Raw genomic sequence first — 64,407 nt, 5'->3', positions numbered from 1 at the left:
CTCAAGAAGGTACGTTTTCGGTGCGGTACGGTACGGTACGAATGTACCGTCAGGCGATCACTTCTGCAAAGCGGCGCCAGGCAACGCTCTTCCAGTCGTTTGACTACGGGCTGTGAGAGAGGAGGGGAGGGGGAATGCATTCGAGGCCCACGTTGTTAATAACACGCTGGTCGTGGCGGAGCGACAGGTGTTCGATCCCTGTTGGCCGAGTCTGAGGCAGGTCGTGCCCACCTAATTAACTCGCTGGGAGGCGAGCCAGTCGGGTCGGAAGGGTTGTGGCCGGTTCTTGTGGTGGCTGGTGCCTGACCACACCATAGTGCTGGTGTATCATGCAAATGTGAACGCTTACCACTTCCGCATGTATGTCGCACACAGCCTCGCCGTGTGCATCGCCTGCGCGGCTGATCCATGTTTGTTTGGAAACTTCAACTTGTTCAATTGTAACGATTAGATAAAATATAGCTTTTAAGCGGTGTTTATCTGGTATGTAGACAACATTTCTGCAAATGCGCATTGCCATAAGACGAGACGAAGGCAACGAGCTGAATATTATTACTCCACGTGGTGCGTCATTCAAAACAGATTCAGTTAACAAATCGCTTCCAGACACATGAAGCCTACACAAATCACCCGTCGCCACGGTTCGGACGATCAGCACAATAGCGGCTGTTCCGCTGGATGTCGGTTAGCAGCCCTCCGCGGGGGGGGGGGGGGGAGGAGGTGGTGGGGGGGGGGGAGGGGCTCGCCGCTCGTGTTCTCCGGGCCCCACCGCTCGTGGCTCTGGGCCCCATCGTTCGTGTGCTCCGGGCCTCGCCGCTCGTGTGTTCGGACCTCACCGCAGCGACGCCTGTCGCGGTGGCGGTCGCAACAAACCAGCGCGGCCAGCGACGGCCCTGGCGTGACCACGCGCGTTTGGCAGGCCCGATCGGCCGGCCAGGGTCGTGCCCACATTGTCAGGCGCCCCTCCGGCGGGGGCCGCCCCGCAAAACAGCACGCCGCCCACTCCTCGTGCCATTAGCGGCCGCTTCCGGCCAAACAGCGGCCGACGGCACGCGACGCGAGCCCGCCCGCGCCTCGCCACGCCTCGCGTGGTCGAGGCACGACTCGTGTCGGCGGAGCGGCTCGCTGGCAGGTTGGCGGCAGACGTGCAGGGCCCGGCCGCCCCCGTTGTCCGTGAGGCGGCCCCAGGTTCGTCAGTCTGTCGTCCCGACGCACGCTCTGCGCGAGGCCCTTGACCCTCGTCTTCGCCATCCGATTCAAACCGGTTTCCGGTTCGGCCGGACCGTGCGCGGAAGGTCGCCGCGCGTGTGAGTGGTCTGAGGACAGCCGGGGGAAGGCGGGCTGTTTGGCGCTGCTTTCATCGATCACTCAAGGTCGTGGTTAATGTGCGCTAACGTGACACGTTTTCAAATCATGGTGCAGAGCTGCGCGGGGCGATTGGTAACATTGTACGTAGGCTTTGTCCAAGTGGCGACCGCTATTCTAACGCCGGTTCTGACATTATCAATAGGGCATTGGTATTTCGGTGATTATTTCGTATATATATATATTATAGATATTATATATATATTAATATATATATATACCATATGTGCCATTGTTACACAAGTTTTTCGCGGTTTTCAAGGCCTCGCCAATGGGTCGGCTTTTGGTCAGTCTGGTCAAAAGCTTAATTCTTTCGCTCCTTCCAAATGTGAGCCGTGATTAGTTGGCCAGCTCAGCCATTTGAGAGTCATCATAGTCAGATCAGCATCAGACATTTGGTCTGCTCTGACTCGCCGTGTTACAGCGGGGGCGGGCAGTGCCCTCGCTTAGGTCGCCTCCGCGGAGCGCAAACAAGCGACACTCATCTCAAGCTAGGGCCAGTATTCAAGCCGTGGCCTGCGAGCTCGGTGTGAGACGAGGGATTTAAGAGCGATTGGCGCTGCCGTAAATCATGGATCGGCCGTCGTGAGACCAGGGGCGGTAAATGTCCATATCTTTATGCCCGAGCTTATGGGAGCCTGTCGCAGTGCTCAGCATCGTGTTTTTATTCAGCAGTTAAGGTTTATCAATCGCATGGCGCTTCGTGTCCTGCGCAGGTCTATGATTTATGGTGAGCGCAACGTGTGAGATTTATGGTGAACTTGGACACGTGCGCTTGTGCGTCTCCTGATAAGCCCGGATGTCATGCGGAGATGGAAAGACCAAAGCCACAGGCGTCTTTCTATCCTTTTACGGCGCAAACATGGCCGGATTGTACCTCTGTAGTGTCGCGTGGATGTCGTGTGACCCACCGCTTTTAGGGCCATCTTGAGCAGATCGCTTTAACCTCTCGGTCTGTTCGGCTCTCTCCATGACCTGCGACTCTGCTTCGCGCACGCAAGCACTGTGTTTGTTGGCACATGCAAACACTGTGTGTTGTTGGTCGTTTTAGCGACAGACTAATTTTATGACCATCAGCTTGGGGGAGTGATATCTGGATGCAAATGCTATCCTAGTGAGAGTAAAGGCTCAAACATTAGCTCATTAGCTCTACCACCCCGTGGCTTGAACACCCCGTGGAACATTCACCCCGTGCGGTGCACCGCCCGCAGGGCAGGCAAGACATATGTGCATATTGTTGTTTCGTCGTCCGTACCATTACACCGGGCTCCATGCAGACTCGCCCATTTTTTATCAGGCTCAGGGTCGGCTCACAGATTTTGGGATCCATTTCAGCTGATGGCTTATATAGGCGTTTCAGATTGTTTGATTCATTTCAGTTCAGACCCTTTGCTTGCGTCGAATTACTTGGTTCACGACTCGCGCGGCTTGCAAAACTAGATTCCCATTCAGTTCTGACTCGTTGCATGATGACTCACACACATATATATATATATATATATATTATATATATATATATATTCGTAGCTTCTAGGATGGGTACAAATAGCCTAGTAGCAAGCATGAAGCTTGAACCTATCCAGTGTAGTGCAGCAAAATAACACTTTTCCTGTAACCTGTTAGCAACCAGCTCTCTGAAGTCCCAGTTCTAGGCTACCACATTATACCCTGGCGCCTACAACCCAGATCCATGAGTTATATAGCATGCGATGTGGACCTCGTACGCTACATATCTGTACCATGGAGTATCCTCTGGTTCCTGGCTGAATTTGGACAATTCTTATGTTAGGATCAACAATGTTTTGTTTCCTGCTTGGAAACTATAACAACAGACTTTGTGCTTACCTTGCAAAAGCTGTACAACTCATGCCGCGTGCTGTTCCTTTTAACACTCTGTAATGGTCTGTTAAGTTGTGTGGGCGTGCTGTGTTTCCTCCTGTTACCGTCTTAATTTTAGTCATATGGCTCACTGACACGACAACGTTAGAATGATCGGTTCGCGGTTTAGATCATGCCGTTACGAGAACGTGAATCGGCTCATGGCTCAGAGCGGTGTATTTCGTACCAAGCCGACTCAGCCTACGGCCCACTCAAAACAGCTGGCTCGTGGGCCAATTCACGACTTAGCTTGAGTCGAACATAAGCCTGGCTCCATGTCCGCCTGGCGGGTGGTAAGGGTCTCTCAGCGACGTACGAAAGCATGCGCGGCATATCCAGCCTTTCCCAGTCCAAACATCCTGAGGCGCCGCGCAGTAGAACCCCAGCCCCCTCCTCTCCCCTCCCGGATCTGGCGGTGCCGTCGAGCCTGTTCTGACCCGGCTGACCCCCGCCACTGCACGGGACCTGGTCGCACATCTGGGTCAGGGCGGCGGGCAGCCGCGCCGGCTGGGCCCGACCGCCACGTCGACTCGAGCACGTCGCTGGAGCCAACCGACCTGAAGGACTGAATAGGCGCGCCGCGGCCGCGCGCAGTTTTTGGGCCGACCGCACGAGTCCGGCTCCGTTACACCCGCCCATGTGTATTGTGTTTTTGTGCACGATGGGGCTGGCAATGATCTCTCTTTCGTTTTGGGCGCAAGTATGGCCTGCGTGGTCTAGATGTGTTTTTATTAGTTTTGCTGTCACTTCTTTGCTGCCGACTGATCGCCATAGATCACTTTGTGTGCGTTTCCAGAGTAACTCCATTCCATTTGAGTCGCGTTTTTCGCTCCTCCGGGGCACTCGTTATTGTTATTTACCCGTTTAATATTACACACATCGGAAGAGGACGCCTCGTAATTTAGACCGATTCCCAGAGTTCGTCATGTTTTTCCTCTTCTAATCGAGGCGCACTGGATGCCGAGCATTTACAACTCACAGACCACCATCCAGGCATGAAGGCGTATCATTTGGGCTGCCATGTGCCGTGCATGCACAAAGTGGAGTGCGCTGACAGAATACCAAATACAGCTATCATCTAAGTTCAAGTGCAGTTGGCTTATGCAAACAACCAGTTATAAATGCTCAAAAATGGACGGCACTCCATTTTCGGTCGTTATCTTTAGTTTTGACCTTAACCTTTTCAGCCCGTTTTCTGTTTGCATTCTGTATATTCAGTTCTCGCTTATTTTTCGAGCAACTATACCTTAAAAATTACCCCTCTTCCGGAACAGCCGTGGTCGACCCTCTTCGCGTCTATCCCTTGCAGTCACTTTCACTCTCCTTCTGCATTCTTGTCTGCATTTCGTGGTAACCGCCGCCGCTTTGCTTTCAGGTCAGCGAGCGAAAGATCAGTAGTGCCCCGATGTCGCCCCGGAAGATCTCGAGCCACGAGCGACTCATGGAGTCCATCCGGAAGCAGGAGCACTCGCTCAAGAAGACTCCCTGCTCAGCTGTCAAGAAAGGTCAGTTTGCCGTGCTGGCCAATGGGTATGCCTGCATGTCAGAACTCAGGCGACACATATCTGGTGGATGTCTTACATGTCTTGTTTCCTCTCGGATTCGTTTCGCGCACGTGCCGCGTGATTGTCCTGAATTATCGGAAGAATCTGGACACAGTCACCTGGCCATTACCAGCTCCGTACAGTGACGCGAGGGGCGCCGCCTTCGGAACGGTACTCGCTTCTTCCGGAACTCGTAAATGGTCAGTTAGTGCGCGATTTACAATGGCTGACGAGTGTGCGTCTCTACGGAGCTCTCTGGAGCGAGGCAACTGACCAAAGCAGCCGGAGGTGAAACGCGACGCTGTTGGCTTGAACTGCCCGGACTAGAGGGCTATTGCGTCGGGGTAATTACCCGCGTAACCTGGTTAAATTATACCCTTAATTATCCCGACTTTATCTTGTTATCTCGTGGAACGCGCGTGGCCGAAAGGGACAGCACTAATGTTATGGGCAGTTTGTGCCCATGCCTTTGGGTAACTCTCTTCCCAGACATATTATATGGGGTTACAAATTTCAAAGCGACATTGCCCAACATTTAGCGTCCACTTCCTTTGTTCATTCTTTTCCGGTTGTCCAGTGTATCACTTGTATGTATCAAATGCATTATAATGGTGTATCATTAGTTTATTTCAACAGTCGCTTTACTGTCAATCGAAAGTAAGATGGCTCTCTGTCCTCATTCTATTCCCCTGTCTTATTCCAGGTAATTTTTGAGCCATCATTCAACCTGGTTCAACGGGAGACATTTAATCTCTTGCAAAGGCCCGCTTAATAGCACTTGCAAAACAGTCATCTGGTTACTTTGATGTCGACATCGACGACTGTTGTATCATTAATAGTAGCTGAGTATATTGCGCAACAGATTGAAAGATTGCTTCCGCTCTACGCCCCCGGCCTGCGGAAAGTCGGGGTCTAATTATGTCAGAAACATGTGGGCAGACATAGGTGTGTTGAGGGTAGGTGAATAGTTATGCGCGGGTAGAAAAGGCAACAAGCGAATCGGTAACGACTCTCGACCGCCCATGCTTGGCAGAACAGTGGCGCATAACTATTCGAGGACCGCCGAACCCGGGGTGGCGGGACCTTTCGTAGCTGTGTTTGACGTGCCGGTCTGTCAGCACGCGAAGGTGCCTATCACCGCACTCGTTACGGACAGATACAAATGGAAGCCGTAATGAGCCTGGGAAAGGACATTGGAACAGGATAAGATTGCGTGATGGGTGCTGCGGGATCACGGGAACCACCAGGGCAGCGCGAATCGGAGCTCCTTCCGCCGCCAGCTGGCCAGGCCTGCGTCATTATCTCCAACCGACTACATCGTGACCACCTCTGATATATTACGGCCGTTTTTGCGCGTCTGCTCGGAAGCGCTTCGATATCGCCGCCGGGAGGACCAGGTCGGCGGAATGCCGCGCCGGCATCGCCGCCTTTTTCTCGTGCTGCGCCGGGATCGCCACGCCCATGTGAGCCGTTTTTTGCCGGGATTCTTGCCGGTGCTCCGTTTTCGCTACCGGATGGTGCGAAAAGCGGCGCAGCCAACGGTCTGGCCCGGGGGTCACGTTCCTAGCATGAGCCGCCGCAGAAAAACGGTATGCAGGAAACCCGCAGGCATAGAATGGGTCGATGGAACAGTACATGGTGTCCCGTGAGTCACTGCTGTCGTGCCTATCATCGTTTCGCAAAGTGTACCAATCTTTGAGCGCCAAAATACCTTTATGTGACGCTTCAGTGGGCAGGTTGATTTAACGTTCTTTGAACAGGGTGTCGGCCTCAGACCGCGTGGGGAATATTATGATTGATCCGGTCATGAATAAGGAGATAGGAGATACTCAGTGGAGAGTATATCTTTTTGGTCTGAAATGAATCGGTCCCAGGAATCCTGCCAAGAACAGGAAGCTTCTTTAATAAAAAAAAAAATCAGATGTCACATTGCGATCAATTTTTTTAGCCAGAAAAATTCACCGTTTTACGCTGAGTAGGTGATCGAACGTTTCCCACTATAGTTTGAGACAGACTTGATGGCAATACACTCATGTACGAAGACGGTCGTCGCCTGAGCAGCAGCGATGTGCATTCTGGAGTCAGTTTCACCTAGATGCCACGTGCGTTCTTCTTTGAGACTATGTTTTTCTTAGAGCGTGCAACTGCTTCGGTCATTCGCGTTGGTCCGAGACTCACGACCGTACCGAGGACAGGGGGTGGGGAGCGGGGCATAATTGCTGTGTGCGGATGCGCACCAGGGACCCCGCTCCCGCATATGGCCGAATGCTTTAACCAACGGAGCTAACGCCTCTCCCTGGATGATGTCCAAATCTTGTCGTTCGAAGTCAGCGGTGAGTTCTTCGGAATCGAAGCCGCCTTGACCTGGGCTCTTTATCTTCGCAGTATGATGACCGAGACAATAGAATGTATTGCCTTTATGTCGATTGTCACTGTAGGGCCATTACCATTACAGTAATTCGAAAATAGAACTCCGGTCAGTCTCGATCAAGGGGCCGGGTCCTCTCACCGCGGCACCACTCACGCCACCCGCGAAATGATCGCGGCGTGGTTTTATGCGTGGTCATCGTTCCGGGTCCCTGCGTGACGATCCTCCTTCATCGTTCCATACGTCATTACGTCCTAAGCTCCGTGAAAGAAAGTGCGGGTAAATACTAAATTATAGAGGCGCGTAAGTCTTATTACTGAGCATTGCCATTCATAGTGATTATGTGTCGTAAAACGCTGACTGCGAGCAATCTGTGATGCCGATTCGAGAGCCATGCGTGTGGAATTAGGGTTTTCTTTCTAGGCTCAACTGGTGCTTGTTTGGGCTCACTTTTGCCAGCCTCTGCTACAGCTGGACTTGAACAGTTCACTGTGATGACCTCAGTCCACTGCATGGGACAATAGCAAAGGTGCAGGAAAAGCCCTGCACGCTATTAATGTCACATGATGGCCCGAATTTAGAACGCTGCGCAGCAGGAGAGCGAGGGGTGCGTCCAAAGTGTTGTCTTGGTCTGCTGTCGTCCTGGCCCTGGACTCCCCAACGACCCAGATGGCCTGGCGTGACTGTGAGCGCGTTTCTAAACAAGATTAGGGCATAGTAGGACTGTTTGCGTTTCTCGCGTGTCGTTCGGCCGGCGGACTTGCTCTAGGTTTATTTTGGGCGGTAAGCTATACACCCTGGGAAATGCGTTCACGGTCGCTGCCCCCCCCCCCCCCCCCTCCCCTCTCCCGCCTTTCTCCCTTCCTCTTCTCGAAGCCAGCGAACGTGACCGCGCGGTGTGAACGGCTCTGGCTGCTAGTACGCCCCTCCTCGCGCGCGGCGCGGCGCATAATTGCGAGGCGTCGGTAGCATTCGAAGCAGGAGCCAACGAAACCGATACCGTGGGACCGTCCACCGACTGCACGGCGCGTGGGGTTACGCCGTGACGGCTGCAAACGCCGGTCATCGCAGCAGGTAGCTGGGGCGATACCCGCCGCGTTTTTAGTGCAATGTTCTTGATTGGATTTTACCACCGATGCTGTAATTTTTGTCGGTTTCGATAACCTGCACGGCGATCATGAAAGCGATTTACTTTGAGAAAATGCTTGGCATCGTCATGCATGTAATCAGCGTGACCGGACGCCTTCCTCTCGTCGGGCTCTGTGACCGGCCGACCCGCCAGCGGGCTGGAGCCGCCGCCGCGCGGAGGCCGACCCCTGCCGCACATGCTGTGCCTGGAGGTATCGCGTTCTGCCGGAGATCGGCGTGGTGCAGGCTTAATACAGGAGACTGCGGCATACGTCTGGCCTTTTCAATAGTGTAGAGTCAGCCGTGCGGGTCCCAAAATGGATCTTAGTTAAAATCTGAGGTTGTCTGATGTCCCCGGCCGCTAAAAGTTCCCAAGCTCACACTTGTGGTTAGTCGTGACTTTAGCCATTCTCAAAATAGAAAACAAAAGTACTGTGTCGTGAGGGGCGCCATCTCTGGTCGCCATCTCTGGCGCCATCTCTGGTCGCGTCTGCCAATGATCAACCGCCGGAAGGAGGCGAAAATGAAAGGAAGCGTTCCCAGGACATGGGCCGGCTAATCATTCAGCTCGGCTGACCATGCCTGTCGTGCGTTCGCACAGCGTCGGTGGCAGGTCACGGTGTGGCGAACCTGGCCGCGGACAGTGTCTGACACGGAAGCCGTGCTCTGCGGACCGCAGCTTCTGGAGCTGCTGTCGGAGGCTGTAGTTTGTGCAGCCCGGCGGTAGCGCGGTCGCATTCACAGCAGCTGGCGGGCGGGGCCGGACGACCCGGCAGCAGCCGTCCGTGACCCCTGCTGGCCGATGACCTTCGTTACCCGACGCCGCTCCCTCCGACATGCCCTGACCTGACCTCGTCATGTCTCAGCCACTGATCGGCTTGACCTGATCGAGCAACTGGACAGTAAAATTATTTTGGTTTGCACGTAACTTGACGAGTAAGCTCTAATGCGGAATGTTCTGAGACGCGTTACAAAAATCGCTTCCGCTAAGGCCATTTACATGGGCTATGCTATCCACGATTCAAAGCCACAGCCTCCGCCTGTGGATCGTCAGCCGCCCTGCGGCCTGCTGACGTCTCAAATTGGCTGTGATTTCACGCAGGGGCGGGCCAAAGCGTTTGGTGCCCTACATTCGATGCTTGGTCGCGTGGTCCTTCTTGGAAGAAAGGCCACACAACCTGATAATTTTCGATCAAACGGAAGGAATGCGGGTGATTGCATGTCAGAGTCTATGGAGTCTGCTCCGCATCGGCGGCACTTCCGAAGTTATGTCGCGCGCATGGAGAGGTAATTGGTGGATCAGACTAATGATCGTAAGATGATCCGGCCGGAGGCATGATCTCCCTAGGCCACCGCTTGGATGACGACCGTGACCTAGCGGATCACCCGTGACAACCACGCAGTCAACCCGCCACGCCTGACCTGACCTCTCGGGTCACAGCTGCCTCTGACCTGACCTCACCGTTGACGTCGTCGCGACCACCCGTCGAAAGGTCCGAGTCGAGGCCTCGCGTCTCGGTACGGTGACGGAGGACGACGACGGTCTGACCGGCGCCCTGTCCCTTCACGGTCGCGTCCCACCGCTCCCGTCGTCGCCGCCGCCGCCGCTAGCGTCGTTCAGGGTCACACTGGCCGGTGGCCGGCGGTCGGGCTCGTCGGGCCTCGTCGAGCCTTGTCGGGCCTCCGGTTAGTCGCGGTATTTGTCAGGCTTCACCGGTCGTCGCGGTGGAAAGCCGGCTTCGCGGCTGGGTTTCGTCGGGCGAGGCTGAGGCGCCAGGCAGGTTTTCAATGTTTGCTGAATGGTCTGCATGACGTCCGTCTTTCATTACGCCCGGTGCTCTGACATTCAACGCGACGGTTTTGTTCTGTGCAAAACAAAGTGGTACCGTAGAAGCGGTCTATTATCCTGACAGCCAAATTTCCGGGCCCTGTGTGGATAAGTCAAGCGGTGTTTACCAGACGCCTGCCACACCCGTGGGCATTGCAGAGAGATCTGTCCAACAGCTGATAGACAAGGTTATTCTTTACTTGTCGGGTACTTCCCAGGCCGGGACTCCCATTAATATGCTCCTCTTTCTGAGACCTACAAAAACAGGCGGACATCAATACCGCCGGTTCGTCCCACGCGGTGCTGGTGGCTCTCTCCTACGTCTGACAACGCCCAGTGTATATGACTGTGACCCGGATATGCGAGGTCGCATTCCTGCGAAGGACGCTGGGTGGGGGGGGGGGGGGGGGGGGCGTGATTTCTCGCCGCGCGCGCCGCATCCGCCGCGTCCGTACGTCATCCGGCGTCTGCTCGTGCCCACAGAGGCGCGCTGAGACGTTCCAGAGTTTGTCAGGTGAGAAAGGCAGAGGGATCAGGAGTCGGCCGGACCGCTCCTGACCGCCAGCCAGGAGATAGGCGGACTCCGGTCAGGAGCCGGCGTGACAGACGTCAGGAGACCGTCCGTCGGTCATCAAGCGGGCGGTGTTACATTCAGTCACCATTCACAAGGTGTGACTACCATCCAGTCGAAAATGTCGACCTTCAGGCCGATTCTCGGGGAGTCGTGGCTACACAAGTCAGGCGGGTGACAGGCTGAGCAGCAAGGCCTGCAGTTTCATGGTGACTAAATGTATGACCTGTGCTTCCGGTGGTGCGAAATTGAACAGAGCCCGCAGGCTGCGGCCAGACCCGTGTTCATTCGGAACTCGCCTAAATGAATGAAAATGAATGTCCAAAAATGGATGTCCACATGAGTGCCGATGTATACGCTTGGGCGGCAACAAATGTGTACGCTCGGGCGGCAACAAGTGATCGTCCGCTCGAGATCTCAGTCTCCTCACACCGAGACCGTCGGCGCCACGCCTGCGAAGCGCCACTGCAACGGAGCAAAATGTCTGGAACGAAATTCTTTCAACGCAAGTTGTTGAAGTTGTGCGAGTTTAAATGAGTGTTTGCGCGGGGCTGCGATGCAGTCAGGTCACGTTATCTGCTCACGATCCACGTCTCACGTTCCATTTGTATCTGGCAGACGTGATCGTTTCGTGCGTGCTGATGCAGATCACCCAAACACTTTTCCGGCGCACCTTTCACAGACCGTGTCGGGTCGCTTATCACGGGTCGTCTTCTTGTGGCCATTACTCGCACGATCTCCGCACACAACAAGCAATGCGCCGGCAGCCGTCTCGACCCCATTAGCGCACGACCGGCCCCCGGCGGGCGTCCATCCGCGCAGACCAGCCGGGCCGGAATGGTGTCAGCTGGTCGCGCGGCGCGACCTCTGACCGACCCGTGCAAGGTTGCGCGTTTTCGTGGAAAGCGCGCGCCCGTGGCCGGGCTAGAGCCGGCCCGAGGCGGGTCCGCCTCATTTCACGCGGTGAAGCGGCCTGTTTGAGCCGAGATAATTGCGGAGGTTTTGTTGTAATATGACGCTGGCGCACGCCTCATTGTTTTCGCCCGGGAAAAACGTATCACGGCTATTGGATACGCCAACGCCGACGGCGTGCAGCGCGGGAGCCCTAACGCAGCGGTGGTCAGCAGAGCCACCTATCGAGCTTTTCCTGAACTGGCGGTGCACGGTGCCGACGCAGAGTTGGCCGAAGTTGTTCCCGGAGATATTTGAGGCATCAAAAAGAGATGGCTTGAGATTTGGGGCCGAGGTCCGTTTGGCAGCATCTGTTATAGGCTGACATCCATTTGGTGGCTGCCGTATAGTTTTTATAATTATAGGAACTGTAATTATTCGGACAAAGTAAGTGATTGACCAAAGATGGGCACTGAACCCCACCCTGCTCCCAGGTGCCGATTTGTTTCGATTCCGTTTCGACGGAACCGACTCCTACTTCGAGTTACGGTGCATAGGATTGATTTCGGCCCTGACGCCGAGCAGCCTGGCACAGTTTTGAAGCCCCCTCGATCTCAACTCAATCATTAATGGCTTAGTTCCGGAATTCATGCGGTTTCGAATTGATACCGACGACAGTGGTTATGATATAAGCAGTTCTATGGTCTTTGCAGATGGTTGCAGCAACACTTTTTATGTTATCGCGACGGTATCTATGAGTTTTTCACTACCACTAGCTGTTGTGCTTTAAATTATATTGTCACAGGACTGTGCATTAGGCTCAGCTACGGTCCTCACTTGACATATGTCCAAAGAAATCGATACCGACCTGACTCAACAACGCTTTAATCGATTCGGGAGTTGTTTCTGCGTTTACCCTGGGTCAAGCAAAGGCCTGCTTAAGAGAGACCCCAATACTGGAGACTGGTACAGCAGGTCATTTGAAGTCGGGGATGAAACTCATTGAGGTTAATAAGAGGGTGGGGGTCAAACTTTGAGAAAAAAACACGCTTCTTCACGCTGTTGATGCTTTCTGGCGACTAATTTATGTCACCGACTACGAGACCGACTACTGTTACCGACTTCACCGACTAAGAGACGAGCATTCGGTAAAAAAGTCTTCAAAGAGAGGCAAACTCCACCACTCAGAGTAGGTCGCAATGACCTATGCTCATAGAGAACAAAATAAGTCACCTCATTGTGTGTTTGGAAGCTGCCGGGAAGCAAATTTGCCAGTTATTTAAGGAAATCATGATGCCAAGGGAGCTCAGTTTAGATCCCTGCTTACTGCCGGGAAATTAAACCATTTGCCAGTAGGCAGGCGCTGTTCGTCTGCAGTGAGCATCTGACTGGATCCACAATGTCAGGATCAAATGCATGGTGGCATGGCCTTGCCTGCTTTGGCACTCGAAGCATGAAATGACGCTACTGCATCGCACATTAACGCATTTCGTGGTCAGTTTTCGCTGCTATAGATGTTGGCTCAACAAACTTAGATAACTTTAAGCGTCATTATGTGTGACACCCTGAAAATAAATTCGTCGGTCAAAATAAACCAACCGGCCAAGTGGTAAAGTCACAGAAAATGTTTTGCTATTTGCGAGATACGTCAACCAAAGGTTGTGCGCCCTAATAGATCAGGACAGCATTGCGTGTGGAGGGTCTGGAACGGTTGGGTGCCTCGTTGGTGTCAGGCGTGTGATGACGGCCTTCTACATTTATCACCTTTACATGGTGATAAATCCTATAATGTACATATAATGTATAATGTATAATGTATTTACATGGTAATAAATCCTATAATAGCTCCTCCGCTGCTAACGGTTGCTCATTAAAGATCTTCTGAAATGGAGTGTTCCACATTTGTATGAGGATTTGAACTGAAATAGCTATATTGGAGATCATTCCGTGCAGTTTACAGCCGTGCCTTTCTAAGACCTAAGCCTTTCTATTTTCTGAGTTACACGCCCGCGAAGATGTGCATACTATTTCAGGGAGATTATTTAAAAGTCACTTTGACATCAATGACGCTATAATAACGTCATATAAATTCTGTCATTCCATTAGGCATGCGGCGATCAAGCCCAACTTTTCCAGTTGTTCATATCTAGAGTTCGTGCGCACGATTTTCAGATATCGTGGCCGTCAATTGACTCTCCATCAATGCTGTGCAAGGTACGATGACGTAATCAAGCAATGATGTGTTGAGAAGCATATTTACTAAAAAGAAAAGTTGTGTCACCTAGAGCGGTCTTTTCCACTTATAAGTATACCAATATGAGTGAGCTTATTCCATTCTATGGGACGCTTCCTTTAATATATTCAAATGTGGAACAATGCCTTTTATAGAGCTCTGTAGCAATATTTTATCTATTATGCCAAAGTCTCTTTAAGTTGAGTTCCCGCCCCTCAGAGATTAAGATTCTGTAGGAACAAAACCTTGACCTTGTCCCGGCACGTTTCGGCCTGGTTTTTTGTTGTCTGCACCTCGCCTGTGATTGGCTGCCGTTGACAGGTTAGACGTCCGCGCCTCAGATCTGGGGCACCTCGCCACCGCGGCGATGATGATCGGCCATGAACGCGCTCCAACATTTCGTCTGTCTCTCACCCGGGGTCTCAATGGGCGAGGCGTCAAATGAGGAATGAAATGTCGACGGTTAGACTGCTGGGAACGCGTGTGGCAGGTTATCCGCGTGGCTGTGCCGTCACGCCACCAGACCACAAATTCCACCGTCCACCGCACCGCGGGTCCACATATCTCACCAGCCACCAAATGGCACCAGGTGCGTGTTATCACACACGCCCACGCCACCCAATACATATCCTTTGTGTTCTTTTCGTTGTCGCCAGCTGAAATGTCAGCAGTCCATTTAATTATGGCGGCCGCCTGCCTGACCACTTCGGACTGAAATAGCCGACACGCCTCCGTACCTGGCGACCTACAGGGCAGGGCGGGCGGAAGCCCCGCCCCCGCCATGCCGCCGAGTGTGAACGCCCCGCCCCGTCATCCCACCGAGTGTGACCACCCCGCCCTGCCCTACTTCTGGCGTGCCGCCGATGCCAGACCTGAAGCTCAGTCCTGGGATACGCTCATGATCTTGCATAGCTATGGTCCACCCCACATACTGCTCTCAAAAACCATCGCGAGCGTTTTTGGACCATCAGGCGCAAAGCCGTGGGCGGACCTTCGGCCCCGCCCCCGCGCGCTAAGCCTCTCCGGGCGCTTCTGCGTGTCGCGCGCGGCCGGCGCGCAGCCGCGCCGCCCGGTCAATACGGACCGGACCGGGTCAGGGCCGCCGGCGGTCGGCGGGAATCGATCCCGCCTCCGCCTCGCGCCGCCAACCACCGCCAGAGCAGTGCGCGGCGTGGCGAAGCCTCCAGGTGACCTTGCGGGGAGGCGCGGGGCGCCGGGGTGCCACCTCGGCCCGGCAGCTGTGGCGATCGGTGACCTTGACCTGTGGAGGACGAGTGGTACGACCTGCTTCTGTGAACCAGTTTGGTGGTGGGCTTGGTGGTCGTTGTGCTCGGGGAGTGCAGTGGCTGTGCTGCGCTGGTAAACGGTAATTACCTGTCGTTTTTTGCATCGGTAATTACCGATCGCCTCACCCTTGCGTTCAACCTTGATAGCTCATTGGAAAAACTGGCGGGGCGATTAAACGCAGTGGGGGCTGCGTATTGACTGTGTTGACGCAAGAGTTTGCCTACATATCATCAGCCATTTGTGTCTGGAGTGATGGACGTGTATTCACGGAGGCCTTTCAAGGTGGCGATGCACTCCAGAGGAAATCGTCCCATCTTGTGGCGTACTCAAGTACACGGTTGAAATTCACCTCGCAACTGCAGTTGCAACAATCCGCCCGTCATCCTCTATCGCACCCGGACCCGCCCAGATATTCATCACCGCCCGGTGGGTAAACCGCGTGGGGTTGCGAGCGGCGGTCCGCGCGTGTTGCCACTGGCCGCCCCGGGCTCTCATTTGTATGCGGTCCGTGCCCCGGTCAGCCCAGCTGGTTACCGTGCTCATTTGCCGGCGTGACCCGGGGCGCTAGGTCGGCAACAGCTATCGCGGTCACCGCGCAGCTCGCGGCGTTCGTGGAAGAGAGCCGCGCCGGAGGACGGCGGCGCCGCCCGGGGTCGTCGCGCGTGAGGAGCAGCGCTGTTGCGCAGTCGGGGCGCGGCGGCGTGGCGGCGTGGCGGCGCGGCCGTGCGCTGACGACACCCTGCGGTGCACGCCCCGGCCTCGACCGCGCGCCGCGTGGGAGATCGCACGACCGCGCCGCCTGACCCGCGCGGGTCGCGCGCGACCCGACCTCTCCCGGGTGCCTCTCCCGGCCGGCGCCGGGCGGTGACGTCACGGCGCGGCGAGCGCGCCGAAACGAAAGTAGCGCCCGCTGACTGTCAGATGACGCCGGTGGCCGGTGCTGTGGACACGCGCGCGCTGCGCCCGTGGCGAGCCGGCGAGTGCTGAGCTGTGTTGAAGGTGCATGGTGCTGTGCACAGCGCATATCAACGTCAACATATCGTGGTGTGTGGACGGGCGGCTCGTAGTGGCACGACATCCCGAAGTTGGTATTTTGTTGTACGGAAAACTTCACGAGAGCTGTTGGACCCGCGCCGGACGTGTTCCGTTCTGCAGCTCTGACCGCATTGCAAGAAGCGAATGATCGCGGAGAAGGCTCTGCATCCGCCATGTGCGGCACTGCTCCACGCCGCGTGAAGACCTGAGGCTGTCGCATCCCTGCCCAGCGCACCGGTCACCGCGAGGGCCGACCACGACGGTGGCGGTAGCGCTGGCTGGCGCTGCGCTGTGAACGCTGCGTATCTCTGGCCGAACGCTCCGCTCATGCCGTCTACTCATCGATCACGTCTGTGAGACGGTGCAGTGCTGTGTCCCGAGCAGCAGCAGCAGCGGCGGCTGGTGAAGGGGCGGGACTCCGTCAACAGCCTGATGAGCGAGGTCTCCCACACGGAGCCGGAGCCGGCCGTGGCCACGGGTGACTCGGCCTCGGAGCAGGCAGTACCCGTCGCGGTCGTTGACCAGGCCGGGATGGACGCGTTGGATCGGTCGGAGTCGACCGCGTCGGACCGGCTGGAATCGGACGCGACGGACCGCTCCGAGTCGGACGCGGAGTGGATCGACGCCCAGGAGGCTGACGCCGGCGATGTCGCTGCGTCGATCGTCGGCAACGACGCGGACCATGACACCGGCGGGGGCAGCGCCGCCAGCGGCGATGCGGGCGAGACGGGCGACATTGAACCTTGGCAAATGACACCAAAGCATCGCGCACACGTGCCGCTGGAAGCCAGCGAGCCAGACTCAACGCAAGTTGGAGAAGGTGATGGAGAAGGTGATGTAGCCGACCACGTCGCGCCTGACACGACGGTCGATTTCAGCGTGGATGCTGGGGATACGACAGAGCCTGGGGCTCAGCATTGCGGTGCTACAACGTTGGGACGCTTGGAACATGAGCAGTCCTCCAGCCAGACTGAGCTGCAACCCGACAGCGGCGATGCCGGTCAGGCGGACATGCTGAACTCGCCGCCGCTGGCGCCGGTCGGTCTGGACGGGACAGTTCCGCCAATCCCCGCGGTGAGAACACGTTTCACCGTGCAAGAAGGGAACGTCGACGACAGCCCGGAGAGAACCAAAATCGCACTGGACACGGGATTAGTCAAGGAGAACGAAGGGAACGACGATTCTGCTTTCGCTGAAGTGCCCGATAACTTGCTAACCTCGCCTGATCATGACCGTCGCGTTCAGGAAGAGAACGAAATCAACCAACTGAAGACAGACTCAGGTGAGGCCCTGTTGGATTGTGGACATTGCCTTCCTGCTCCTTACCGACGTCACTACTTTCTCTCAAGGTTTTGCCACCTTGACATCCCCTCATTCTAGTCTTATTCACTTCCAGCATTAGCAGCAAGTCTTTTGCCATCGGCCATCTTGCTTTTCCCGGCTACATATCGCCTGCAGGCTGGTTACGCCTGGGCCGTCCCGCTGTTTGCAGCCACAAGTCGTTTCCCCGGTTTTTGCCTGCCGTACGCACGTTATCTCAGGGCCATCGCAGCTGTACTTTGCTGGGTCTTTGTCGGTGTTCCGCTTTTGCTCCATTTTCCTCGTTAGGTCCGTTTCCTGAGATTTCCTGCTCGGGGTGTGGTCTTGCGCTTCTTGCCTCTGGAATTTTCGATTTCCGTTAAGGAATGAGCGTGGCCGCATGGCCAACTCCTGGCTGTGTGCCGCGCAGAATGTGGGCCGTAGGGCTCGCGTGGTAGTGCGGAAGCATAGGTGACGGGATGTGATCCATGTGGAAGCAAAATGATACTGGAACAAGTAGGGAGGTGTCGACTGTATCATTTGCTGGTGGTCAGTTGTATGGGTTAGGTGAAGGTGTATGATGTGTTACTGGTCTTCTGTCGAGTGGACGAGCGATTATGTCCAGTGATCGGTAGGACTTGATCTGGCGCATGGGTATGCTATTTAAATAGGCATATCCGTCTATGAAGTGAATGAAACGTTGACTGCATTGATAAATGGGTATCCTCACCTTTTCACTCAAGAGCATACCGTTACAGCTAACCAGAAACGTGCAGGAAAATGATATTCGCATGTTTCAGCGTGCTACGCAGTTTTAAATGTGAGGGCCAATTCCCACGCGGTACTTCATCCTCTAATCGTTGATCTGCAGCACCGTCTTTGCACTTGAGCCAGGTTTGAGTGTTCACACAGCCACCTTATCACCGCCATTGTGCTCTCTTGTGCTGTGCGCTAATCATATTGCGCTAATAATGCGTGCTCTCTTGTGCTGTGTGCTAATAATACGTGTTCTCTTGTGCTGTGTGCTAATAATATGTGCTCTCTTGTGCTGTGTGCTAATAATATTGCGCTAATAATACGTGCTCGCTTGTGCTGTGTGCTAATAATACGTGCTCTCTTGTGCTGTATGCTAATAAGACGTGCTCTATTGTGCTGTGTGCTAATAATACGTGCGCTTTTGTGTTGTGTGCTGTCAAATACTTAGTCAACCGGCTTGATCTATTCTTGCATATCTCGCGCCGCGCAGGTCATCATCATAGGCATTAGTACTCCACTGTGCCGGCGGTGGGCGTGCCAACGCGATTGCGGCGCGCGGCCCGAGATGAATTTGTCATGGATCCCTCCCTAACGAGATTCGGCTGTGTTGCTCAAGCAACGTACAGTTGAACAATGTTGTGGCATGTTCTCGCAAGTTTAATGCTGGGAACGGCACACTGCAATGACATCTCTTGCGACGCTTCCCTGGATGATGCAAGACCTGGGAAGCGACATTTACTCTTGCCGAAATGTTCGCCTTTCCCCTGACATTTCGGGACACCCCGGAGTGCTTCTGGGCCGCGTCTCCTGCCTGTCGCCCGCTCGTGCTGCGCTCCTCGGCGACACTCCCTGTCCGCGCCGGTGCCGTGCGACTCAGCCGTCCGGTCGGCAGCCTGCTTCTGTCCATGTCGGCACGCACCATCTCACGCGCCGTCACGCGGCTGTCACGCGCTGTCACGCGGCCGGCGGCGCCGCGCGACGGTCACCTGCGCGTCGCATTTCTCCGACAGCCGGCGGCTTTCTTCCCGGCGGAACCGGGCGGGAGCACGCCGCGGTCCGGCGCGGCCGCGCGCCATAACTGGCCCCGCCGCGCCGTAACCGGCCCCACTGTGGACCGTTGCATCACGCGCGTGATATACCGACGGTCACCGCCGGCCGTCGGGAAATGAAAAGTCGGGCTGGCGGCTACGATATGGGAGAGCGTAATGTAGGCCTGGATATGGGGGGGGGGGGGAGGGGCGTGGTAAGAAGTACGGGGTGGGGCTGCGCCAGGGCAGCCCGAGTGGATTGAATAGCATGTGGCTAAGGAAAGTGTTCTGGCAACTTATACTTTTTGCTGGAGTAACGCAAATCAATTCTGACGACATACGAATGTAATCACAGTATTCCTGTTAACAAACTTAAAGTGCTGGAGTGCACTCGATGCCTGGCATTATCATTGGAATATTATCAGATAGCCCACTAAAGTTTCCTCTTAGGCATGTTCAAAGTCGTTGCCAGCCTCCGCGGTACACGCCGAGTTTGGTTAGCTTCGGCCATGGTGGCCAATGTCGTCACGATTTGCTTACAGTGCGTTCGATGCTCGCCATCACGTACCACTGTTTGTGATCTCGGTCTACACGTTCCCCTCGGCATCCTCAGCCCCCCCCCCCCCTCCCCCAAGCTGCCCTGCACGCAGAGCCGTCGTTAGACTGCTGCGGCGGCCGGCGCCTGGCCGGCGGCGCTCCCGTGCTACGCCCACTGTGGCGCCCTCTGTCACCTGCCGGGCTCATCGGGCTGATGAGGCGGGCAGACGGGATTGAAGTGCTGCCGCGTGTTGGCTCGCGGCGTCTGCCCAGGGGACCGGGCAGAAGAAGGTCAAGGCGCTAGGCAGACGTGCTCGAAGCGACCCCGTGTGAAGTCCCTGGTGAGAGGGATCCCGCTCAACTGGATGTAAAATGCCAGGTTATGTCATTGATATATGTGGACAAGGAAAATGTGCCACGTAGTTTGCTGCACGAGAGCGCGGCTATTATGTATGGCTGGTGTTAGTTACGTGGCATACCACTACGGGCATAATCGCGAGATCGGTGTGTGAAGTTAGCCCATTTTGAGTGGACATGTATCCGTCTCTTCAAGAAAAGATCGGTCTTGCTGTGCCGGTGTGGGGGAGGTGCCTCCAGTGGCTCTAAAGCAGCACCGACGAGAACGCCCTCGGTTTGCCAACGCATGAGATGCTTGAGAACGTGATGAGAACTGTGGGCTCGCTTCTGAGAACATGATGAGAGAACATGAGAGCATGATGAGAGCCGTAGATGCGCCTCTGAGAACGTGATGAGAGCCGCGTCAACATGGCGCTGCGGTGAGAGGAGTTGCAGAGCCCCGTCGCTCGCAACGCCTTGATGTGAAAGCTCGGTAATGGGATCATTCAAATTGTTTCGTGCAGCTTATTTGGTAAGGCCGCCAGCCGCCCCGTTTTCCGCATTGCGTTTGCAAGCTGACACATTTGGCAGCGCGTTCAGAGCTTACCGTGTCGCAATCGTGATAGGAGTTGAATGCGAAGTGTTGACTTAAAGCTGTGGTGATCGTGCGGTGTGGCTTATGGACTTACAAACGAATATGGTGGAACAACATGTCTTAAAGGGAGTGTTCCACATTTGTATGGGAGTTTGAGCTGAAATAGCCACCTTGAAGACCTTTCGGTGCTGGTCACAATCATGCCATTCTTGAGACCTAAGGCGGCCTGGTTTCTGAGGTACACACCCTCGAAAAGGGAAAGGTAAATCGGGGAGAGTGTTTCAAAGTCAGCTTGGCATTCTTGGCGTCATAATAACGCCATTCAAATCCTGCCATTCCATAAGCCATACGGCGATCATTTTCAAGAAAATATTGTTATCGAGGCGTTCATAGCTGGCGTTCGTGAGCGCAATTTCCAGATATAACGGCCGTCAACTGGCTCTCAGTCAATGTCGTGCAAGGAACCATGGCGTAATCAAACCATGACGCACTGGGGAACATATTTATTAAACAGAACGTTGTGCTGTCCTAAAGTAGTCTTTTCCACTTAAAAAGAGCACCCATAGTTATGAGTGCGGTCGTTTCATCATCCAAAAGTGAAGCATTTTCTCTAAGAAGGAAATGTCGGGCATGCGTGGGGCTTTGCAATGAGATGGGCAGGTTGTATGCCATCGATCGTCCGCAAATGGTTCGCACGCCTGATGATCATTTTTCAAAACGACGTCATACACCACGTCTTTTTTAAAAACGGTAGAAAACATGTTTCGGCTTCAACGCTGCGCAGCGGTTGTCCTTGGCGTGCCGTTTGCATGCTCCGCAAAATAAAAATACAAGTGCGCACACGAGAACTACGTCTCGCATGCTCGGGTTTTGTGGTTAGGGACCGCACCCGGGATCGAACTGCAGCGGTAAGACTGGCCAGCTCTGCTCGACTGCAGACGGTAATGTCTTGCTGTGACGCAGGCCTGCAGCTTGCTAACGCTCAGCCTGATAAGCCCTGGCTGTACACGCCAGGTTTGCTCTCTGGATCCGCCCCTGGTACTGTCCGTACCGCAGTGCGACGCCACTGCTGACATAAAATGCCAAGCTGTCGCCGTATGGCTCACGTGCTGTCTGATGTCGCTGTATGCCTCACCTGCTGTCAGAAGCAGTGACAATTGCCGGTGCGGTCAGTGCCGACACGTATCGCTGTGGTGTGGTCCGTGTCGCATGCTGATCGGGGAGAAAGCGGTCCCTTCGTTCCAAGCCATATGGCGCGGTGCGTCCGACTCTGAAGGGCTTCAGCTGCGGCCGTCTGTTCAGGGTCAGTGCCCCGCAGCCGCTCTAAGCTGGCGCCGGTGTGACCCATGTGGACCGTTAACCAGAGCTGGCGTTCCTGTGCCTCTCTGGGGGACGGAGAGCCCGAACCGGTGCGGCTGCTGGCACCACTGCGCGGTCTCGCGATGACACCAAGGCCGAGATCGTTGTGGCGGATTATGACGGCGGCATTGAGACGACCGGATGATGACAGACAGCGGGCGGTGACGGGTTGGGCTCGTGCTGAGGCCAGTGCTCGGACGCGGGTCGATGCTACCAGCGTCGGATGCGCTGGGCGCTCGTGGACGCGTTTCCGCGCCCGCCTGGGTACGACCTGTCAGGCGGCAGACACAGTCCGCCCGTCTCCAGACACTGTCGAGCGCGCCGTACATGTATTACCGTCTGCGGGTCCGTGTCAGCGCGCGTTTGACGGGGTTGTTTTCTGTTCAGTTTCAGCCGGGATGGGCCGTGTACAGGAGGACGACCAGACGCCCCAGAGCGGGCGCCGGCTCATTAAGGCCGACCCTTCGCTCGCCGTGCCCTGCTCCACCACATTCGTAAGTCACGTGGCCGAGCTGGGATCATGGGCTTTAGGGCTGGAACAGACTTTTAGTCCGATTATAGGTTGTTACGACTTTAGTGTGATTGCACACTTGTGCAGTTGTAGACCAGCACAGTTCTTTAATATGCACAGCTTGTCCTCAGTGTGACATTGAGCATGTACAAAAGGTAACGCGCTCGCAGATAGGTGTTTCGGCGCAAACGTACCGTAGTATATTTAAGTATCTGTAGCGGCATCATACCATTAGACAATCGGCCTGTTAAGCCTGCAGCAACGAAAATAGTTGATAATTATCCTAAACATAAATGCGTCGCAACGTGTCCTTTCACACACTGTTGGCCGCCGTTGTCGGTGCATTCCGCTTCTTTGAACTCGGCAAGTCAGCCCGTGTTCATCGATCCACATTTACGCGTCTCCAACGTGACTCACGGCCGTAAAGTTGACGCCGCTGCAACGGCAAGGTTAACGGGCATATCGATCTGCACAGTCATCAGATGTCAGATGTCATTGCGTGTCCGGTACGAGCGCGGCTCCTGTTTTAGATGCGGACTACTCCGGTTTGACCTGCCGAGCTCGTTGAAGAACGAGGCCTTAAACTTATGAGACCTTAGACCCACGCTATGAGAGACGAGTCAGACGCATTCTTTGCGAGATTGCTTTTAACTTCATTTGTCGTATTTCGATGATAATTGCGGTTTTGCTGTCCCCGTGGCTGGCATTGCGAAATTTAGCACTTTCTCTCAGCCGCTTCGAGTTTTGAATGCAAGGGAAAACGCAATATTGGTGATTCCTTTAAGGTGCGGCTAGCTCACCACTAACAAGGGAAGCCTGGTCACAAGTTACCGTCTTATACGGCACAGCAGATTAGGCTGTGATTCTGTTGGACGTGAAGACCAGGGGCAAACTGTTTACCAAAAGGGAATCGCAGTACTTGCGTGATGCGCTCAGGATGTACACAACTAGAATAAATCGAACTTATATGCGTTTTAGCAAGTGTTCGTAAATGCACAATGTGACTGCATAAGTGGAACATTTGTCGTTTTCGTGCCCAAATGCGATTGTATTAGTGAATCGACGGTTGTTTTTGTGTCAGTCAAGTTACGACAGAGTATGTATGACCGTCGATGATAACACAGGTCACCAAGTTCGCCGACCTTCGCTTGCAACGACCCGGTTCTCCACGATCGTGCCCCGCCCGTTACGTAATCGGTGGTTCGAGCGTAACGTCCAGCGGCCCGGCCCGGAGGAAACGCAGAGCCACTGGAACGCATTGTGTGCCTGGAACAATGGGCGCTCCTGTTTTCTCCCGCTGTCATGGCTTCATTGTGCACCTGCCATTCCCTGGGCCCCAATGAACTAGCGTGCTCCGGTGGCGTGGGCCCCGACCAGTGATTAAATCCGGACACTCTCCGATAAACGCTCCCGCTGGAAGAAAGCACTTTCGGTGATATATCTGCTGGCGCCCCGGCGCCCCACGGCTGGCCGCTGCCTACTTTTGGCTGTTACATTTGGTGTTGCTTTCACGATCATGACGTGGCCTACGTTGACAAGGCAAACTTCTGTTGATGGATTTGCATTTTGCTTGTGAATCGTATGGATTTGGTGTGAACCAAATCTGCAAGAGGTGAACGCGTATCAAACTTAAGACTTGGTGGTAAACCTTCCATACTTCCCAAACAGTCCTAAAATACAAACGAGCTGTGTACAAGTCCCGCATGTCATGACCCTCGGCCGCCGTACCCACATTCTTTGTACGAGTCATACTCCACTAATGTCTCGTTCCATCCGCCTTTGTACGAGCCACAATCCACCAATGTGTCGTTCCATCCGCCTTTGTACGAGTCATACTCCACCAACGTCTCGTTCCATCCGCCTTTGTACGAGTCATACTCCACCAACGTCTCGTTCCATCCGCCTTTGTACGAGCCACACTCCACCAATGTCTCGTTCCATCCGCCTTTGTACGAGTCATACTCCACCAACGTCTCGTTCCATCCGCCTTTGTACGAGTCATACTCCACCAACGTCTCGTTCCATCCGCCTTTGTACGAGCCACACTCCACCAACGTCTCGTTCCATCCGCCTTTGTACGAGTCATACTCCACCAACGTCTCGTTCCATCCGCCTTTGTACGAGTCATACTCCACCAACGTCTCGTTCCATCCGCCTTTGTACGAGCCATAACTCCACCAACGTCTCGTTCCATCCGCCTTTGTACGAGTCATACTCCACCAACGTCTCGTTCCATCCGCCTTTGTACGAGCCATACTCCACCAATGTCTCGTTCCATCCGCCTTTGTACGAGCCACACTCCACCAACGTCTCGTTCCATCCGCCCTTTGTACGAGCCACACTCCACCAACGTCTCGTTCCATCCGCCTTCCATGCGCCCGGTGCGGTGCATGGCAGCTATCAAACGGCAATGGATTCAAATATCATGGAAAGAATATGGAAATAGACCCCGGCGTCTGCGAGCCGTTCCATCAACCAATCAGTGCTCCTTACATGCACCCCGAGCCTGTCCGTCCTGATATAGTCGAGCCCGGCTGAACCAATCGGTCGCGGGCTGAACCAATCGGCTGCACTCTGACGTCATCGCCGTTGCCAGGACGACGACGACGACGACGACCCGGACTTTCCGGAGACGCCGGCCACGCCCCAATGTGCCGAGCCGGCGGCGCGTGGCGGCCTGGGGCTGGGGTACCGGACCACGGGTGGACCCGTCAGCTCGCACTGGCACCAGAATAGTGAGTCGAGTTCTCGGCTGCGCCTGGGAGTCGTTGCAGGCATCTACGTCAGTTCTGGGTGATGGGGGACAGTGCTGAGTGTCTGTCGTCGCGGGGGAGCTAAGGGGGCTTTGGAGAGTGCAGTGTGGTGCAGAGTTGAATTGTGTCGTTTAGTTAATGGAAGAATGTCACAGTGTATGCCTCTTGAGGGGATTGGTTGGGTCGGTGCTTAAACTGGATTGATTTCATTTGATTGATCGGTTGGGCAGTTTGCACAAACTTAATCTGGCATGCATTTTCAAGCTGATTACGATCAAGAAATTGGTAAGTCGGGAAGGATTGCATGTTAACAACTCATTATATCGCACCATTGCACAATGGCATACCATAGTCGTTTGAATGCTCGGTGTCGTGTCACGCGCAGCTAGTCGATAACCCAGCAACTGGGCCCTCATGCCAGTTCGATAACCCAGCAACTGGGCCCTCATGCCAGACGTCCGCTCAAGGTCAAATCAGGTCTCGACTGCCTGCATGCCTTTGGTCATGAGCATCGCGTACCTGCAGCACGCACTTATTGAACAGCAGGATGGGCAGCAGATTCGTGCCGACGTCTGCGTTGCCGCGATACTCAGGAGTAGACGTAGTTGCACCGCCGCCGTTTCACAAGGCTGGGTGACATAGCGAGCAGGGATCCAGCGGAAGGCCTGGCGTAACTGTGTTTTTGTGGGCACTCAGGATAGCATACGTTCCCTGCACAGTCAGCTATGATTGATCAGCTGACCCTGCACAGTCTGCTATGATTGATCAGCTGACCCTGCGCAGTCAGCTATGGTTGATCAGCTGACCCTGCGCAGTCAGCTATGATTGATCAGCTGACCCTGCACAGTCTGCTATGATTGATCAGCTGACCCTGCACAGTCTGCTATGATTGATCAGCTGACCCTGCGCAGTCAGCCATGGTTGATCAGCTGACCCTGCACAGTCTGCTATGATTGATCAGCTGACCCTGCACGGTCTGCTATGATTGATAAGCTGATTTTCGCACTCGCTGAACCACTGGTGCACTCGCTGCATGATGTTTACACTTTGTTGATTGCTGTTGCGTACCGTTAGGTTAGTTCATTGTTTGCCCTAGATACATGCGGGCACTGCGCCGCAGAGCAATAACGCCAGAGATTTATATGGCGCATGGTATGGTTAAGATTGAGCTCAGATCATCACAATGTCCCATTCAACCCACAACCATTTGCCGTTGCTGCGTTCAAAGCCCGCCGTCCATATAACCTACCATGCCTATGTAATTATGTCAGCATCTCAAATGCTCTCGCCCTCACCAAACGCATGTAGAGCACCAGGTCACTACCGTATCCAAGCGTGTAGCTCGCATCCTTAGCTCCCCCGCCCTCCATCACACCCGCGTAGGCCGTCCCGCCCCTGACTTGACCGCCCGCCGCCCCGACACCCACCGAGTGGCACTGGACCTGGCCACGCAGCGGGTCAGCTTCAAGTCGGACCGGCGCCACACGCTGGCGGCAGCGACCGGCCGGCGGCGATGTCCCGGCCCGGCTCAGCGCTGTCGGACCGCAGCGGCGGCAGCGACGACGCGCCAAGCCACCCGCACCAGCCCGGCAGCCACGTGGCCTCCCGAGCCTCCAGCGCCAGTTCCTCGCCTCGGTGGGTGCAGACTGGAGAAACAGGTCCCTCGCCTCGGTGGGATGCAGACCCGCGGGCCAGTTCTCGCCTCGGTGGTGTTGCAGAACCGCTGGGCCAGTTCCTCGCCTCGGTGCGTGCAGGCTGCGGGCCAGATTCCTCGCCTCGTTGGTGTGGCAGGCTGCGGGCCAGTCACTCGCCTCAGTGCGGTGCAGACTGCGGGTCATGTTCCTCGCCTCGGTGGGTGCAGGCTGTGGTCAGTCACTCGCCTCGGTGGGGCAGGCTGTGGGCCAGTTCCTCGCCTCAGTGGGTGCAGACTGCGGGTCAGTTCCTCGCCTCGGTGGGTGCAAACCGCGGGCCAGTTCCTCGCCTTGGTGGGTGCAGGCTGCGGGCCAGTTCCTCGCCTCGGTGGGTGCAGGCTGCGGGCCAGTCACTCGCCTCGGTGGGTGCAGGCTGCGGGCCAGTTCCTCGCCTCGGTGGGTGCAAACCGCGGGCCAGTTCCTCGCCTTGATGGGTGCAGGCTGCGGGCCAGTTCCTCGCCTCAGTGGGTGCAGGCTGCGGGCCAGTTCCTCGCCTCGGTGGGTGCAGGCTGCGGGCCAGTTCCTCGCCTCAGTGGGTGCAGGCTGCGGGCCAGTTCCTCGCCTCGGTGGGTGTATACTGCAGCCCAGCTGACCGCTTAGTACCGCCAGGCCGGCCGCTGCCAAGCCAGCCGATACAACATTTGTGTTCGCTTTTAGCGAGTCGACGACGCTTTCCTGCTTTCGGTGCTTGCGATTTTGAAACCAATTAAAGGTGTGGGATCAGCCTCTTGGAGTGGAAAGTGGAAATGAACGCCCTCGATTCGAAAATCAATGGCACGTTTTTGCACATCGGTTAAATGCCATTGCAAAAAAGGAAGCCCTTTGCTGTTGGTGGCAAGAGCTGGACGAAGCTTTGTCATCGTCTGTAGGCACTGAAAGGATCAGATATGTAAGATCGACAGCAAAAAAGAAAACAACGACAAAGACCTATCGCCGTGAAACCCCAGTGATCGAATGTGCAGACCATGCACCCTGTCCGCTTCGAAGCGCCAGTCTTCCCGACGGTCTCCCAGCTGCAGTCAAACCATAAAGGACGACTGACCTGCTTGCCAGCGGACCGACATGACCATTACAGCTATTACAGCCAATCTGACCTGCCCCCACGCGTGTTCCAGTCGCAGTGGACGGACATGGAGTGTCTATCGCTGACGTTGGAGGAGGTGGTGCATATCCGCTCCGTCCTGACTAAGGCGGAGCTGGACTCGCTGCCGGTCGAGTGTCACATCAAGGAGGACGTGGCGCGCGGCAAGCTCTGCTTCCTCTGCATGAAGACCCGCTTCTCCTTCTTCGGCGCCAAGGGCCACAACTGCCGCCTCTGCCAGCGCGTTGTCTGCGCCAAGTGCTGCGCCAAGGTGGGTCGGCCTCCGGGAGAGGGATCGGGGGCGGAGGCAACGATAGCGGAGCTGACAAGGGCTGTTAGTGCTTTTCATAACCATCTTGATCGGCTTGTTTTGGATGAGCCGAGTGCTTCGGCATAGGCCAGAAGCGCGGCTATGTTTGGCGCGCTGGTCGAAATGGCGCTCGTTGGAGGACGCGGAATGACGCTGGCCTTTAAATACAACGGCTCAGTTCCAGGCCTTCTGGTGGCTTGCACAACTGATCAGTCAATAGAAGGGAAAGCTATCGCTTGGAGCCTCATCATTACTCAGCCCTAGTTGGATTCTGTGACTGGCGTGGGACATTTTTTTCATCAGTTGCCAAAGACATGGTCTGGGAGCGCACCGATAGCAAATACGGTGCCAGACAGTTGAACGCGATGGCGTATAAAGTTAGGGTTGTCCACGCGGGATTATTCGGGTATCACTTCCAGCGACTTGTTCTGTATCACTAGATTCCCGAGCGCTCGTAGAATTGATGTCGCCATTGTGGCCGGTTCGCTATCGGCGTCAGCTCACCGCTGGCCTCCGCGCAGTCAGTGAGAGCCGACGGTGACGCCCCCTCTCCTGCTGCAGATGAGAATACCGACCGAGCACTTCGCCAGTATCCCGGTGTACACGCTGACGCCGTCGTCGCTCTCGCCGCAAGAGGAGGAGGCTCGCTCCCTGCTGTCGCGTCTGCAGGTGCCAGAGATGCCCAGCTTCACCACTGGTGCGTCCGGTGCGGGTGGTGCCGACGGTGCGCGGAGAGGCGCGATTGGCCAGGGGATCTCCTCGTGCACAAAGTCCCAGGCGGTGGTGTGGGCCTGTGGGCTCATGGGGATGCTGTCCGGGACTGAAGGGCGGTGGTGTGGGTCTGTGGGCTCGTGGGGATGCTGTCCGGGACTGAGTAAGTAGTTGAGGTTGGTGTGAACGGTAGATAAGCAATGCGAAACAGATCGAAATTCCAGTGTTTGTGCAGCGAATATTCAGTGTTGGGTACATGTTTGTGCGGCTATGTTTGGCCCGGAATTCGGCAGAACTTTAAACAAATCGAAATATCTAGCTGGAGCATTTTCATGCTTCAGAAGCAATACGTGTAGCGGCGCATGTTCATGTATCCGGGTATCATCACACTCCCGTTTGCCCCCAGATCACACCTCGCGCTCGTCCCCAGATCACACCTCCCGCCTGCCCCCCGATCACAACCTCCCGCTCGTCCCCAGATCACACCTCCCGCTCGTCCCCAGATCACACTCCCGCTCGTCCCCAGATCCACCTCCCGTCGTCCCAGATCACACCTCCCGTTTGCCCCCAGATCACACCTCCCATTTGCCCCAGATCACACCTCCCATTTGCCCCAGATCACACCTCCTGTTGCCCCCAGATCACATCCTGTTGCCCAGATCACACCTCCTGTTTGCCCCCAGGTGGCTCAGACCCCACCTCACCGAACCTGTCGCGTCAGAGTCCGGAGCAGACGCAGAGTCTGCCGCCGCAGCCGCTGCTGCAGCAGGTCGAGTCCAAGCTGCGCAGGTGCGTGGACACTAAGGACCGTGGGGTGGAGCGGGTGGAGAGCTCACGGCTCCGATGCCTGCCGCGGGGGCCGAATTAACGTGCGGCTTCGGAGACACCGCAGAGTTGTGGCGACGTTCGGTAGCTGACATTGACCGCTCTGTCAAGCGGCTTAGACATTGAGACACGAAAAATCGATAGAATGCGCCCGTACCGGTAAAATCAATCGGTCACTACCTCTTTCCTCGGTGAAAAGCTGTTGGTATCGTCATACATGTTTCACGTATCACTTCGCTATCACTTTCTCCTGCGAACAACTATATCTGCGAACAACGTGCATCATCTTTACTGCCGTAATTGCTGTGTGTGTGTGTGTGTGTGTGTGTGTGTGTGTGTGTGTGTTGTGTGTGTGTGTGTGTGTGTGTGCGTGCGTGCGTGCGTGCGTGCGTGCGTGCGTGCGTGCGTGCGTGCGTTCGTCCGTCCGTGCGTGCGTGCCGTGCGTGCGTGCGTGCGTGCGTGCGTGCGTGCATGTGAAGCTGGTTGCAACCAGCTGGGCGCTGCGCTATGCACTGAGTCGCTCCCCGCGCTGACGCAGGGCGCGCCTGTACCGGTCGCGCACGCTGGCGCGCCCCGAGGACATCGACAGCCCGAAGTCGGACGGCGACCGCGACGAGTTAGCCTGGCGGGCGTGCTCATGACCGTCTGCAAGGACTGCAAGGCCATGGTCCTGCACATCATCGTCACCTGGAAGAAGCGGCGCGACCGCAGCAAGCGGGCCTCGGCGCCGGCGCGGCCGCGGTCTCTCTTCATCGCGGCCGTCCACTGAGGCGCATCACCAACATGGCGGCCTGCCGGCGAAGGCCGCGCTAGCCAGCATGGCGGCCGCCAGTCAAGGTCGCGTAGCAGCATGGCGGCCGCCGATGAAGGCCGCACAGCCGACATGGAGGGCGGTCAAGGTCGCGTAACACTATGGCGGCCGCCGGCAAAGACCACGCAGCCAGCATGGCGGCCGCTGGTCAAGGCCGCGTAGCAGCATGGCGGCCGCCGGTGAAGGCCATGCCTCCAAACGGCTGCTGCCGGTCAAGGCCGCGCCGGCGGATATGGGCGCACAGGGACGAATCGCCTTTCGCGTCTCACGGGGCGAGCGTGGGCCAGCTTCTAGTCGCAGTCGGTGTGGGTGGCGCGGTGGAGATAGTGGTGCCGCGCGTTGGCGGCGTCGCCGCAGCCGCGCGGGACACAGGTGTGTGTTGTGGCGTACTGGGTGAGCGGGACATGTTCACCGCTGCCGACGTGTACCTGGATTTCGGTTGCCAAATGACGGTCGCTGCTGTGGGGCGATAGCAGAGTGAATGGGCCGCGCTTGTCCTGATCGGGACCGCTGTCTTGGCGTGTGTGCAAGGTGAGCTGTTATTGTTTGGATTGCGAGAGACGTTGGAGAGCATTAACAGGTGTAGCTGTAACGTTGGGCACCTTTGCATGGCCCCAGCTTCGAAATACACGTAATTCCCATGCTTTGAGTAGGCTGTTAAAACGTGGGCCAGCCAGCGTTGTGACGTTTCTGATCGACTGTCGTGGGAAATGTAGCGTAACACTGCAACATGTGATACCCTGCGCGAGACATCAGTGGCCCATTCAGCTTGGTGGGCACCCTGTCAGCGAGGTGCCGCGTATCATTACTATTCCCTGTGTTTTTTAAACATTCTGGTGGCTCTTTGCATGGCTTATTACAGATTTGTTACCCCGATGGCGTGTTCTAGAAAGACAGACCAAGTTGAATGCGTGCTAATAAGTCGTGTCGCATCGTGCGAAATACGCATAGTATCATCTAATAATGGTGTGATCGTTGAAAATTATCACTTTGCCAACTACCTTATATCCAACCGCACAATACAGCGCATCCTCAACAAGAAACTATCTCCCTTCAAAAGCAAGGCCCTGTCCCATTGATAATATGCGTCTACACAGGACCCATTTTTAAAGTCTTAAGAAATCAATCGGTTTGCGCACCAAACAGCGACAAAAAGCCATGTGAAATGCTGCCTTTCGGCACACGTGCTTCTGTTGATTCCATCCAATGCATTGAGTAATGTTTTGTTCGCGCATAATCCGCCATTTTGTAGTCGGGGTAAGCGTCGCACAAATCCGGTTTTAGTACAAATTGAATGATTTGTCGCGGTTTGAATGTCATTTTACATCGTTATTTCCCGTTCGATTCATGGGCAGCTTCGTGATATTTTAGCGTAAGTGACAACCACGACACAAAATTATGGGTTGCGTCCTTATCGGCTTGCTTTCTGCATAAAGGTCGATGCGCGACAGGCTAAACCGCATTTCCGAAACATCCGGCTCGCGATGTCACGTACTATTGCTCGTGGTTTCGTCCCTGCCCAATATCATATCTTTCAGCAATGATATGTGAAACTGTATTCCACGATGCTTTGCGTCAATACCTTCTTAGATATCTGTATCTCAACTCTGTCCGTAGATCTCTTCACAGGAACTGTGTATTTTAAGCCATCGCCGACATACCGCACCACCGTTTTGGTCTTGTCCTTGTTTAGGGTGACCTTCTTCGCCGACTATCCTCTGCTTTCTTGGAACCTACATCTACACCTAATGCAGTTTGCTGGTCGCTATGCTGCCTCTGTACTTGTAAATAATATCTAAATATTGGATATAACAATAAAATATTTGTTGTTAGCACTTGTTTGCTAAATAATTCGACGAATGTACCTGCTGGTGTGTCCTGGCCCTGCGCAGGTCACATAATCGCGCTGACCTGGCGGCGGGGAAAAGAACCGGATGCAGAGAGCAATTGGCACCAGCGCAGCACAGGACGACCTATCCACTAACATTGTACATCATTAGCTCATACTTTGTCACAAGGCCGTCTAAGGAAAGACAATATCGCTTGTATGTACGGAGAACCCGTTACGCAGTTTATTCGAGTCTTCACATTATGACATATTATATGAACGCATGTCACTGGGCTGCTGGACGAACGCGTTACACAAGGGCGCGTGCTCTATACTCATAAAGCACAAAACGCCTCAGTAAAGCTGAATCACAGCCATCACCGCTGAATAAAGTATCAATCACTCGGCTGCCGCCAGAATGCATTACGCAACAGACGTACGCGATACGCTCACATCGCACACAACGCGTCGTGAAAACTTAATCGCAGCTATCACCGCTGGCGAGGCTGGTATACCCGTCACCGTCACTGGCACACTCGCACATCGCCGACGGCCGGAGCGCCGCCGCGCGAGCTGCACGCCGCCGAGCCTCCCACACCGGGGAGGCCCGCGCCTCGAGCCGCGCCGCCCGCCTCACTCATCCAGCTGCGGAGCTCGGAGCACGCGCTCCAGCGTGCTGCGCTCTGCCGGCGCCAGATCAGGATGCCACATATCCACCATGAGCAGGGCGCAGGCCGGGCCGCCGGCCGGGCCCGCGTGCTCGGCCCGATGCAGGTACGAGTCGTCGAACAGGAGGCAGCGGCCCGGCTCCCAGCGGCGCGCCTGGCCGTCCACCATCAGGTGACAGCCAGTCGGGCACCTCCAGGCCTGGTCATAGACGGCGCCCGTCAGGCCGCCGACGAAGCTGAAGTTTTCCCACGCAACACCAGCATCCACGCCTCTTCGCAGATCATTCCCGTCAGGCCTCTAAAGCAGCGGGTCTCACGACACTGTAGCCCCTCCCCCTCCCCTTCAGGCGGAACCGTGGAGACCACAGCAAGCGCACAGCAACCAGGGTGAGCGCATGCTGTTCAAGACATTACACGGATGATGGTTATGCATAACATGCATGGGGCCATTACCATGAAAATATTCGCACACACAACACAAGCACACACCAGACCTGCCTTTCCTGGTCTCGCTCTCGAATACCGTCCACATGCCCTCCCCTCCCCCACGTTCCCCGTGACGCCCACAGTTAGCCCCTACCGGCCCACACCCACTCACCCAGATGGCAGCGAACGCGGGCGTTGGTTGGCCCGCGGTGTGGCTCGATCCGCGTACCCGGCTCCAGCAGAGAGAAGCACACGTTCGAGAAGACCGTGCGGCGCATGACGCCGCTCAGTCGCGCCACCGCCGCCTGCGTGCGCGGACACACATCCCGCGCCACGCCCTGGTTCACCAGCCAGCAGACTCGCCAGGAGCCGGCCGGCGTCTCGTTGGCCGTCCAGAGGCGCGGCCGGCGGCGCGCGGCGCGCAGCTCGGCGGCCACCTCCGGCCAGGCGCGCTGCAGCAGGAGCACGTCCTCGGCGTGCGCGCCGTCCCACCAGGCGCGCTCCGAGAGGCCGGCCACCAGCAGGCGGCCGTCGGCACTGGCCGGCCAGGCGGCCAGGGCGGCGCGCAGCCGCGGCGTGACCGCCCGGCTCTCCGGCTCTCCGGCGCCGGCGCCGGCCGGCTCCAGCGCCGCGTCCAACCGGGCGGCGGCCCGCAGCGCCGCTTCCGCCCAGCCGTGGCAGCGCGTGCAGTCAAGCGAGCGACACTGGTCGGGCCGACGTGCGCGGCGCCGACTCAGCCAAGCGGCCACGGCCGCCGACAGCAGCGTGCCTGCCAGCAGCGACAGCGGCAGCTGCGGCTGCGACGGCTCGGCGCGCGGCAGCAGCGCGCCACAACAGTCCAAATCCATGACAGCGGCTGGCGACGGAGTGAGGAGGCGTCAGCGGCGCCAGTGCCGGGGCGCCGACACGCCCGCCCCCGTGCTCAATCGCACCATAGCGGACGCGGCCTGCGGGAGGGGTGTCAGGTACGGCGGCCTGAGACGGGCGTCCGATATCGCAGGCTGAGGACATGCTCGGGCGAGGTTGGCCAAGGTCATCAGCCATTCGCCGGGCGTGAGCGGGGAGGGGGGGGGGGGGGGAATCAACCGAACAACCTGGTGAGGGCATCGGGCAGCACCAATACGAAAAATGGAGACGGATAGGCGGAAAGCATCTCAAATGTAGAACACACCTCACGGAGTCCCAAACGGTGTCGTGATATGGCGAACCCATGCAAAACGCAGCCAAGTCAAGTGCAGCGCGCTTCGCTTGGCTGGCTGTTCGACACGCGGCCAATCTGAGCGTATAGTCTAATGGCAGCATTGTAATTTCTGCTCGGCAAAACAGACTGTGCTGCCCTGTTACCTACTTGGCCAGCTCCACCGCCAGCCAACGCAGCCCCACAACACGTAATTTAGGTATCGGTGCTTGGCAAGACATGCCTAGCGGTCACAAACACAAAGTTTGGGCCCCAAACAGGCGTATATACGGACGGATTGTGTATGATATCCGCTATCACAAACATGGAAGCAGAGGTCTTGTGAACCGTCCATAAATCACGTTACGCATTTCTGATAATTTTTCAACCCCTCCTCCCCCTGGTCACGCACTGGTTACACCGGTCGCCCCCTCCCCCCCCCCCCCCCACTCCCCCTGATACGCTGCGTCAAGCGCAGCATCCGTCGGGCCCCTAACTGAGTTGAAAGATGTGGAATAACGGGCATTTTCCTGTCAGACTGGAAGTCAAACGGAATCTGGTAATAAAGTTTAATTCGGTTTTGAAGATTTTAACATTATGTGTAACCACACTTCGTGTAACGCAGCCCCACAACACGCTGTCAACACAGCACACGTTACGCTGTCCAAAAGCTCCCCTCCCCTTGTCACGCTTCCGTTACGCCCCATGACAACTTGGAGGAGGTTTAGGGGTACATCCGTCATGCGTTTTAATGTTTATACAGTTACCCCTACTTGTCCGGGTCCGTCAGCTAATAAGAGCGCCTCCCTTCCGCTTTACCCACCCGCAGCGGAGTGGTGGGCGGGTTCGAGTCGCTTTAGGCGCTCACTACTAGGCTCTGGCTGGAATAGCCCCTCATCAGTGAGGTCCGCCGCGCAAAAGATCAGATGACGTCAGATAAATACTGCTCATTGCAGTTACATGTACATAGATGCAAATACATACAGAGGACACATTCATTAATTTTGAGATTAAAGGATTGAGGATGGAAACGTTATGGAAACATTATGTTTCGACGTTAAGGCATAAATATCTTAGACTTAAAAGTGCTCAATGTTCAGGTTGTTTAACCTTTCAATACCTGCTAAGTTTTGTATTCCCGGCACCTTATTCACTATCAGCTGCTCCTCAAATATGCAATGCTTAGTGGTCACGTACGTGCATTTGTTGAAGGGACACCACAACCTTACTTTTGGCACCACACACGTCTTTGTTTTCATGAAGCACTAAAATTCCAAGGGCATCACAAGGGGCCCAGATCTGCATTTTCGAGTTCGCGAATTCCAGGGACACCACAATCTCGATGCCAAGTTCTTTAACGAAATCCCAGACCGGCCTATTCTGCAAGGGAACAAAACTGCAAGGGAACACTACTCACTTCGGGTCATCATGACATATATTTTCAAGAGGTATCCAGTTCCAGAGGGCACACAAATGGCTCCAAATCTTAATTTCAAAGAGACAACACATTCCGGGGTACACAACAATTTGCCTAAATCCTGCGTATCGGCCAATTCGGTGGGGGACATCAAAACATTGCTTTCGGAGAACCATGACATGCACTTCCAAGAGCACCACATCAAAGTGGGTGATTAGAAGGCCCCGCAACTTCCATTTCCAAGAGCGCAAAAATACAGGGGCACCACAGTCGTTGTCTTCCACCCTGATACAATCCTGAGCACCTTCATTTCGAGGCGTCATTATCCTTTTTTCATAACAACAAATAACAGGGAGAGGGTACTACATAGGGCCCCAAGCCATAAATAATATAATTATAAAATAACGGCTAGTTCCAGAGGCATCCGAAATGACCCAAAACCATTTATTTTCACGAGGAGCCAAATTTCAAGGGCGTCAAAATGAGTGGGGAGAGGTAGAGGGACAGGGATACGCCCCCTCCCCTCCCGCCCTTAGGCCCCGAGCGTCCCGAGTGGTCCTCTGTGCCCCTTGGGGCCGATGACGAGGAGCCCGATTGGAGAGTCTAAAGCACGGGCCGGAGGTCATCTGAAGGGACAGCAGCCCGAAGGCCAGGCCTTCATATGTCAGAGTATCTCTAGCACCGATTGGAGACCCTCTGGGTCAGTGAGGGGCTGCATTTAATTCAGTTGACTAGGACCACTAGCATCGAGAGTCTGTTCCGTGCCCGTCTGGGCCCTCGGCGCTCCTTCTCCACGATGGGGCAAGGTGTCAATCTGAGGGCTCCTTGTATTGGTCTGGGCACCTGAAACAGTGAAGGGACCATTGTGCTGGTCAGGGCTCACAGTGAATAAAAACGGAGGGGCACATTTGGTGAATGAGGACAGAATGGGACCGCAAATGGCAAAAAAGTATCTTGCGTTGGTCGGGGCCCTCTCGACAAAAAAAGCAGATGTGGGAAATAACGATGCAAGGGCTCGCATTCACAATGGGGCAGTAGAAAGGCCCTGGTCAGTCAAAGGCCCCAGCACCGAACCAGGGGTCATCTGTTCCGTTTTAAGCGCGAGCCGAAAAGTCGAATTCGTGTTTTAGTACCAATTATTGAGCTCCCTGCGCCGGTAAGCGATCCTTTTGCGTCCGTGAGGGCCCTTGCACCATCCGGTGCCAGACATCCCGGCCAGAGGGCCTACCGCACCAGAGAGGGGACCGGTGCATAATATATCCCTCCTCTGAGGGTTTCCGTAGCGACCTGGGGACCAATATCCCCGTTCGGCAGAATGGCAGCCGCTATGGACCGCGGAATGGCGCGGAATGCTGATCAGCTCCCGACCAGGAGATCTAACCTGCGCAATAAGCTGATTCTCTGAACGGGATTACCAGTTACAGCACCACATGTCACGTAGATTGCGCCATTATGTTGTGAGCTCGTGGTACAGTACCTGACAATCCCTTCCTCAATCTGAAAACCGCACAGGTAAGGCTCGCGGTCCGAGATGCCTTCTACAGGTAAGGTTCGCGGTCCGAGATGCCTTCTACAGGCAAGGCTCGCGGTCCGAGATACCTTCTACAGGTAAGACTCGCGGTCCGAGATGCCTTCTACAGGTAAGGTTCGCGGCCCGAGGTGCCTTCTACAGGTAAGGCTCGCGGTCCGGATGCCTTCTACAGGTGGGACTCGCGGTACGGGATGCCTTCTACACGTACACAAACCGATTTCGTAAGGCATTGGAGAGCATCACTTTCTGAAACATGGTCATTTTCGCCCGCCCAATGAATGCCGCCGAGTGCTGCTGCGAGGCCGGTGCTGCGCAGCCCATGGAGACTGCAACGCCAGGAATCGGTGTCTTTCTCCAGTGATCTTCTTTCTCCAATGATAAGGTGGGCACAGACCTTGCCCCCGTTGGGCCCCGAAGGAACCCTTAGACTTCGAACAGGCCCATAGATGGTCGAAACAGACGTAGTTTTTAACGCAAAACGCAACAAGAATGAACGTCTTCGGGATTTCAGGTGACCAAGGACAGTCGCGGGCGAAAGTAAAGGGCACACGAGCAAACACAAATAATTATTCACTGCTCGAGAGGGTGATGATTCAGATATTTTAAGGCTCGTTATGTTGTCCAGAGGCCCTACGCTGTTCCTGGGGGTCCTATGTCTCCAGTTGCAGGGTAAATCCGATCGCTAAAAAGCTTTCTACGCTGCTCTTGCTCCTTTACGTTTGCCCGGCGGGCCACGCGCCGTCGCCGGGGCCCTTTCTGTAGCATGCCAGGACACTCTTGCCGATTAGGGGCCTTCTACGGATTCTTCCCATTCGCCCGAAAGACTTTATACGCTATAGCCGGGGCACCATGCGTTAAACTGCTAGGGTATTCTAGGTTGCTCAGGGGCCCTCACGTTGGCCTCGGTTAACATACGAACACACTTGTAATATGCTCATGGGCGCTCTCCATTGGTCCAGGGCCCTTCCAATTCCCTGTCATTTGTGGAGGGCCCTACGCTCTTGTCGGGAAGGCCCACCTGTTCACCTGCTCGGGCACACTCGAACGTTCGGGGGCCGTCACACTCAGACTTGGGTACTTCCTATTGGCTGTTGAGGGCCCTATGCTTTTGACGGGACCCCATCTGTCAACCCGCCCAGGTATATCGCCGTCAGCCCTCCACCCCGATGGCTCAGTGGGTTGGAGCGCCTGCCTTCCGATTAGTCCACCCGTGGCGGGGTGGGTTCGAGCAGCTTCAGGCGCTCGCTCTTAGTCCTCGACAGTTATGGCCTGCGGCCGGTGGCAGCTGTCGCGCTTAAAGTCAGTTGACGTCAGAGGGCAGGGCGGATCGTGCTGAACACTGCGGTACGTTAAACTTTCGCCACCAAATTCTGCCGTTGCCCTGGCAGTGCACGGTCGGATGGTACGGATCAGAGCTCACAGATCAGAACACTGTATAGCATGAGCTGTGATCCCAAAAATTCATCCATTCAAAAGGTTCGGATAAAATCTTTATAACCATCCATCGTTCGGTGCCCTCCATATTGGGTCCAGAGTAGTTGCTATTTGAACTGAGGGCCCTACACTCCTGTTGCGGCCCTGCCTGTTAACCTGCTCGAGCACACCCGATTGTTCGGGGTTGTTGTGTTGCACACAGGATTGTCGACGTGCAGTTTGGATCTTGGGTACTTCTCATTTCAATGTAGTGTCCTACCGAAGCAGGATCTTACCATCCTCCAGCATTCCGTTGCACTCTTAATCGATCAAGCCCCCCCCCCCCCAAATTCTTCACGTTTGCCCGAGGGGTCTATACGCTATTGCCGGGGCCCGTATGCCGAGGAAAACTCGGCCGCTCATAGGCCCTTCATATTGGTATCAGGTTATCCCAATTGCTCGAAGGGCACTGTGCTGTTGCTGGGGTCCATATACGATAACGCACAAAGGCACTCGATGCTCAGGGCCCCTCTATACTGATCCTAGGGCTCTTTCGCTTTGAGCTCAATTGCGGAGGACCCTTCGCTCTTGTCAGGGCCCTTTCTGTTTACGTGACAGACCACGTTTGATCGTACAGGGATATACATTCATGTATACTGGTCTTTGGTTATCCGCCTTTGCTTAGAGGGTCCTGTGCTCTGGCCGGACCTTATAAGCTAGCGTGCCGGGGTACTCTCGATTGTTCAAAAGCCCGCCATATTGATTCAAGGTCTTCTTGCTTGCTCTGAGGACCCTACGCTGTTGACGGGAGCCTCTTTGTTGGCCAGCCGCGACACCCTCGATCGCTCAGGTGCCGTCCCTTTTGGCCTTGGGTTTCCCATATTACAGGAGGGCCTACGCCCGTGACAGGGGCCTGAATTTTAGAAATAATGATCGGGGCTTTACGCCTTACCAACCGCCAGCCACTTCGAGATGGATGCTTTCAAGGGTCATCATGTGGGATGCGGTGGTGGCGTCCTGCGTCAAGCGCCCTAACCATTACACAATCACCGGCCCAGGCCTAACTCTTGATCGGCCCGGACACTCTTAATCGCATGAGGGCCCTCTGCGTTGGTCGTGGGCTCTTCTGATGAAGTCAGAAGGATCTTATTCTGTTCATGTAAGCCCCACATTTTCTGTTGCTTGTGAGGTCAAGGACGTTTTGACTGGTCATGCATATGGGTCTGACCTAATTACTTCATGTACATCGGTCCAGGGTCACAGGATGAAAGTTCCCTTGGTGCCTTAGCCTTAGAGTAGCAGTCGGATGTGCGCCTATAATTTCTACACACAACTGTCAAGCAATTGTGGTCCATGTCACATGCTGAGAGGTCACTAATGCTCATTTAGGATCACAAGCCTTGTGACCTTTCAAGGGGCATGGTGACCAAAATCATACAATATGTATTTTATCTCTGGATTTCAATAAATGTTAAGAATTATAGTTAACAGTATGTACCTAATAACAAAATGTTGACCTGGGTGATTCAAGGTCAGTGACCTATTCTCACCTAAAAAAGTTCATGGAACATGTGCATTTTGTCACCATTTGTAACTGATTCCTGTCATCAACAAATAAAAAAGAGCATTACAAACTACCACATACAGATAGTTCTAGAGCAGTAAAATGGGTTAGTTTTGATCATGGTCTGACCTTCACACCTGACCCTAGGGCAATCAAATTTGTTACTTCAATCTGTGCTGCCTAAGAAGTTCTCTCAAAGATATATGACTTTGTCTAACACTCTGTTGTTGCATTAGATTGACTGACACCAAAAAAACTGTCTGTTGAATCCATGGCCTGTCTTTGAACTGCTGTAGGACACAGAACTTACAATGTTCATCCAAATTTTTGACAGCAGACAATCCACTATTCAAATGTCTACAACTACACACAAGTTGAGGCAGTTATATCCACCTATTAAGAAACAATTCTGGAAATGTGTGGAATACATGAATGTGACAATGAAATAAAATCTCCATTATGCTAGGATTCAAATTCCACATGAACCAATGTTCCATAGGTCAAGTAAATTATGTTATTTTGCATTCAACTCGTTTAGTTGTGTGTATCAATACACCTATCATATTTTTGGCAATCAGCCTTTACATGACCCTTTCTTATTCATTTCCTGACTTTCAAAAATATTTGCACTCTGGTGGCCACAATGAGAACTAATCTCATGCAGTATACCGTACCGCACATTCTGCCAACAGGACGCTTTACCGACTGCAGTCATACTTAGAACTAGGCAACGTAAAAATCGAATCATCAAGAACAGTAGGCAATCATGATGGGAAGGCTGGCTTTTTGAACTGGCGTTGTAAACAGCATCCTATTGCTGATGCGTAGAATCCGACGTAACACGTAGTTGCAGGTATTTCACCATACAGACGGTTACATAGCACATGCTGTGCATCAGGGTACCACATATTGAAGCCACACGAAACTTGCATGCTCCATACGACATACCTCGAGGCTTCTTTACAACCGTTTGAACCTGCTGACCACGGCAGTACCACCCATCGCTACTCATACGGGGCCTCCGGGGCCCGCAATAAACAACCGCGTGTATCTGTTTGCTGTTGCAATTTACCTATTTGAAATAAATGCGCCATTAATGAATACAAAAAATTACCTGTTTTCTCTATCTTTCGGTTTTCGAAATTAAAGGGAGCACGGCTGTGCCAAAGTGTTTAATTGCATGAAACAATCAGAATTTTGCCCTTTTTGAACAATTTAAGTGAGCAAAACCACTTCATATTTATCAGCATGGCTGCTTTCATGAAACATAAATATTGGCTGCACTAGGGTTGCGGTAATCACGAAGAAATTTGCGGGGTATTTGCAGCACATTTTGGCAGCCGCACTCCCAATTACCTACAGCTGTCCACAAGTTGCAGCCTATGACGTCAGACGAGAGGGCGCCACGCCAACTTCTACGGCATGGAGGATAGTCGCTTTTGTATGACGAAGGTACTTGGACGTCATAGGCTGTAACCCAATTAAGTATTTTGCCAATAGAGAACGCAGTCCGGTGGAATGGTACTTTTTATCTATAGTAATGAGCACGCACTTACAATGTATGGAAACCGGCACACGTATCATAAGGTCAATGGACGGGCGTGCTCATAAATTGTTGAGGCTGGCGAAGCGTTGGCGTTGGCGAGGCGTTGAGTAACTTCAGGAATTAGAGTACATTTTGAAAGTGTCGGAGGAACTCACAAATGGTTGGCACATGTACTAATAACACCATTGTATAGCTCCATTATATAGCTCGCTTGTTAAGTTTAGCTGATACGGACCGTTTTACTGAGTGCGGGGTCCGCACCGGCGTTACGATTACTATTAAGACCGGCGTGAGCGTTAGGGGGCCTTGCGCGTGAGTAGTTCTCTGGCTCATTTGCCTTGAAGGGGAAGGGGTTAGGTGGGTCCTATCGGCCCGAGCTCTGTCAGCTTGGGCAGCACCTTCCGGTTCCTGAGTATGTGAATGGTCCATGATGACCATGTAGGGATAAGTTTCTTTGTGTGTTAAGTGGTTTGTGAAAGACCCAAGTCTCAGGAAGTTATTGTGTTTAGCTAACTAAGTTTTTCAGAGACAAGGCTGGTGGGAAATACTTTATGGCGGTATATTCCTTTATGCTGAAAATAAAATGCCACAGTCACTGCAAGTTTTATTTTCCATGCAACAGAGCTTCTTTTGCACTGACTATGTACATGGTGCATATGATAATGCTCAAGTGTGCTATTGGAGTAGATAAGATGGAGGTCTGCCTTTTGTTTGCTGGGATTTTCTACCAGAAAAAGAGAATGTGTTAATGTTTTATTGTCCGAGGGAGTTTGCTGTCAGGCTCAGCTTGGACTTCTTCATTTTCAATCACATTTTGTGGAGAGTATGTTCTTCCTCTTCAAGGCAGAATTACTTTGGCCTGTGGCTCTGACTTCTTAACTATGTTAGGCTTCTTTTGCCCTTTGACAGATGTAGTAGAGCTCCATTATGCAAGGGCTGACTGTGGTAGCAAACTTATGTAATCCATAACTTCAATCACTCATTCAGCACCCAAACTTGTTCAAGTATTCTTATCAGCACTGGTTTACAACCTTTTGTAACCAGTTCTCTGTTCCTATGTGCTGCTACCTGCAAAGCATTCAAAACTTATGACTTCAAATCAACCATGAAAATGACATCTGTCTGAGCAGTTTTATTATTCCTTTATAGTGTAATCTTTTGACTGCTGAAAATACTTGACTTCTTATGTAGGGTTAGTTTCTGAGGCATGCTTCCTGATTAAAGTCTGATGTTTTGATCAAGTTAATGTTGTAGCTAACATTAAAATGATAGTGCTTCACTCATAATTTACCAGTTTTCACATTTATACTAAATATACCACCTTCAGTGTTAGACAGCTCATTCCGCTCTGCTCTTGGTGCAACATACTTCAGATACCTAGACTTGATACACAGCCTTGACATGTCAACTTAGTGTATAAACTATTAGCTTTAAGTTGTTCTTCTCTCGATCTTTTGCACTTTCTTCCATCAAAATACTCACGTCATCCTCAACGTATTCTTCCTGCCATCTTCTCAAATTTGATTAAAGCATCCAATTAACCTGGTCAAAATGATTTGTTTTTTTCTGAATAACCCTTTCTTTTCTTTTCTGACAGTAGTCTGTTTTATGCCTTGATACATGAAAGCCAATTTCTTTCTGTGATGGTGTTCAATAAAATAATGTGTGTCAGACCTAAAATAGTGGACAGCTCAGACCCTGGGAAGCATATCTTTCATGGACATGATAAAAATCAATGTTGTTACTTTCCAGCAATAAAAATGAAGCTCCAAGGAATTCTTGAAAGTGTAAGTATGTGCACTATTTAACTTTGTGATCTAATAGTTTGACAATTACTTTCTGGTATCTATGATAATTTTGCACTGTTATGGATTACATTTTTAGATTATATTTGCTCCTGGATTCATCATACTGTTAAAAACTCAGAATGCATCTCACACATATCTTTATATTCAGAGCTTGAACCTACTAATGCAGTCATTGAATTAAAAGTATTATTGTTTTTGCCAAGAACATTTCAGACTGTATGGAATGTCTTTAGATTTGGAGTTCTGTCACCCTTTCTGTCAAGTTCTCTGTGATAGAAGCGGTGTAATAAGTTAATGACATCTCACACATGTATTTTCTATTGGTTGTCTAGTAGATGCATCACTACTACTGAATAAATTGTAACATTGTTCAAATCTTATCCAAATGCAAGTGTTTGCATGTGTTCTGGGAAGACATTTATGATTGTCCCTTAACATGTAAACATTTCACAATGACTTGCATGTGTGCCAATATTTCAGATGAAGTCATTCCACAAATCAACAATCAAAATGAAAAATCCAGGAAAAGTTGCTGAAATGGTCAGCCAGATCATTGCAGATGGCAAATCAAAACTCCAGGTGATATGACTGTGACTGTGCAATGTGCAGAGTGCTATGATATTCAAACCAAGTAGTGCCATCAGTGCCCTGTGTCCATGATTTTCAAGAGGCAAGGAGTGGCAAATCAAAGCTTGGGCTCAGGGGGGGGGGGGGGGGCAAAGGGCATTAGTGAGCACCACATTGCCAAAGCTGAGGGTGGCAGCAGTCTTTTCAAGCTATTTCTGCCATGAAATTATTATAAGTTAAAGCAAGAACACCTACAACACTTACTTAAACTTACTTACAAGTTAAAGCCTTGGACAGTTTGCTGGTACCAGTTTGCCCTGTTAACATACTAAGTTATACTGAAAACCAGTTAAAAAGAAGCTCTAGCACTGCCACTTACTCAGTGCTACATGCTCTCTATTCACCTTTTCAGTGGTGAATGAGACACATTTTTTTTCCACAGAGCCCAAACAATATCAATGTGCCTACAATTTTCCGGTGCATAAGCCTTAGCTGAGGTCCATGCCAGTAGTTAAAGCAGGGTGGTATCCAGTGGGTCTTTGGAGCTCCTTGATATTGTCAGTTGTTGATGTTTCTTATATGCTATGTTTATTGATCTGATTAGAGTTGTTCACTCATTAGTATCTCATCCTTCAGGAACACACTTTGCAAACTGTGATAGCTGCTCTGGCCATGTATACATGCTTTTGGAAATGTGGTGACTTCTGCACCAACAGGATGGCAAAGGGATGTTGCAGTATGTAAGGAATGAACCTTTACTATCACTGGTGTGGTATGAGGCTGAATGTTATCCTGCTGTTTTGTCATGAACCCTGGTATGGTGTGACAAAAATGGTGTAAAGCTGGTTTAATCATTGACAAGGTTCAGCATAGTTTAATAATAGTGGCTTCTGCAGCATAGGATGCCCAGCAGCCATGGTATCATGTGTCACCTCATCTCTGCACCCCTCTGACTGCAACCATGGGTGCCATCTGCACCCCTCTGACCAGGTGGTTTGGCTGTCCCACTCAGGTCATCATGGACTTTGACCACACACTGACCCGCGTACATGAGGCTGGGCGGCGGTGTGCTTGCACCTGGGGTAAGAAGCCATCTGTCGCGTGTCGTCTCAAAGAGGTCTGTGTCGCCCTGTTGCGATGACTCGGACTTAGCGGCTCCGCCCATATTGCAGGTGGTGACTGACTTTGATCGCACGCTTACCTGCACACGTGGGGACGCGTGCCCCGCCGCCAGTCCGCTGGCCTCCACGTGTTTTGGCAAGTCCGACAGGTGGTGTTGGAAGGGATTCTGCGGCTCTCATACAAGCTGTCTAAATGTAGTAGTTCTGATCTGGAGGCTGCCTGCTGTTGTGGTGGAGGCCAGTTCTTGTGGTTGCTTGGTTTCATGGTGATCGTGTATTTTGGTGGTTTATTTTGAGTACAGTCCGAAAATGCTGCTCTGAATCCAGATGTGCTGACTTGTTGTAGTGGTGCTGTGCCAACGGTCTCACTGCTGGCGCAGACCGCTTCAATTCGGTGCTCCTTTCACATCATAATAGGAGTGAATGCTGACCTGAAAGATCAAACTCTAGGCAGTAGTTCCCAGTGAGCAGAGAAGCAGGCCTTAATTTCACAGGCCATTTACAAGTGTAAATGAGAGGTATGCGTAATGCTTTCCGGCGTTTCTTTAGCGCTGCAGCTTCATATCTTAACAAGTGGAGGCTTTGGCTGTGAATTAGTTCGAAATTCACATGTCAGGCAGGGTGAAGAAGCCAACCATCCGGGCGCAGTGTGAGATCCATGAGGGAAGGAAGGATTGCTAACATTTTGCATTTTCTACGGTGTCGCTGCATGGACTTTGGCACAACATTGGTTATGGTTATGTCTTGTAAAGCTTATTCCTAGGCGCTTATTCCTGCCTCAAGCAATTTCAAGCAATGGGATTTTGCCTCAAGCAATGTGTTTTTCTCTCACAAATGTTGTTGCAGCCTGTTTCCTAGCTGCGCTTGTATGCCTGTGTTAGGTATATGTTGTCTGGCATATGCATTTTGTTGCATATGTGCATAGTACCTGCTGATATGTTTCATGGGCCAAGTTGATGAATTACTGAAAATGTTTTTTTATTGGGTTTTCTGGGCCCTTTGGTGCTTCTTAAGTTGTCAGTGAAGGATATTACTTTAGCTTTGTCTCATTTCATAGCTGTGGCAAAGGCTTGTGGGACGGCTGCTGACGTAGGATGGAGCACGGGCAGCGGCGTTCCTGCGCCGCAAGGCACAAAACACACACAGCGCTTCCCGCAGCCGTGCCGGAGTGGCGCGGCGCGGTAACGCGGGATCTAGATGGCCTTGATTGTGCGTGCCGTTGTCGCCGACGCGGGATGGCGGGGTGCGGGCCGAGCTCTGCGCGCCGCCACATCCGTCTAACGGGCCTGTCCTCCGCCCGGCAGAGATCCTGGACCAGTCGGAGCTGATGCCGCAAATATACCGCGACGAGACCACGCGTCTGCGGGACAAGTACTACCCGATAGAGATCGACCCGAATCTCACCATTGAGCAGAAGCTGCCCATGGTAGGCACCGGGTGATCCGTGGGATTGTGCAGTGCAGGCAGCGCTGAAAGGTATCGAAAATGGGGTATGCTATCGAAATGCGCAAAGAAAGCTAGCTTTTCCGATCGGGCAAATGCAGTGACAACATTGCTGTACATTACAGGTAATATTTAAACATGAAATGACCACACATCTTGAAATGGCTCTGGCAGTCGATGAGACGCGCACCTCCAATTTGTATTGTTATTATTATTATTATTGTTGTTATTGCTATTATTATCGTTACTTTCATTGATATTAATGAACACATCGTCACACACATGGCTTTAATGTGACACGTTCGTTTTTCACGTAAGTAAGCATCGCAGCGTATACTCCATTATGCATTCCAAGCGACTGCTGAATCACGTGACGTCGAATCTGACGTATTCCCCTGGTAGCGTCGCCTGGAGAGCGCGCTCCGCCCTGGCCGCTGCAGTCCGCACTGACCGGGCCTCCCTCCGCGCGTGCCGCAGGCGGTGGAGTGGTACACACAGGCGCACGAGGTCATGCTGAAGACGGGCCTGCGCCAGAAGGACCTGGTCGCCATGGTCCGCGACTCTAGCGCCAAACTCAGGTGCGGCACGGAGCGCAGTCGCTGGGCGCCGCCTCTGGCTGACGTCGCCGATTGGCTGGAATAGGTCATTTCCGTTCGTGACGTCAGCGTGTGTTCACTGGATGGGCGATGGGGATGTATAGCTACACCGTGAAAGGTAGTGAAACACCTCACTTCCTCTGTAGGAATGGTGTTAGGTTAGTTTGCGCAATGCTCCGGGTTTGCCGCCTTCGCCCCGCGACGATGTCAGTGTTTGGCTCAGCATGTGGGAGGACCAATCTCGTGTATGTGTGGTTGGGTCAGCTGTGAATGGCCGTGTCGGCTGGTCACGCGTGTGCTCTGCTGATGTGTGACATGAAGTGGTTGGATAGTGGTGTATACCCGCTGCAACAGTTTGGCGTCCCTGTGGTGGTGTGGCGACCTGACCTGTCCTGATCTGTCTCAGGGAGGGCACGGATCAGCTGCTGGAGCGGCTGCACCAGATGGACGTACCCGTGCTCATCTTCTCCGCCGGTCTGGGGGATCTGATTCACGCCCTGCTCGACCAGCACGCTGACAACCATGACAACATCAAGGTCGTCTCCAACTACATGCGCTTCGACGACGAGGTGTGTGTGTGCGGAGTTGGGAGCCTCGCCGCCCAGTAGTAGGCCGCCTGCTCATGAACTTGCTGTCTGTTGTACCTCAGTTTCCCTTCAACAGCTCTGTGTAAGAGGCCAGGACACCTATAACTGGGGCTGTGTGGGGCGTCAGGTAATCGATTTGCTGTTGTGTTGTGTTATGTTGCTGGCGATGTGACCAGTGGTGTGTTCTTTTGAAATTGACGTCCGTATTTGTTTTCAGTGGCGTATTAGTCGGTGAATATCTCTTTTTTACATTTTGGCATTGCCAGGGAGAGGTATGTTTTTACAACACAATTTGTTTTCGTTGGTTCTTTGAATCCCAGGTGTTACTTAAAGCGGCGGGTAAATAACACGTACAAAATACCTTGGCGACTTTTGCTGACCCTGGCCACATGCATACTTCCTTCGTCTCTTGATCTGGACTGGTTCAAAGCCGTTGTGAAGCGGTACTACTTTGGTCCTGTTCGCGTCGAGTTCTGTCCGATCTCCCTGCCCTCACCTGTTCCCGCCCACCCCTCAGGGCAAGATGGTAGGCTTCCACGACGAGCTGATCCACATGTACAACAAGAACGAGAACTCGGTGCACTCGTCGGCCTACTTTGAGCGGCTGCGGGGCCGCAACAACGTGCTGCTCATGGGTGACAACGTGGGCGACCTGCGCATGGCCGACGGCGTGGAAAACCCCAACGTAACGCTCCGGATCGGCTTCCTCAATGACTACGTGAGTCCTGGAGGCGAGCGCCGGCCGCGCGCGAGCGGTGGAGGTTGTGGGAACGTCTCTGGCAGGTCGCGATTTAGCTGGGGTACGGGCGTTGGAAACGTGATGGGGCTTGAGGATGTGGCAGCAGGGGTGTAATCTCTTATTCAGTGGGGGGAGCTGGGACCCCCCCCCCAAGTTGGTCCAATTCCCCCCTACTCCCAACTTTGAGTTGAAAGTGGGCCAAATCTGAGGAGAAACGCGTTTGTTCGCGATTTTGGGGAAAGTTTGAGGCATTTTTCGCTGTTCAGCCCTCCTCCCCCCCCCCTAATCGTCACCTAATGCTGCGCACCTACGCCGGAATGAGAGCAAAGTACATCACAGAATGAGGATACAGGTAGTGCTGTTAAAACTGCAGATGAAGGGTGGCACAGTGGATGGTGTGCTGGATAGAAAATAATACCATCTACTGCTATCATAGTATACTCCCAGGGAAGAGGGGAAGTAGCGTCATTCTCACTAAGCCCATGCTGCCTGCTGAAACCCAACACTGCTTTGCCTTCAGAGTGAAGAGCGTCTGGCGAAGTTCCTGGACATGTTTGACATCGTGCTGGTGGACGACCAGACGATGGACGTGGGCAACGACATCGTCACGCAGCTCGCGTAACGCCACTTGCCTCCATCGTGCCATGCCGACAGCGAAATCTCGATTGTGATTTAGGTTGTTGCTCTTCTGGAGGCTAGTTCCGGCGCCGGCCGCGGGCGGCGCTGTGATCGCCCGAGTGCAGGCACTGCTATTCGGCCTCATGCCTCAGGGATGTTTTGGCAGTCTGGATCCAGCCGAATTTGCTCTGCGAAGCAAGTCTTCAGCTGAAGATTCGCACTGAGATTTGGACGGTATCGCGGAAAACTTCGCGTGCGTTTGCGAGTGCCTATTCCTTTCTACTTCATTGGCCGTCTTGGTTGTTTTGCGCAGAACCGCGGCTGAGTCATGCAAGTTTTATAGCATGATTTAAAGCGCCCTCATCACCTTCCGTGATTTCGTTGCGGATGTGTTGGGACAACGCTCTGATTGTGCCATGCATAGAAACACAGTTTGGATGCCCATGCTGTGAAGAGCACCAGTTTGTTTTCAGGATCACTGCAACCTGTGGAGCTGATGCTCTTGAGGCTACTGATGCTCTTGAGCTGATGCTCTTGAGGTTTTATTTTTCCTTCAGTGCACATTTATGAAAAGTTCCTTTGCCTACGGAAATTTAAGTTTGGGACTTTGTTGATGCTCGCTGTTTTTGTTGGTAATGGTTGGTTTTGGGTATGAAGGGTGTTGTAGTGTAGCTTATGGAGCCCTGTTTCTGACTCATACTGCGATTTACTGCTTTTGGCTATTTTCTTATTCATATCGTACCTTTCTTGGCTCAGAAAAATCCTTGTTATTGCTTCCTAGTTGGTTGTTGTATTTTAATGTAATGCAAGACCTCTCACAAAGAAAATAAACGTGGCTTGCCACATGTTTCTGCATTTGTTAGTTCGTGCGAGCTCAGTTTGAGGACATGGTGAGCGTTTTCCTCCCCCCCCCCCCCCCAGGCCTTCATTCCATGAAATAGGTACATCCGTCGCCTTAATTTCCACCACTGCCGGCGGCCTGCCACTGACGTGGTTGTCATGACAACGCGATATCAATAATGCCAAGCTCACGATCGTGGTACCTTTAACTGCTTGGATGGAACCAGATGGAATAGAGGCAGAATAATAGCCGCAAGCCGTACTTGTTTGGCTGCGCTTGGAGCCGCGGCAAATGTAGTAAACTGAAATTGTTGCTGCGCCTCGAACGATCGAAGAAAACGAGTTCGTGATTTGGTTTGAAATACAGGTAAGAAAGACTGCTGTACTAGTGATTTGTAGTCAAAATTTTGCCACTGAGAACAGCAAGAGATGCTTTCGTAAGATAAGTGACATAACCAAATTTGTCACCAGGCTTCCTAAGCTCCGTGCTCCTGCGTCAGATGCACATCGATTGGTTGCTGTTTTACTTAGGATATAAGTATTTAATTCTTGCAGGTGTGTTGCAGACGCAAGGCGCTCCTGTCCTTCAGTGATGGTGTACGGGAGCTACCTCGCTCCGGAATACCGCGACTTTGCGACCATCGAACGCAGAAAGCGTTCCGAAGATTTGCGAAAAAATGCGATCTTTGACTCAAAAAAGCGCACAATTGGCTTGGATTTGCCGGGAATAAATCGGCAAGTCCAGTTGAAAAAAGAGCAACGCGAGCGCGACAAGCAGCGAGACGAAGCGTTTGAAAGAGCGGTGCTAAAGGCCGATTATCTGGCTCAGTTGAAAGAGCGTGACGAGTGCCGCTTGAAAAGAGCTTTGAATGTTGAACAGAATATTTTCCGATCGGAATACCAACGCCCAGAGCAGGAACGAGAGTTCGACCTGAACGACCCGAAATATGTATACAAATTTAACAATTTCGAAAAAACCACCGGCCCGCCAGACGGACCATTCGCTCTGGGTAAGGATGAGAGGCCAATGAAGATCGCCCACAAGAAGGCTGAGATGGAGTGGGAGAAGCAACTGCGCGCGCAGCTGTCTGAGAACAAAGCTTCCAAAAGTCAGCAGGAGGTGGCGGACGGCGTCGAAGTGAGGCGCCAGCGAGAGCTGAACGCCAAAACTATTGCGGCTGAGAAGGCGGAGGATGAGTGCAGGAAGGCAGTGCGAAAGGTGAGACACATGTATCTAGTTGTGCAGATGAGAGAGAGAGAGAGAGAGAGAGAGAGAGAGAGAGAGAGAGAGAGAGAGAGAGAGAGAGAGAGAGAGAGAGAGAGGGAGAGAGAGAGAGAGAGAGAGAGAGAGAGAGAGAGAGAGAGAGAGAGAGAGAGAGAGAGAGAGAGAGAGAGAGAGAGAGAGAGAGAGAGAGAGAGAGAGAGAGAGAGAGAGAGACATTCTTGCAGCATGAAAGGTTTGAATGCAGACATGAGCGAAACCCTATCGCACCCCTTCTTAACACGCTGGTGGTGCGTCCCGACGATACGCTACATTACATTCCAACACGAAGAGATGTACCAGTGGCACTTAGCCGGTAATGCGAAACCCACATGTGACGTTTCACCAGTCCGCAGCGAATCGCGCGGGGTGTGCAGCAGACACCTTCCCCAGCCGTGCCCCGCAACCCGGTACCGCCCGTGCCGTCAGATGACGTCGGAGATCAACCAGGCGCTGGCGGTGGAGCAGAAGCAGACGGAGGCGGCGCAGCGGCAGGACGAGGCCGAGGACAACATGGCGGAGATCCGCAACACGCTCTATGGTGACTTCCTCACCGAGACGCCGTATGTTGGCATCTCGTCGCTGGGCTCGCGACGCGTGCAGGTGGACCGCTACAAGGGGCTGCTGCCGGAGGAGCGCGCCCGGCTCAAGCTAGAGCAGCACCGCCAGATGGAGGAGGACCGCCGGCGCCATCAGCTGCAGCAGCAGGAGCAGCAGCGCTGGGAAGAGAAGGTGCTGGCCCAGGCGCGGCTGGGCATGCTCAAAGACCGCCAGCAGGGCCGCGCCGAGCGACAGATTCGAGAACAGATGGCGAAGGAGAACAGGCTGCTCGCGCTGGAGCAGGAGAAAAAGAGGCAGATGTTTGATAAACATGTGTACACCAACGTGCCATCCGAGGCCTACTTCAGTCAGTTTAACACGAGCACGCGCTAAGCTTTGGTGGCGATGCTCAGCGCACCTTTAGCTCGGCTCGATGACGTGGGGATTAATCGGTTTGTCGAAATATTGCAGTCATATTGCCATACAAGTGGACGATCTTGGATCGCAGTGCACGGGTGAGAAACATTTTATGTGAAAGGAATTAGTGCCGAGCCTGTCTAGTGCTGTCTTACCTTGGCTGTTTTACGCTAATGTGCACGTCGAATGACTGGAGAAAAGTGATTCGTGGGGTTGAAAACGTGCACAGAGTGCAGCTCGTCGTCAGTCGGCGCGACGCAAAGAAGTTGTCATTTGCGAATGTTTAGTTTCATCGTCCATTTTGTCCATGGAAACATCGCGCTTGACTCTGGCGAGTTACGACAGGCTTGGCCGTTTCTACCATTAGACGAGCAAAATATTTTACCGTGATATGATCGACAAAAAAACAAATTGCAAGCCCCATTATGTGTGTGAATAAACAAGCTTGTAAACGGCGCGACCATTCTGTCGGCACATCTGAAAACATCCATACTATAACCGAACTTCTGAAAAGGCCACACACACGAAGCCATCTGTAGTAGCAGTGACCAGATGCCGCTGTTGTGGAACTGGGGAGAGTGTGTTCGTCCCTGTCCCAGAACATCCGGGGACCAGCATGTTACGGACCGTATAAGAAAACATTCACGAATCTATTCTCGCACGCGCGTGCCTCGCTCTTCATAGATCGTAGATGGTACCCCATTGATGAGCGCGGGCCTCATTTTAGTTTGGCTGCATAAAAAAGCCTTTCTGAATTTTGCGCATCGGCTGAAATATGCTGTAGTTTGTTGCTACTTAAGTTACTTATTCTAATTTGCATTCATTGCGATTGTCGCCAGTTCTCTCAGGTGACCAGATTGTTTCGCTGTGTCACCAGGAAAAGCTCTTGAAGTCTGTAAATACAATACTATATCATGAATTTTATTCCACGATGTCTGGCTTTCATCTTCATCCCATTTTTAATTTTCCAGCCATGCTTCTGTCGATTAATCTTTCTTCTAATCTCTGGTGTATTTGGATGAGTTGAAACCTCATGAGTCGATATATACGCTCCCTTTATTTTAACAATCTAGTGTTTTAATATGACTGCCTCTTTGAGCGTGGCTGCAAATGAGACGCACTTGCTTCAAATTCTCGTGTGCGATACTTTGGCATGCGTACAAGTGCGATTGAATTCGGGGGGCATCCCTCAGTTGAGCGTTAGCTTTGGGGAGTGTTATTTGTTTAGTTCAGTAACTTTTCAGTTCCATGCCTGTGATGGCAGCAAAGCCTGGCCATAGAAGGAGGAAACCAGCAGCCTGGGACACGACCAAGAGTGAATACTTCCTGAAGTGGGATGCTATACGTGGAGAACAAATTCATAAAGATGCCTTAGAGTTCTTCATTCAAGCCAAGGACAAGTTGGACAAGCCATTTGATGACCCTGAAGATAAAGGTAGCAAGTGTTTTTAACCTTGATTATCACATAACTACAATTAAGGTTGGGGAATCTAGCTATGCTCTGTAGCTTGTACTTGCTGTATGCACAGTTTAAGAACACTGGTGTAAACCCTGTAATGAATAGTGTGTTGTTTGATCTGCTCAGAACATTCAACTCAGTTAATAAGCATGGGTGATCAACCTGGCTGTGCTTGTGCAATTGGCATTTTGTTGGAAATTCCTAAAGCATATTATAGGATTCCTGTAGTAATCTGAACTGTTTGAGATAGCCAGAAAATGATTTGATGTAAAGTTCTGCCATCAGCTTAACATTATGTATGTTTTTTAATTAACATAAATGATTTAGCATTCAATGCATTTTATTAGAGTCTCATGGCATAAGTGAATCAGGCTAGACTTTAGGGGCCATCCACATGGCATGTTGAGTTTGGAAGTAAAGGGTGGGTTGTGATGATAATGTTAAACCAAACCATGACAGGGAGATGGGGGGCTGGAGGGTATAGTATCATGCTTAGCTGTGGTTGCAAATCATGCTTAAGTCTATTTTTCCATTGTGCAAGCCTAAAACTGGGTACTGTTAGCTTCCTATCAGGGCAAGCTCCTGACCTGCCTTTGCATCCCACCTCTAGCTTAATTATTTGCTAGACATATTTACATCATGTTCATCACAGTGTTATCAGGGAGTGGTATGCCCACTGTAACCAGTGGTTTGCCAGGAGAGGAGGGGAAGGATGATAAATTACAGAAAGATATTCTACATGTCTTATGAATGGGCAATTTTATTTATTTCTTTTTACTTTACAGCAATTTATTTTGTAAATATTTGATGAGAAATGATAAGTTTTCCTTTTTCATAACCTGCTGGATGCCTATGCTTAGTACATTTTGTTGCTGTGTGTTTGAAAGACTTCAAAATTAATTTCTTAATTAAACACCATCATTTCAGAGCTGTTCATCCAGAATGTGTTCTCCCAGACAAGTGGAGAAGAAGTACCACTTGTCAAGAACAGTTTGGCCTCCCAGATTGTGGAGCAACTGATTCCAACTGTCAGTGATGAAGCTTTGTTGCCATTTGCTGCTGCACTCTACCAATGCATCACAGAACTAAGTGAAGACCAATTTGCCAGTCATGTTCTACAGACACTTCTCCTAAGTATGACATGCAGAGTACAGGTAAGCACTTATGATGTTTGCAGTGTGTAGTAATCTTATGTTTCTATGTAATATTACATGCAATTCTACCTGCTCTGTAAGGAAAACCAAGATAATGAACTAATCATCCTTGCTGGATGAAGAGAGTTATAATTATTCTAGCTATGGTATAAAGGTAGCATACTGACATCAGGTAACATGCTCATTCCACTTATATTCCAGGCAGGGACATCAAGCCTCCATAGCGACCTGGAGACATGGGTGCTAACATCTGCCGAGCAGCTCCAGGAACGCCTCCCAGCTCTGGCTGGCCACCAGTATGGCTCCCATGTGCTGCGCACCTGCCTGGAGTGTCTGGCTGGCTGCCGGGCACCTCAGCAACTGACGCGCAGCCGCAGCAGCCAGCAGCAGCGCTGGAAGAGCCGTGATGCTCAGCCCGTGCTGCTAGACAAGCAAAAGACGCCACCTAGCTTCACTGAGAAGTTCGTGGAGATGGCGAAGGCGGTGAAAAACCTGGAGGGATTGGGAGGTATGACACTGTTCCACTGAGGCAATGAGTGCACCTTTAAGCTGCTGTCACTGTAGGGTGTTTTAATGTTTTGTGTGGTTGCCACTTGTCCAAATGTTTTCAGTCATGTGTACTCCCAAACTTTGTATGTGACAGTTGCACCCTGAACATTCTCTTCTCATTGCAGAGTGTCTAGCTGATCAGAACTTCTCGACTGTTGTGCAACTGGTTCTCAACATCCTTTACACGCTACCTATGCTGAAACTGAGCAGAAAATTAATCAAGCGCCTCAGCAAGCTGTACTTCGGTGGCTCCATCCCAGAGGACCCCACAGTGCTGCCATCTGTGTTCGAAAACGAGAGTCTGCTGCGGGTCCTCGAGGCGGCGTTAGTGAGCTGTGAGGAAGACATATTTCAGAAGCTATATAGGAAATATTACCGAGGCCGGTTACGGACCCTGATGCAGGAAAATGTGTCGTCGATTTCGGTCCAGCGACTGGTGGAAGCTTGCCCTGGTGCCGAAGCTGTAAGTACACATATGGAAAATGTTTGGCAGGGGTCGTAGTGAAAGTGTCTGTTATTGCTACGGTGCCATTGCGGCTTTACGACGTGCTCATATGCTGAGGCTATATGACGTCCGCCTGCCTCTCACCCTGGCAGGAAGGGTAGGTACCCGCGGAGAATCGAACCCTGTACCTCTGGTTTCACAGACGCGCAGTGGTTATCGCAGACGCGTTAACCACTGCAACTATTGGCACACCTTATTATTGCTACCAAAGGTCGTATTGGAAGTAACTACGCTGTGATACATTCTTTTCGGTTCTTTCGAGGTTAAATTGTGACCACCCTGAATTGCTGGAGTCGTGTCGCTCAAAGTCTGTCTAGCTCAAATATGGGATTAGGCCTTGGGTACCCGATGGACACTGAATTAGTGAAGACATTAGGGCGCCTAAAGACAGCATTGTTGGTGCACTGCATCTGATCGGGATCATTTTGCACATCCCGGTGTGGGATCAATCAGGAGTGCTCTGAACACATTCCGGTGTTAGATTGACTGTTCCGTTACGTCAGTTTACACGGAACGAGAATGCCCAAGGCATTTAATGACAATTTTACAGATGCAAAAGGACACGATTAAGAGACCGTTTTAAGACGTGCGCTCTAACTGATCCCACGATATTCACCGATCTAACGACACACAGGCTTTTTGTGGTGAGTGGGTTGGTGTTTGTGGTGGTGGGCTTGGGTGCGTGACCGAATTGCAGAAGTCACAACTTTGACCCCGAAGTAAATATTCACTAATAAGTTCACGTTACATTGAACGGCGCTGAAAGGCTAATGAATTTGCAATGTGGAGCAGTAGACGCCTTGTATCCAGGAATGAGCAGAGTGGCAACAAACGCGGGAGTTCCCAATTACCGTGTAAGTGATGCCGAAACTCAGGAACTTACCCATGCAAGCCAATGGGCTGGTTCACGGTAGGCCTTGAGAAGCGCTGAGAACAGTCGAGGAGCGACCTTCCGACACGTGGCTGGTAACCAGGCGGCTCGGCCGCGAAAGGACTCGAACCCATATCAGTGCGTCTAATCAATTCGCTGTGAATTCTGTGCTTTCATCATTTCAACATGCAGATGCGCACTGATGCAGCATTCGCGTGCCCAGGTCAAAACTCGTTCTATGTAAATGTGGACCGTAATAGTGTGCCCACATTAGGCAGTTTGGACTACGAACGCAGCTTGCAAGTGTTTTCAGCTATTTGTGCTTGCGGTAGCTAAACAAAGATCTTGCGAAAAGCGCAGATAGTTTTCTTGAGATAATGGTCACGGGGCAGTGGGCTGAATGCGCGGTAATTTGTATGGCCCAGTCTCGTTTCACGCAATTTTATCGGAGGGACGCAACGCACGTCGTCGCTCATCGTTTTAGGGAGCGTCAGTAACAGAGTTCACAACGTTGAGGAGCCATGGCGCAACCGGGGTCGGAACCCCGACCCCCGCGTAGGAGCTGGAGGCGCTAAACTCTCGGCCATTACGCTCTCCCTTGGATTACGCCACAGCGGCATGTGTTCGATCTCGACTCTCCAAGAGGTGGCATCGACCGCGTCCCGGCCGCTTACTGGCGCGCCTGGTTCATTACTGGGTCGATCATTGTCTTAGAATTCGCAGTACATGTGTACGTTTGGCCACTACATGCACGTCGTGTACGTGTTACGGCGAGCCAGCGAGACGGTGGGTTACGGTGGCCGCGTTGATCCTGGCTGATGGCCTATAGGCCGTGCTGTGGAAGTAACTCGCGAGGGAGCCAGGCTGCTGCTTACAGACATTTCGACCATGGGCCCTATTCGGTGTCATGCACGGTGGGTCCCAGGGGCCAGCAATATGATCGTGAACGGCTCAACGGTTAGTTGCAAGCATTTATTAGCTCTGATCTCGGAGGTCTGACATCAACCCTAAAAACGCCAAAACGGGTCGATTATTGACTACGTTAGAATGCGCGTGGTCGGCGACGCATATCAACCGACGCTTCCCTGTGGGATTGTCCGTTTTCTCCGCCGTCAAAATGCGTCCTTCTCTCCTCACTTTGCAGCTCCTTTGTGATACGGTACGATGCTGGGCACGGCGCCGTTAAGGTCAGATAACTTGTAGAGCCCGGCTCTGTCGATTCGTCCCGTTGCCCAGACTCCTGGGCGCTAGCCGTGAATGGAGAGGCCAGTCCCCAGATAGGATCGCTGTTTATCAAGGCTCGCTTTGAACCGGTTCACTGTTCACAAATACGCCACTCCCAGTAAAAGAGCGCACTCGTCCAGGCCTTCATGACTCGGACGCTGACGTCATTTCTCCTGATCCCGATGACCGCGTGCAGTTTCTGTAGCTTCCAAGAATGTCCCCTTGTAGCACGAGTTGTGACTAGTGTGAAAAAGTCATCCGGGAGAAGATCAACCGGTTCATCGAGTAGCCGGTAAACAGCTATCGCATCCGCTCGGCGCCGTCTGTAGTACAGTGCTGGCAGGTCGATCACACGGTATTCCGCGCTTTTAAGCAGAGCCAGTTTTGTGGCGCGTCTCCGTACCCGCTCGCCAGCTTTTGGTCCAGGTGGTCGGGTCAGACGGCGGGGGTATCGGCGAGCGACCGCCATCTGTATGATTTGATTATCGCTGTCGCTGCTTCTCACTTTGTTACAAATGTCACATTTACCAGGTTATTCGAATGGAGGGGCCGAAACCTCTTGGCGCTGTCAGCAAACTGCTCCCAATAAACCGCTGGCATGCAAACGCCTTGAAATTTTAGACCACAACTTTTGGATGGTCGTGCTATCTGTTCTTGGAAACTGCATAACGCCGTAATTAATGGTTGCGACAATATAAGTCCGTCCTGAACGTGACTGACCGAGCCAGGGTGGGCCGGTGGAACGACACAAAGTCCGGTAGATTAAAGGGAACGTTCCACATTTATATGGGGTTTTCAACTGAAATAGCCATCTTAAAGACCTTTTGGTGCTGTTCATAGTCCTGCCCTGCAAAGCCCTCTAGTTTCTGGGCCGCGCGCCCGCGAAAATAAGGAAGGGTACATTGGGAAGATTATTTCAAGGTCACTTTGGCATTAGTGGCGTTAGAATAACGTCATTCAAATCCTGCCGTTCCATAAGTCATGGGGCGATCAAAGCCAAAAAAATGAAATTGTCGAGGCGTTCGTATCTGGTTTTCGTGGGCGGGATTTTCAGACACTGGTGTCAATTTTCTCTTAATCAATGTTGTGCAAGATACGATGACGTAATCAAACCATGACGCATCGAGGAGCATATTTCCAAACAGAGAGTTGTGCTGTCTAAACCAGTCTTTTTCACGTAAAAAGTATGTTCATAGTTATAGGTGAGGTTGCTTCATCATATCTGATGCTTGCTTTTCAATATCTTCAGATGTGAAACATTCCCTTTAAGCGGCAAGGCTGAATCTCGAGCTCATGATTGTGAAAGGAATAACGACCAGATATGATACGATGTTTTCAAGTGGAATCTAAATTTGTGTGTTTTGTCGCCCTGTTTTTCATACTCTATTTTAAGACACCACAAGGCTTTTTGTTATTGTTCTGTCCATAATCATACGTAACTTTGGTTAGGTGCTGTTAAGACGGGCTGGATGGGCAACCTTGCTTGCAGTGCCATGACAGCTAGAGTTAAACCGGAGCACAGGGTGTAAGCTGGCGGTGGGTGTTTACTTCGACAATCAAATTTTTTCCAAAATTAGTACTTGGTGTTTCTCCCTATGTGTCTGCCAGTTTTGGATTGCAACCCGTGAGTTGACTGCTCCCTGTCACATAATTTGAAATCGACCGATTAATTGTCATATGTGACCATCTGCCACAAACATTTAGCGCGATGACTTCATATTCCCCATACTTAACGCACGTAGTTTTTCTCGGTCTCACATGGTAATCATGAACCTATTCAAAATTTTTGCCTTAAATTCGCGGCACCCGCAGCGTTGGGACTCCAGCAGTAGTGAAATAAGGTGTTCACTCCTTTGGAGACGAGTGTCCATGTCACCGAGTGGTAAAGCCTGGCAAAGTGTAAGCCGCCCAGACAAAGCCGTCCATCCACTGAATTGGCCAGTATTTGCGGTGCCTCAAGTACCCGAATGCACCAGTGCCTGCGTGTGTAGCCCGTACTCAAGAGTCGGGCGTCATTACTGTGGCTCGTCATAAAAGGTGTATGGTCGTGTTTGCTGGGCGAACAATTCCCATGCGAGGTGGATTAACATATTCGTGACTTGACGAGGCTCGGTTCAGCCGCAGAATGATAAAGGGCAGTGATTCGAAAACGGCTTTCTTGTGATAGTGCTGTCTGCTTAACATGATCTGATCCACGTGCAATGTTGTCGTGTTCTCACGATCTCCGCATCTCGCGCCACGGTTTTGCACTGTCTCACCCCCCCCCCCCCCCCCCCGCCGAATCAGGAGAGTGGGCTCTTTGCCTTCGCCCGCACGACTGACTCCCCCCCCCCCCCCGACGACAGCTGGAGTCGGTGCTAGAGGAGCTGGAGGCCGATCCAGCGACCGGCTGGTGGACCACCACCCGCGTGCCCACGGCGCTGGCGCTGGCCTGTGTGCGGCTCCACAGCCACCAGGCCCGGCTGATGAAGGTGAGGGCGGCCAGGGCTGGGTTAGTCGCCGGGTCCAACTGGGGTGGAGCGTGGCTCAGGCACCAGGCTCGCTAGGTCAGGGTGAAATGCACGATGCAATGTCTGGAGCTGAACCACAAGAGCATTCTTTATCGAGCGCAGTGTTAAGACCATTTATAATGCATAACACGAGTCATTTTTTATCAGCCAGGTATGCTTAGAGATATTTTCAAAACGTGCGATGCCGAGACACGGCCGGCCAGTGCCAGGTCAACCTTACCAGGCCAGCTGCCACTGCGTTGTGTTCGGGCACAGATCCCCGTGTTCTAAGATTTAGTAATGCGTCACGAGTGGTTCTCATATTAACGTCGGACCTCACTGCCACCGCTTTCTGACCCCATCTGATCCCATCAGACCTCGCCTGACCTGATCTGACCCGCACGACTTGATCTGACCTGATCTGACTCGCCTGAACCGATCTGACCCCGGTTGACCTGGTCTGACCCCGCTTGAAATGACATGACCCCGCCTGATCTGAGCTGACCCCGCCTGACCTGATCTGACCCCGCCCGACCTGATCTGACCCCGCCTGACCCCGGCGTGCCTTAGCTGGCGGCGCGTCTCTGTGACTGCGAGTCGGCGGAGCGGGCGCCGCAGCTGGCCCCCTGCGTCCTGTACCGCACCACCTGGACAGAGTTCCAGCGCCTTCAGGGTCGCCTGGCGTCCGTCGAGATCGCCATGGACGGCTCGCTGCTGCTTCAGGCCATGCTGAAGTTCTCCAAGCCGACCAAGGTGCGGTGCCAGATGCGATGTGCTGCCAGGCGCGGCTCTGTGATTGTGGCTGACGGTTTGCGTTGTGACCGCCCGATCTCAGAGAAGCTTGCGAGTGTTGGTAATATTTGGGCAAGTGTTAGATGGTGCGGTGCTTTGCTTTCCCAAATGTCAGACGCATGTCATGATACTTTCTTCAACCACCTGTTTATCGTGAACTTGTCGACCGCGCCAAAATCCTGCCGTACACACCAGTTGCCTTATTGGCTCGCTTTCATACCTTTTAAAACGTGCGGTTTTGAAAGGCCTTCGAAACCTCATCAATCTGGTGTTTCATTATCATCTTAAAGGAACACTTGGATGACGTCACTTGGCTGTGCCCGCCAGCTGATCACGAGTTTCCTGAGCTTGCGCGCCGATCAGCTAGTGGCCGTCCTCCAGTCGCCCGCCGGAAGCCACGTGATTGACGCACTCGTGACGTCACAGCACATGGGAGACAAGGGCAAAAACACGTCTGTTGGAGATACTGAAGGTACTGTTGAATCGGGAGTTGTTCCGCTTGTGGAAAACAGTGGCCATCGAGCTTGTAGTCGGTGCAGACTTCACTAGCGTTTTCCCCATTTGGTTGCAAACGTCACGAAAGGCGAGGGAAAACACATGGCTCGTGACACCTGTTTGGTGACAGGGATGGAGATTACCAGTACAGCTTTAGCGAGATGCCCATATGGAATTCAGTAAAAAAAAAACTGGCACGCTACTGTCTTCTCCCGACCCTCCATTCCCGTCAGTCGGCCCTTTCAAGGGCTACGCACGAGAAGGTTGACACTGAGACTTCACCGATCACCTGTCCTGCTTTCGAGTCGGCAAAGTATTTGTTGGCGATCTTTGTACGTGGTGTGCTGTCGTTGGCACCATCCGATATTATTTGCGCATGGTTGATTTGAATTAGCGTGGTTACGAAGATAAAGGTTGCCGGAAGGCTGCTGTTGTTTCTATTTGGAATATGGTATACCCGAAATGACCTCTGCTTTGCTTGTCATGAGGCTGGAGACCATGGACAGCCTATAAAGATAAAAATGTGCATTCAGGTGAGTAAGCTTTCTAAGAATTGTAAATATCATGCTGGTGAATGGTGTCTATCTCCAACATTTCCCGGTGGTTGTTTTTTTCTCAAACGTTTTACCGTGCGCCATACATGGGAGTTAAAGCCAAATTCCAACAGTTTCCCCCTATGATTTTCGAACAGAAAATCATGTAATTCTAACAGTTTCTCATGTTTCTCAATTTCCTAGCGCACGTCTGTCCGTATATCCATCTGCCTGTCCGCATTTCTTTGGTTATATGCACAGCACATACGGCTGCGGTGAAATTTGCACATACAACGGGCTCAACGGTTGCGACGATCGTTGCCATGAATTCCAGCCCGGCCGGTACCGGCACAAGCGAGAGAGATGGCTGTGTTTTGGTCTTGAGCAGGGAGACATTTTTCGTATGCATTTTTAAAGCAGGTGAAAAAGACATTGGTGCCAGCTCTTCGTGCAAAAAAGTGGACATGAACCACAACTTAAGAATATATAGTAGCCAAAGGCGGGGGGGGGGGGGGGGGCGAACCGTGGCCATGGCTTCTGAACCGTGAGGTTACGTCCAAAACGGTAGGATTTCGAAAAAAATGACATTAACCCTCCCCTCGCGGGGAAACTTCTGGCTACGCTTCAGCTAGGTGAGATCCACTTCATGCTGCTGAGACACAGTCAATGTTATGTCGTTACGGCGGAGCTATTGCTGTTGGCATTGCCGCTTGTTCGTGTGGCGAAACAAGCCCTTGTGTTGCAATGTTTGATAAGACATCTCAACGATCATCTTTGGTGTGGCTCACGAGTAAATGGCTGCTCATGCGTAATACCCTGAATCGAAACTGAAAAAACCGAGAACGAAAATCAGACCGAAAATTGAGAACCGAATATGCTTAACAGTGGGATGAACTGAGCAAAGAAGCAACGCATGGGAACGGACGACATTACCAATGCTTTTCCTAACCAGCGAATTGTGAGTGACAGCGAATCGATCGACACTGCACTGTCTCAGATCGTGGCTGTTATAGGCTGAAAACCCTTGACCTCAATCAGCTTGCCAGCCAAGAACTCGTTCGGAAACGGAAATCGCCGACTTCTGTTGTGCGCTGCCTGTAGTGCTCGCATCGCTCGGTCACGCGATGTTTGTGAGCTACCTTTGATTTTGTAAAATCACGTGAAACCTCCGACGATCGCGCGATATTTTTACTCACGTGTTACGGAAGGCGCTCACGCCGTTTCCACGTAACCCATCAGTGGCCTACAGCGCCAAACTTAAATGTTTTTGCGTGCTTTACTACAGCTACAACGTACACCAACGCCTAGAGCGCATCGTTTGATAAAGTTTGAAGTGAAGGAAGAGCCGGATAATCATACATTTCATTGTTGGCATGCTGGACAGCTGAAAAGTACGGGATCATGGCTCGCGTGATGAAATGGCCACTTGGCGGGAGACGATTTTTCTTTTGAAACAAGTAATTCAGTGTATTTGCCTCACCGTTTTCACTGAGACGAC

The 64,407-nt window shown here is 52.8% G+C and overlaps 3 protein-coding genes across 16 annotated transcripts; all 3 read left to right on the top strand.

The window, feature by feature from the left end:
* Positions 1 to 4,622: 4,622 nt before the first annotated feature.
* On the top strand, positions 4,623 to 30,561 carry LOC119105377 (protein spire homolog 1). The gene is made up of 10 exons (XM_037228843.1): positions 4,623 to 4,748; positions 22,426 to 22,532; positions 25,146 to 25,284; positions 25,567 to 25,587; positions 26,734 to 26,795; positions 26,920 to 26,937; positions 28,109 to 28,345; positions 28,946 to 29,081; positions 29,779 to 29,884; positions 30,459 to 30,561. Exons 1-10 carry the CDS (start codon positions 4,649 to 4,651, stop codon positions 30,559 to 30,561), a joined length of 1,029 nt encoding a protein of 342 aa, XP_037084738.1. The 5' UTR covers positions 4,623 to 4,648.
* An 11,619-nt stretch (positions 30,562 to 42,180) lies between these two features.
* Positions 42,181 to 50,635, top strand: LOC119106159 (cytosolic 5'-nucleotidase IIIB). Of its 13 annotated transcripts, none has more exons than XM_037229765.1 (9): positions 42,181 to 42,207; positions 44,054 to 44,088; positions 44,590 to 44,688; positions 45,849 to 45,933; positions 47,102 to 47,223; positions 47,718 to 47,818; positions 48,243 to 48,405; positions 48,941 to 49,141; positions 49,683 to 50,635. In XM_037229765.1, exons 2-9 carry the CDS (start codon positions 44,062 to 44,064, stop codon positions 49,782 to 49,784), a joined length of 900 nt encoding a protein of 299 aa, XP_037085660.1. In that variant the 5' UTR covers positions 42,181 to 42,207; positions 44,054 to 44,061; the 3' UTR covers positions 49,785 to 50,635. The 13 variants fall into 13 exon arrangements, with proteins under 13 accessions (XP_037085660.1, XP_037085663.1, XP_037085651.1 ...); XM_037229768.1 differs by lacking the exon at positions 42,181 to 42,207 and adding an exon at positions 42,258 to 42,276; XM_037229756.1 differs by lacking the exon at positions 42,181 to 42,207 and adding an exon at positions 42,259 to 42,314.
* An 87-nt stretch (positions 50,636 to 50,722) lies between these two features.
* LOC119106208 (RIB43A-like with coiled-coils protein 2) lies at positions 50,723 to 53,233 on the top strand. Of its 2 annotated transcripts, none has more exons than XM_037229814.1 (3): positions 50,723 to 50,987; positions 51,187 to 51,839; positions 52,311 to 53,233. In XM_037229814.1, exons 2-3 carry the CDS (start codon positions 51,213 to 51,215, stop codon positions 52,812 to 52,814), a joined length of 1,131 nt encoding a protein of 376 aa, XP_037085709.1. In that variant the 5' UTR covers positions 50,723 to 50,987; positions 51,187 to 51,212; the 3' UTR covers positions 52,815 to 53,233. The 2 variants fall into 2 exon arrangements, with proteins under 2 accessions (XP_037085709.1, XP_037085708.1); XM_037229813.1 differs by having other exon boundaries at positions 51,176 to 51,839.
* The last annotated feature ends 11,174 nt before the right edge of the window (positions 53,234 to 64,407 follow it).

This window comes from Pollicipes pollicipes, unplaced genomic scaffold (assembly GCF_011947565.3).
Source record: "Pollicipes pollicipes isolate AB1234 unplaced genomic scaffold, Ppol_2.1 Scaffold_6138;HRSCAF=7277_pilon_pilon_pilon, whole genome shotgun sequence".
Taxonomy (NCBI): domain Eukaryota; kingdom Metazoa; phylum Arthropoda; class Thecostraca; order Pollicipedomorpha; family Pollicipedidae; genus Pollicipes; species Pollicipes pollicipes.
This window is presented reverse-complemented; position numbering and strand designations above follow the sequence as displayed.

Bases quoted from the DNA above. Each gene is read 5' to 3' on its own strand.
- LOC119105377 (XM_037228843.1), top strand. From the start codon at position 4,649: ATGTCGCCCCGGAAGATCTCGAGCCACGAGCGACTCATGGAGTCCATC. The intron at 4,749-22,425 runs GTCAGTTTGCCG...TTTTCTGTTCAG, and splicing joins CTGCTCAGCTGTCAAGAAAG to TTTCAGCCGGGATGGGCCGT. The intron at 25,285-25,566 runs GTGAGTCGAGTT...TGCATTTTCAAG, and splicing joins CTCGCACTGGCACCAGAATA to CTGATTACGATCAAGAAATT.
- LOC119106159 (XM_037229756.1), top strand. The intron at 45,934-47,101 runs GCAAGTCCGACA...TCCGCCCGGCAG, and splicing joins GCTGGCCTCCACGTGTTTTG to AGATCCTGGACCAGTCGGAG. The intron at 47,224-47,717 runs GTAGGCACCGGG...CGCGTGCCGCAG, and splicing joins TTGAGCAGAAGCTGCCCATG to GCGGTGGAGTGGTACACACA.
- LOC119106208 (XM_037229814.1), top strand. From the start codon at position 51,213: ATGGTGTACGGGAGCTACCTCGCTCCGGAATACCGCGACTTTGCGACC. The intron at 51,840-52,310 runs GTGAGACACATG...CCGTGCCGTCAG, and splicing joins GCAGGAAGGCAGTGCGAAAG to ATGACGTCGGAGATCAACCA.